Genomic DNA, 72,089 nt, shown 5'->3' with positions numbered 1-72,089 from the left:
ACCACTCCTTCCTGCCTATATTCATACCTGCATCTCCTGTGTGAACAGGTCCAAACCTGTTCTCTCATATACCACACCTTCCTGCCTATATCCATACCTGCATCTCCTGTGTGAACAGGTCCAAACCTGTTCTCTCATATATCACTCCTGCTTGCCCTGTGTCTCCAAGCCGTGTCCGCTTGCCCAGTGTCTCCAAGCCGTGTCCAGTGTCTCCAAGCCGTGTCCGCTTGCCCAGTGTCTCCAAGCCGTGTCCGCTTGCCCAGTGTCTCCAAGCCGTGTCCGCTTGCCCAGTGTCTCCAAGCCATGCCCGCTTGCCCAGTGTCTCCAAGCCGTGCCCGCTTGCCCAGTGTCTCCAAGCCGTGTCTCCAAGCCGTGCCTGCCTGCCAGTGTACCAAGCCGTGTCCGCTTGCCCAGTGTCTCCAAGCCATGTCCAGTGTCTCCAAGCCGTGTCCGCTTGCCCAGTGTCTCCAAGCCGTGTCCGCTTGCCCAGTGTCTCCAAGCCGTGTCCGCTTGCCCAGTGTCTCCAAGCCATGCCCGCTTGCCCAGTGTCTCCAAGCCGTGTCTCCAAGCCGTGCCTGCCTGCCAGTGTACCAAGCCATGCCTGCTTGCCCAGTGTCTCAGCCTGCTTGTCACTCGCACCTGTCCAGGTGTCCTGTTCCCGAGTGGGATCAGCAGCCACAGCCAGACACCACCCTTGAGTGGCACCCGGCAGCTACCTGCTGCACAAGCCTGACCTCACCATCAGAGGCTCCAGTGAAGACCAAGGTAGCTGTCGCAGTCACGCCCCTTCCAGGGTAGTCTGGTCTGTGGCACAGTGGGGCCACAACCCCCGGCTCACGCCATTCAGCCAAGGCGCGAGCGTGACAATATTAGTGAGCCGGGACTTAGTAACAAGGAGTCCACAAAGCAAGCTACAGCTTTCTGTCATACAAGTAGAGTTCATAGGAACATCTGACAGGAGGAACTCCAGTGTAACTCAGTACTAGGAGTACTTCATTCAAAGGCGCTATAAGAGGAGACGTTCAGAAAAGGCACATATGTTGGCGGAGTGTTGGAAGGGAGTACTTCATCTTGCCTGGAAGTTGGCTGAGCTCCTAACCCGGAGGACATGGCACGGATGCGGGCTCTTGTGCCACAACAGACTGTTAGTAAAGCTTTGGAACTACATGCCCTGGTGTCCTCCACTTATTCCTGCGTCAACCTGCCCTGCACGGCTACATCCCTTGCGCCTGACACTACACCATCTAAGTGTCACTTGACCTACACTGCCCTGGGACTACAGCCCTGCCTGTGGAGGGCTATAACATTACTGCTGCACCACACCATCTGTCCCAGAGGATCTGTCTGCAGCACCGGCTTACATCTCTATTGCCGAACACCACAGGTGGCGCCACGAATCACTTATAAACTTTCACCACCATAAGCACACTGAAACAACCCCTTTTGTAATGGAGCCCCAGGGCCACGGACCGGGTCACTGCTGCCGTGACAACCCCCATTGAGAAGATCAACTGGCCCGGCGCTCCATAAGGAAGTCCTTAAACTGCAGCTCCTGCTGTGAACTCGATTGCGCCGGCAATGGCCAAAGCGGCGTCCTTATTAATGGGGTCCAGCAAACAACAATACCCCATCTTCTGGTGACAGTGGTTGGTCTCCCTTACCTTCCACTGCACCTAGTCCATATACTGCAGATGCCTACAAGGGTACGGGCCGCGATACTGTCTAAGGCTGGTTTCACATTTGCGTTTTTTAGCGCTGGAAAAAAACGCTAACCTGCGCATGCGTTTTTTCCCCTATCTTTAACATGGGTGCGCATACTTGCGCGCTTGTAAGCGCATGTATGCGATTTTCATGCGCTGCGTTTTTTTGGGGTGTGCGATTGGATTTTCCAGACGCATCATGTTGCATTTTTTGGCCCTGAAAAAAAGCGCATGCGCACATATGCACACGTTTTGCGCTAAAAAGGGCCATTATAGCCTATGGATGCGCATATGTGCGCACTGGCATGCTCATGTAAGCGTTTTTTTGCATATGCGTTTTTTTTTTTTAACCATGGAATTTAGGGGTTTGAGTTAGAGTTAGGGTTAGTTAAGGGGGTTTAGGGTTAGGGTTAGGGTCAGGGTCAGGGTTAGGGTTGGGTTTTGGGTCAGGGTTAGGGTTTAGTATGGTTTGGTTAAGGGTTAGGGTCAGGGTTAGGGTCAGGATTAGGGTTAAGTATGGTTTTGTTAAGGTTTAGGGTCAGGGTTAGGGTTAGGGTTAGGGTTAGGGTCAGGGTTAGGGTTAGGGTTAGGGTCAGGGTTAGGGTTAGGGTCAGGGTTAGGGTTAAGTATGGTTTTGTTAAGGATTAGGGTCAGGGTTAGGGTCAGGATTAGGGTTAAGTATGGTTTTGTTAAGGGTTAGGGTCAGGGTTAGGGTTAGGGTTAGGGTTAGGGTTAGGGTTAGGGTCAGGGTTAGGGTTAGGGTTAGGGTTAGGGTTAGGGTTAGGGTTAGGGTTAGGGTCAGGGTCAGGGTTAGGGTTAAGTATGGTTTTGTTAAGGGTTAGGGTCAGGGTTAGGGTTAGGGTTAGGGTCAGGGTTAGGGTTAGGGTTAGGGTTAGGGTCAGGGTTAGGGTCAGGGTTAGGGTTGGGTCAGGGTTAGGGTTAGGGTTAGGGTTAGTTAGGGTTTAGGGTTTGGGTTAGGGTTAAGTATGATTTGGTTAAGGGTTAGGGTCAGGGTTAGGGTTAGGGTTAGGGTCAGGGTTAGGGTTAGGGTCAGGGTTAGGGTTAGTAAAGTCATGGTTTGGGTAGTGTAGGGGCCACCTTAAAATGTTGGAAAAAAACGCAAACGCGGTAAAAACGCGCTAAAAACGCATACAAACGCATAAAAACGCTGCGTTTTTTTCATGCATGCTCATAAAAATGCTTGAAAAAAACGCAGCAGTTGTATGCTTATGTATGCGTTTTTTCAATGCGTTTTTTTGCGGGAAAAACGCGCTGCAAAAAAAAGCAAGTGTGAAACTAGCCTAAGCCTGACGTGACACTTGCACAACCCTCCTCACAGTCTCAATCAAGTGGGCCCAAAGTGTCTGACGGTAATACTGGTCATGGTCTTGTACGAGCTCAACGTGTCTTGGCAGGTGTTTAATGGCCCAGTCAGGGTGCAAGTGTCTGTCCTGTCCCCGGTCACTCTTATGGGGCACATGTGTAGTACTCACGGACACGGGGCGCTCTGAGTCTTGCTTACTGGTAGTCACTGGCGCACACTGCACGTCCCTCTCACTCCCTGTTCCCGGCTGCTGGCAGTGTGAAATAGCGGTCGCTGGTCTGCGGGACACTGGTACTTCCTGGACAAAGTACTTTTATCTCTCTGTCTGCGGCACGAACGGCTCTGCTCTGCTCTGTTCTGCACCCGACTACTCTCCTGGCTACAGTCCAGCTCTAGATCGTCGGACCCTGCCGCAATGCCAGTACCCGGTGGGGGAAGGGGCAGGTGAGCGCTTCACTCACCGCACTGGTCTGCATTCGTGCCAAAGACCTGTCCTTCGCGCGCTTTTCCTTTTTATCCCCCTGCTGCTGCATGTGCTTTTCTCTCTCCCCGCCTCTCCAGGTCTGCAGGAAAGTCCATCCCACTCAGGCTTCCCTCAGGCTACAGGGGAAGGTCCACTTTCTCAAAGCTGTCCCCCGGGAACAGAGGATGCAGCCTCTTCAGTTCCGGACCCGGCATGCAGGTACCCACGGTCCGGTCCATCTCCTTACACAGGTTTTAAAAGGGTTTTTCTACCACATTTTATTTTAAAAAAGGGGAAAGCAGCCCTGCTGAAGGAAAAAAGAAAGCAGGCTTTTCAGCATAATCCATACCCTACCTCAGTCATGACTGAAGGACCATAAGTCACATCACTCTGTAGCCAATGAATGTCTGTAACGGTGACCTGGTGTAAAGTCACTTGTCCATCACGTGGCAACAATGATTTTGTCCCTGACCGGCTAATCAAAAGAGGAGCCAGGGATGGTGCCAAATAAGAGGTGGTTCTCAGGGCTCTCCTCCACCAGTATCAGATTTCTGATGCTGTCCCTGGACCAGGTCGTAACAACTAATTTGCACCTTGTCTACAAACAGAAAATAAGATGTGAACAGAAAAAATATACAGCTGAAATAAGTAGCTTATTGATTCTGCACAGAAAAGCCGAGGACTAGCCCCTCTTATCATTGAGGCTAATTCTTGTGCGGATCTGTAGTGCACCCACATCGCATCTGCAGCAAGTGCGCAGCAGAAAGTTGATCTTTAGCTCAGATTTCCAGTCAGTCAAATTCTTGCAGTTATTACAGTTTGGATTTGCAACACGCTAACTCAGTAAGTGTGCACATTCTCTAAAGATTTAAATATGGCACTCATTTAAATACTATCAGATCCTGTGGTAACTGGAAAAGCTATCGCAGAGGAAAATTTTTGTAATCTGTAGTGTTTCCAAATTTAATAAAGGAGTGTTATGGGAAAAGTGTTTTACAATGTGGATTACAAAGTTCACCTCCTCCAGTCATACGGTTCATTGTGGACAAACATGATCCGAGCTGCTGGCTAATGTGTGACAAATATGGGAGGGGGCACTCAATAGTCAGAGGACAACAAGTGACTGGACCCAACTAGTCTGTCAGATTTTACTCTGTAGCCTAAGGTAGTGTAATAATGAATCTCTCTATGTAGTTGGAGTCATGGCATGTGCCTACCCCAGCCATGGCACAACACAAGAAGCCATCCAGTCCTGGCCTTACTGAGATATACATGGGAGATTGAATTACTGGAACATTGTCTAAGCTGCGGTCACACATTCCTGATGACTTCGGCATGCTTCTCTGGGACGTACAGTAGCTGTAGCATATCACCATTAATAAAACACTATACAGAGTTTTAAAATATGCCATTTACAACATATACAGTATGTGGGGAACGCAGGTACGCGAGATGCAGTGACGAGACAGGAGTCGGAGTGAACTTAAAATGTTACTTTTATATATATATTTGTATCTATAAGGGCTATCTTGAGTAACCGAAAATCTAACAACAGTTATCCTCGCAGGGATTAGAACAACAATGCACAGGTAACTCGAACACGACTACCCGGTCGGAACCGGCTACTAAGGGGCTGTGGTGTGGCCGACTACGGGTCCAATAACTACAGGTTATCAACTACAATGTGTCGCTTATCCTCCTCTGACGTCCGGCAGAGTGGTGGTCGTTATCGCTTCGGCGTCTCAACCGCTGGGCCCAGCCGATGAAGATCTGGCGCAAGCTTCTGGCGTTCCTATGCCCAGGTGGAGTGTGGGCACAACAGGCCCCTGTAGAGTTCCACTGCGTTGCGCCTCCCAGCGGAGGCGGGATGGCGGCAGCCGAGACCCAAGACGTGTGGGTCGCAGCCGCGGGCTTGGACCGGACAGCGGCAGCCACAGCCGCAGTTAGCAGCGGACAGGCCGCAGCCACAAACTGGAGCCAGACACAGGCGACCGCGGGTGGCGACGGGCAGGCCGCAACCGCACGCTGGATTTGGGCAGCTGCGGCCACGGAAGGCAGCGGGTAGGCCGCAGCCGCGGGCTGGATATGGGCAGCGGCGACCGCGGGTAGCTGGCAGGCCACAGCCGCATATTGGATCTGGGCAGTGGCCACCGCGGGTGGCAGTGGGCCACCCACAACCGCGGGTTGGAGTCGGGCGGTGGTGGCCGCAGGCAGCAGCGGGCAGGCCGCAGCCGCAAGCCGGAGTCAGGCTGTGGCGGCCACGGGAAGCGCGGCCGTGCAGGCAGGATCCCTCTGCTGGTCAGCTTGGTGCCGTCTCCTTCCTGCCTGTGTTGAGTCTCTCTCCAGTCCCTCTAGTCGCCTCCTTCTAGCTTTGGCTCTCTGGCGCCCTCCAGTCTTCCTGCTCCTTCTCACTTGCTCTGTCAAGTGCCCCCTGCTGGTGTCCTCAGCTCCTTTTATATTGGCTCCGCTCCTACTCCTTCTAGAACTGTCTCCGGCCTGTCCTCTAATTATGTCCCCCAGAAACAGTCTCCCTAGGAACCTTGGTGACAGTCCCCTTGGTTCCTGCCCAGTTACAAATCGGGGACTCTCCCTCCTGCACTCCCCCATCCTGGATGCTCGCCAGTCCTCGGGCGAGGGCTCGGAGGGGCCTGGGCCTACTTTTTGATGTGAAAGTCTTTTCTGCCAGACGAACTGGTCCTGTTCGTAACGATCGGGGGGTTTGCCAGCTGTGGACCACTCAGAGTGCCGTGGTTCAACTGTTGTGGAGTCCTTTGGGGGGTGGAAGAAGGTGGATTGACTAGGATTGCTGGGGTATCAGTTTTTGGAGTGTCCGTTTGTACCGCTGGAAGGTTATCCTCATCGTCCTCATTCCATACTGCTGGCTGAGCTTCTGGGACCCGAGGAGGGGCTTCGGGTCGTGCAGGGTCCGTGGAGGCACAGAGTCGTAACATATTACGGTGCATGGTATGGGTAGGGCAGTCTCCGTTTTCAGATTGTATTTCATACACTGGCCCATCTGGGCTTACTTGGCGCAGTACCCTATAGGGACTTTCTTCCCAGCGGTGTTCCAATTTGTTTTGGGGGCGTTGATCTCGTACGAGTACACGATCTTCTGCTTGGAATTCGGTGGGCTGGGACGGGGTTTTCCATGGGTGTTCTAGGTCCTGAAGTTTTGTGTGGACGATTCGGTGCAGGGTTTGTAGCCGATACCGGTGGTTCCGAACCCACAAGGAGACTTCCGTCCATGGTTGTTCCTCCTCCAGGTTTAACTCCACCTCTGTGATTCCCTTGCCTTCCTGGCCAAATAGTAGCGAGTACGGGGTGTAGCCGGTGACTCGGTGTACCCGGTTGTTATAAACCCAGACCAGTTCGGGGATGTATTCGGGCTGGCGGGCTTTCTGGTCGCTTTCCAGGGTGTGGAGCATTAATGTCTGATTAAACCACTCACAGGCCCCATTTCCCTGAGGGTGGTATGGAGTGGTCCGGGATTTATCGATACCATATAAGCGGTGTAATGCTTGCATTACTTTTCCCACAAAGCACGCACCTTGATCTGAATGGATCCGTTGGGGGCAGTCGTATACTTGCATTAAGTTCTTACAAATCGCGTAGGCGACCGATTCTGCAGTTTGATCTCGGGTAAAGGTCACCACGGCGAATTTGGTAAAATGGTCCACCATGAGAAGACAATGCTCGTACCCCTGGTGAGGGGGACCAATGGTTAAATAGTCTATCATTAGGAGTTCGTGGGGTGCTGCTGTTACTATTGTCTGTACTGGAGTCTGTTGCCCAGGTGGTTTAGTTAACTCACATAGGTGGCACGTGCGGCAAACCTCTTCCACTATGGCATGCAAGCGGGGATGGTAGGCCATTTGTTGTATCCAAAAAATCAATAGTAAAAACAATCGGCGCTACACTTTACATATATTCCGCAGTGCTTTACAGTTAAACAGTTTCAAACACAACAGTCATAAGTAACAACGTTAACAATACAATAATTAAAGCGAAATAAGACGACCCTGCTTGTGGAGCTTACAATCTACAATGAGGTGGGGGAGATATAAAGCACAGGTTTGTATTTACAATGATGTATTTACAATGACGGTCCAGCCATCTTCAGGGGGTGGGGGTTCGATGGAGATAGTGAATGGGCCACACACACACAAACCTAACATGACTTTGATTACTGAATGTGATAGGCCGCTCTGAACAAATGTGTTTTGAGCGAGCGCCTAAAACTATGCAAATTGTGGATGGTCCTAATATCTTGGGGTAGAGCATTCCAGATGATTGGCGCAGCAAGGAAACATGGAGAGCAAGCAGGAAAACAAGAGGCATAGCACATGGAGCTCAGGGCTGGCAACAGACAGATTTCACAGCATGGCTTGAAGCAGAAAGTAAGTTGGTGTGCGGGGGATGGGAGACCATGCAGTGACGCCAGCAAGGTTGTTACAAATATGTTGCTGTTGTGCCCCCAAATCTTGTGTGGGAATAAAGTGGTCACTACTTCTATTCCTCCGGTGTCTACTGCAGGACCATTAGTATCGGTACAACCTCGGGGACCGGGCCCCGGCCTTGCGCTTAGAACTTGAAAAGGGTTCTCCTCTAACCCTGGTCCTTGTTCTCTTATTCTCCTCACGTTCCATACTAATCCTGGAGAATCAAGCTTCCTTTCTCTGTCTCTTTCCTGTGCCAGCAGACCCAGATCACTGTGGCCTGCTGCAGCACTTCCTTCTTCCATCCCTCTCCCGGGGATCTTCTCTTTCTCACTCTCTGTCCTTCTACATCCTCGCTCACTGACTGAGTGAAAGACTGACTGAACGACTTAACTCTTCCTGCTCTTTTGTGCGAACTAAACTCCACCCACCTCCCAGCACGTTTCGTGTTCCAAGCAGGGAGCCACCAAGGGGTGCTATGCTACACTCGAAGCAGGGAGCCACCGAAGGTGCTTTGCTACACTACTTTGTGGTGTGGGGTGCAAACGGCGGTGGATACCGCGTTCAGCCCTGCACACTTGTTACCCCATATTAGCCTTAGGCTGCCGGTCTCACCTGCACACCTGCAAGCTACTATTATATGCCTTTCGCTACCGGTCTCAGTACAGACATTTTCTACAGGCAAATTGCTTCAGCAATCCAGTGGGAACCTCTCCTCATTTCCTTATGGAATATATTGTATCTAATTGAATTACCAGCACAGCACACCTTAAGGTTAGCTGGAAGCCTGCTAAATGCCTACACCATATTTGGAAGCAGGAACTTACAAAAAAATTATTTTACTCGTGGACATACGTTTGTTCATACTATATAGACAGCAGTTGGACTGACGAAGGCCAAGTGTAGGCTGAAACGTCTTTTTGTAGGACTGCACATAAATAAAAACTTCACTTAAAAAGGACAATTCAGTTGAGTGCCAAGTTACTTTATTATTATTCACTTGGGTCTGGGTAACCTACTTGTGCACCTTGTGGTAGTGCCACGCTATACTTGACATTATTCAAAATTGAAGGCATACTGAACCAGCATGGCTACCACAGCATCTTGCAGCGGCATGCTATTCCATCCGGTTTGCATTTAGTTGGACCATCATTTATTTTTCAACAGGACAATGACCCCAAACACACCTCCAGGCTGTGTAAGGGCTATTTGACCAAGAAGGAGAGTGATGGGGTGCTACGCCAGATGACCTGGCCTCCACAGTTACCAGACCTGAACCCAATCGAGATGGTTTGGGGTGAGCTGGACCGCAGAGTGAAGGCAAAAGGGCCAACAAGAGTTAAGCATCTCTGGGAACTCCTTCAAAACTGTTGGAAGACGATTTCCGTTGACTACCTCTTGAAGCTCATCTAGAGAATGCCAAGAGTGTGCAAAGCAGTAATTAAAGCAAAAGGTGGCTACTTTGAAGAACCTAGAATATAAGACATATTTTCAGTTGTTTCACACTTTTTTGTTAATTATATAATTCCACATGTGTTGACTCATAGTTTTGATGCCTTCAGAGTGAATCTACAATTTTCATAGCCATGAAAATAAAGAAAACTCTTTGAATGAGAAGGTGTGTCCAAACTTTTGGTCTGTACTGTATATGTCCCCAAACCCCACAAAAAATACTATTTATTATACTAACAGACTGCATGGTCCGGTCCAATAGGTGTCTCTGGTCTTGATCCAGCGCTTCCTCTCTTCCTATGATGCATCCTACATCATCCACACAATGTCTCCTGGCACGCACCTGAGCAGGCGCACTTCTCTCTGCCCTGCCGGCATTACCTACAGGTTATCGGTGCTCTTTATCCCTTCACGGCACATGCGCCCTACAGTACTTTGCTGAGAGGGCAGAGAGAAGTACGTCTGCGCCGAAGCACAATGGAGGACACTCTGTGGATGACGTAGACGCATCACACACGCAAAGCAGGGAAGGAGGACGGTGATCTCAAGAAGAGAGAAAGGTCCGGCTTAAGACCACTGGACCGGATCACACCATCTGTGGGTATAGTAGAATGTCTTTTTGTGCCTTTCATAGAGAAGTGGGGATCTATAAACAACATTCTAGTACTAGTAAGCTGTAAAAGAGGACTTAAAGGTGCTGGGCGTACTTTATATGGGGAAAACCTAGTGACGGATTTCCTTTGAAATGACCTTATTTTAATTATTTTTTAATTTTGTTCAATATTCTTACTTTCTATGGTATCTATTATTGTCTTCTCTTTTGTTATTGGGGTGTAGACAGTATAATAATGTTTGCATTTTTATAATGGGAATATGGACATGATTTGAACTCTATATTATTGATTAGTCTACACAAGTACCGTAATTATTCACTTCTGTAATGCTTAGTGATTATTCATTTCCATGTACATTTGTGCCATTTTTATTCTATATTTCATGTTTCATTGAATATATGACTGACATATTAAATATGCATGCTCAGGGTAAGGCATTTTTTTCAATTATTTTATCACATTTACAAGCTAATTTTAAATCTTAAAAGAACACTAAAACTTGAATTAAAATTATCTTTTATAGGGGTGATCTTTTTAAAGGTCATGAATCAGTCATGAATCAGCTTAGACAATAAAGGGGGCTTTACACATAGCGATATCGCTAGCAATGTCGCTAAAGCATCACCGATATTTTGACGCAGCAGCGATATTGCTAGCGATATCGCTACCTTGTGATACTTACCTCCGACCGGCTCCCCCGCTGGCTATCACTGATCGCGCGAGATCGGCCTGGTCCATTTCTCGTTGTCGGCTTTCTGCTGGCGCCGACAAGCGAGCCATGGACGCAGGCGGAAGATGGACACCCTCGCCGCATCTGAAAGGTAAGTGCGACCGCCGACCGCTGCTGCAACGCTAGTGAGAGCTGCCTGTTTGGCAGCTCACTAGCGACCATTTAGCGATGCACCAGCGATCCTGACCGGGTCATATCGTGGTCGGGATCGCTGGTGCATCGCTAAATGTAACGGGGCCTTTAGATTACACTTACTGCTATCAGAATGTGTTCATGAATGAAATTTACAGGTAACTCAATCAGTATTCTATTATGTACTGCGATACATAGAGGCTGGAGAAGCCAAACAGTTCAAGATTATTTTTTTATAAAACACTACTGCAATTTTTTTTTCCACCAAATACATACAGTGTGGAAAAGAAAAGAATTTAGTGAGCCTCCAATTGTGCAAGTTTGCCCACTTAAAAAGATGAGAGAGGCCTGTAATTGACATCATAGGGAGACCACAACTATGAGAGTCAAAATGAGAAAGCAAATCCAGAAAATCACCTTGTCTGATTTGCTAAGATTTATTTTTCAAATTATGGAGGAAAATAAGTATTTGGTCACCTAAAAACATGCAAGATTTCTGGCTCTCACAGACCTGTAACTTCTTCTTTAAGAGGCTCCTCTGTCCTCCACTCATTACCTGTAGTAATGGCACCTGTTTGAACTTGTTATCAGTATAAAAGACACCTGTCCACAACCTCAGTCACACTCCAAACTCCACTATGGTGAAGACCAAAGAGCTGTCGAAGGACACCAGAAGCAAAATTGTAGCCCTGCACCAGGCTGGGAAGACTGAATCTGCAATAGGCAAGCAGCTTGGTGTGATGAAATCAACTGTGGGAGCAATAATAAGAAAATGGAAGACATACAAGACTACTGATAATCTCCCTCGATCTGGAGCTCCACGCAAGATCTCACCCCTTCGGGGCAAAATGATCACAAGATTGGTGAGCAAAAATCCCAGAATCAAAGGGGGACCTAGTGAATGACCTGCAGAGAGCTGGGACCACCGTAACAAAGGCTACCATCAGTAAAACACTACACCGCTAGGGACTCAGATACTGCAGTGGCAGACGTGTCCCTCTGCTTAAGCCAGTACATGTCCGGGCCTGTCTGATGTTTGCTAGAGAGCATTTGGATTATCCAGAAGAGTATTGGAAGAATGTCATATGGTCTGATGAAACCAAGGTAGAACTGTTTGGTAGAAACAAAACTTGTCTTGTTTGTAGGAGACAAAATGCTGAGTTGCATCCAAAGAACACCATGCCTACTGTGAAGCATGGAGGTGGCAAAATCATTCTTTGGGGCTGTTTCTTTGCAAAGGGACCAGGATGATTGATCTGTATACATGAAAGAATGAATGGGGCCATGTATCGTGAGCTTTTGAGTGCAAATCTCTTTCCATCAGCAAGGGCATTGAAGATGAAACGTGGATTGGTGTTTCAGCTTGATAATGATCCCAAGCACACCACCAGGGCAATGAAGGAGTGGCTTCATAAGAAGCATATGAAGGTCCTGGAGTGGCCTAGCCAGTCTCTAGATCTCAACCCCATATAAAACCTTTGGAGGGATTTGAAAATCTGTATTGCCCAGTGAGAGTCCCAAAACATCACTGCTCTAGAGGAGATCTGCATGGAGGAATGGGCCAACATACCACCAACAGTGTGTGCCAACCTTGTGAAGACTTACAGAAAGTGTTTGACCTTTGTCATTGCCAACAAAGGATATACAACAAAATATTGAGATGAACTTTTGTTAATGACCAAAAACTTATTTTCCACCATAATTTAAAAAATAAATCTTGCCAAATCAGACAAGGTGATTTTCTGGATTTGTTTTCTCATTTTGACTCTCATAGTTGTGGTCTCCCTATGATGTCAATTATAGGCCTCTCTCATCTTTTTAACTGAGCGAACTTGCACAATTGGTGGCTGACTAAATACTCTTTTTCCCCACTGTACATTTACTTGAAAAATACCCCAAAGGTGTCAAAATGCTTTAAATTAAAAAAAAGATGTTTTATTTCTTGACCCTTCAGAACCGCTAAGTTGCAATCAATTAGTCCAGGACATACATTTACTGGCTGCTTATTGTTCCTTCAATAAGATTACTGGCAAATTATCCATCTGTCCAGGTTGAGAACCCCTGGATTGGTGGGTGAGCCATGCTGGAAATTGGGGCATTACCTCTGGACCCTATGGGCTTGATTCATTAAGACTGATGTCATGTATGCCAGTTTTAAAGCATCACTCCATCAACTCCATCAGTTTTTTTCAGTGCTGGAGTGGAGTTTTAAATGTAAGCCCCCTGCTCACCGTTCTTGTACTCGCCTTCCGTCAGCTTCACTTTTTCCAGACGCTGCTCTGCTTCTTTGGTGTCATCTTGTACCTGTGACTTCTAACTGGCCCGAAGTCAGAAGTTATATCACAAGAGGTCAAAGCAAGTCTATGAGAGCCAGAACGAGGCTCTCTAGAGTTGAATTGAAAAGTGCCCTCTGCTCAGCTCCAGGAAACGCTGGAGCTGTCGGCAAGTCACTTTTCGTTGGAAAAGGATGAAGGGGGTATGAATCAGGGCAGAGGAATTACATTTAAAGCACCACTCTTGAGGTGCAAAGAACATTTTGGAGTGGTGCTTTAATGAAGGGGTGTTCAAGAATAAGGTGTACCTAATTTATTAAGAGACGCATGTTACTTAATGAATTTGGTCCATCTTACAAGTGCCATGTGCCTCCTCCAGAATTGTACTCCAGTCAAGAACTGGAGTACGTTTTGGGAGAATATTACACAACTAAAGTGGCATAGTTTTTCATGAATTGGGTAGATGGCTGTAGACATTTGACAGGTGTAGGCACTGCCCATTTGGCTCAATTTATTGGGATTGAAAAAGGCCAAAAGTCACCAAATTTTTGGATGGCTTCCAAATTGCACAAAAATATTGCCACTTAAGGTGATTTCTCTAGAAAATAGGCAAAACACACTAAGGAATCTGGGCCTTTGTATTCACTAAGGGAAACTTCTATTTGCTCTTTTTGATTAGAAAGCAAAAGCAAGTGCATGTTCACACTAATCAGACAAAACTCAAGAGAATAACAAAAACCTTGCAGTAAATAAATAGCAATAGTGCATGAAAATAATATAGAGTACTTGGTTAATATATGTAAAAGCCATCCCACCACATCACAGTAACCTAGTCTTTGAGCTGGACATTACATTTAAAAAGGTCGCCACTGGGAACATCAAGATACCAGGAAGTTATACTGCATCAGAAAGGTCTATCCCAGGCAAAGATTTCAAATCAGAAGAACCAAGAAATGGACAACGTTGAGGATTGTATATGAAGTGGTCAGACAAGGAAACTGTTCAAATAAGAGTGTGGCCTCCCTTTTCTTTGAGCTGGATTTTACATTTATATAGCTCCCTATGTCTGAGTGTCCATTAGTCGGGATCTTGTTCCTGCTCGGCTCTTATTCACATATACGTCATTTGACATATAGTAAGGTTTTAATACTAGAGTTTAAGAGTGTCCCGAATAGGGTCACCTTGATGTGGTGGGATGGCCTTTACATTTTTTTAATCATAAATATGTTAACCAAGTATCTCATATTATTTTCATGCACTATTGCTATTTATTTACTGCAGGGTATTTCCTCATTTTGTTCTTCTCTTGGGTTTGCTCTCTTAGTTAGTACATACGTGATGTGTGCTTTTGATAGTTTTAGTTCTTTAATACATTTTTTATCTTTTTGAATCGCACTTTATCAATATAGCATCATATTGATCTATTTGCTTTACATTTTATCAATTCGTAACCTAATGGTTTTATGCAATTAGTCTTTGATGTTTCAAACATTTTGTCTTATGTATGTGCATATTTTGATTTTATTCATGTTTTTAAGGAATCATGGTATGAATAAAGTTGATTTGAATTTTATGATTGGAAACCACTTTTTGTATATTGATGGTAATTTTTTTAATGGAGTTACAGGGAACCTGTCACCAGGTTTTTATTCCTTAACTAACGTCCTCTATGTAAAACATCGGAAATGTTGATTGTGCCTATACCTTTGGTATTATAAGTCAACTTCCCCGTTTTTGAGAAATCCATGTTTATGTAAATGAGATCGCAAGTGCAGGGGGCTTGGCATGCACTTACAGCCACTGGTCTCCTGTCAGTGATGGACAGGTCACTGTTTTCTGCTCAAGAGCTTCCTCTCGCCCCATCATACCCAAGGGTGGCACGTGCGCAGATCAATAATCTAAGTTTCGTAACCTCAAGACCTTTTTTCCCTGTAGTGACAGCCCCAAAGAGAAAAGTGACACATCAGGCACTGACAGGAGGATGGCTGCAGGAGGGCAAAGAGGGAGAGAGACCGGAGAGCTGTAATTGCAGGCCAAGCCTCATACATTTGTGAGCTCATTTGCATAAATGATGAATTTCTAGAAGATGGAGAAACAGACTTTTATAATACAAAAGTATAGACATAATCAACATTTCAGATGCTTTACATATATGACATTAAGTTGGGGTAGTGGTGAGGGTGAAGAACTTCAACTTTTCTGCAGCCCCTGTCCAGCTTTCTGCGGATTGCAGTGCTCGGGTCGGCAGTTGTGTTTTGTCGGCCATGGACCCTTTTATTGCTCCTGACACTGTGAGCACGTGCATGCAGCATTCAGTACAGAATGCTGTGGAGTATGCACTGAAGATGCTCGCGCCTTGGAGTCAACACGCTCTGTGTTTCGTGCTCCAGTCCCACCACCAACAATGACGCCAACAACAGCAGCCCCTGACCCGTCCTGTGTTGTCTATACAGTCATATGTAAAAGTTTGGGCACCCCTATTAATGTTAACCTTTTTTCTTTATAACAATTTTGGTTTTTGCAACAGGTATTTCAATTTCATATATCTAATAACTGATGGACTCAGTTATATTTCTGAATTCAAATGAGGTTTATTGTACTAACAGAAAATGTGCAATCTGCATTTAAACAAAATTTGACCGGTGCAAAAGTATGGGCACCCTTATCATTTTCTTGATTTGAACACTCCTAACTACTTTTTACTGACTTCCTGAAGCACTAAATTGGTTTTGTAACCTCATTGAGCTTTGAACTTCATAGCCAGGTGTATCAAATCATGAGAAAAGGTATTTAAAGTGGCCACTTGCAAGTAGTTCTCCTATTTGATTCTCCTATGAAGAGTGGCATCATGGGCTCCTCAAAACAACTCTCAAATGATCTGAAAACAAAGATTATTCAACATAGCTTTTCAGGGGAAGGATACAAAAAGTTGTCTCAGAGATTTAACCAGTCAGTTTCCACTGTGAGGAACATAGTAAGGAAATGGAAGAACACAGGTACAGTTCTTGTTAAGCCCAGAAGTGGCAGGCCAAGAAAAATATCAGAAAGGCAGAGAAGAAGAATGGTGAGAACAGTCAAGGACAATCCACAGACCACCTCCAAAGACCTGCAGCATCATCTTGCTGCAGATGGTGTCACTGTGCATCGGTCAACAATACAGCGCACTTTGCACAAGGAGAAGCTATATGGGAGAGTGATGCGAAAGAAGCCGTTTCTGCAAGCACGCCACAAACAGAGTCGCCTGAGGTATGCAAAAGCACATTTGGAAAAGCCAGTTACATTTTGGAAGAAGGTCCTGTGAACTGATGAAACAAAGATTGAGTTGTTTGGTCATACAAAAAGGCGTTATGCATGCGCTGCATTGTTGACCGATGCACAGTGACACCATCTGCAGCAAGATGATGCTGCAGGTCTTTGGAGGTGGTCTGTGGATTGTCCTTGACTGTTCTCACCATTCTTCTTCTCTGCCTTTCTGATATTTTTCTTGGCCTGCCACTTCTGGGCTTAACAAGAACTGTACCTGTGTTCTTCCATTTCCTTACTATGTTCCTCACAGTGGAAACTGACAGGTTAAATCTCTGAGAAAACTTTTTGTATCCTTCCCCTGAAAAGCTATGTTGAATAATCTTGGTTTTCAGATCATTTGAGAGTTGTTTTGAGGAGCCCATGATGCCACTCTTCATAGGAGAATCAAATAGGAGAACTACTTGCAAGTGGCCACTTTAAATACCTTTTCTCATGATTTGATACACCTCGCTATGAAGTTCAAAGCTCAATGAGGTTACAAAACCAATTTAGTGCTTCAGGAAGTCAGTAAAAAGTAGTTAGGAGTGTTCAAATCAAGAAAATGATAAGGGTGCCCATACTTTTGCACCGGTGAAATTTTGTTTAAATGCAGATTGCACATTTTCTGTTAGTACAATAAACCTCATTTGAATCCAGAAATATAACTGAGTCCATCAGTTATTAGATATATGAAACTGAAATAGCTGTTGCAAAAACCAAAATTGTTATAAAGAAAAAAGGTTAACATTAATAGGGGTGCCCAAACTTTTACATATGACTGTATGTCATCAGCCCCTCCTGTAATGTCTGATTTTTATTTATTTGCCACATTACTAGAAAGCACACAGTAGTCCAGACAAATTATTTGCCTACAAAAGCCTGCTGAGATTTATTTATTTGCCACACTGCAAGACTCAGCGGTGAAGAAAAATTACTTGTTTGGCATACAAACGGCAATGAGATGGCTGCAGAGTAGAATTATTTTTTAGGAACACTGTTCGTACAGACATGGCTGCAAAGTACACACAGAGGCTTTTTGGCACAGTACTCCCACAGACAAGGCTGCAAAGTACACACAGCACCTTTTTGGCACAGTACTCCCATAGACAAGATTGCAGAGTACACACAGCAGCGTTTGCAACCCATATCTGTGAGAGTACTGTGCCAAACGCTGCTGTGTGTACTCTGCACTTGACTCAATGGGAATACTGTGCCAAAAATCCGCTGTGTGTACTCTGCAACCCATATCTGTGACAGTACTGTGCCAGAGTACACACAGCGGATTTTTGGCACAGTATTCCCACTAAGTCAAGTGTAGAGTGCACACAGAAGATTTATGACACTTAGTGTCCCTACGCTAAGCAGAGCAGAATGGCGTCGACACCCGTGATCCTGCAAACAGTTCGGGTCACATGGTTTGCAGGCCAATTGCAGCCATGCTAAAACTTGGCTTGGCTGTAATGACTCTGGAATTGCCCACAGCCTAAAAGCTTGTTGATTGGCTTGACTGCAGCCTTTCAACAAACTTTATTAGGCATCTGTACTCAAACATTAAACTGGACATTCTGTGAAAAGTGACAGGGTTCAGTAACATCACACCTTATCATAGAGAAACCGTTCCAGCCATCACATAAGGGGTGAGTTAATTAATTGTTTGAACAAATATAGCAGGATACATTTCAAATTGATAATCTTTTACAACCCATTAATGGTGCATATACAGTATATCCAAATGGCCACCGGCAGAAAAAAAGGTTCATCACCCTTGCATTAGTGTCTTAAAACCTATTGGAAAGTTCCCTTTAAGAATCAGTTATTCATTGCTGTGTTTTATATCTCTTTAGTGGTAAGCCCCCTCCCAAAAAAGCAGCACAGATCTCAGCTTCCACTTTCATATCAGAAAGTTCACTACTTTGAGCAACATCTCTGAAGCAACTTCAGCATGCTCTTTCTTATAGCATTGCGTTATATTACAAGTAACTTCTCTGATTAAAGGATTCGGTTTCGTGAATCCATCAGGTGTCCTGTTTTTCAGGAAATTTTACCAAGGAGCACATGAGTCTTCTAGGTGTGTCTACAGTATAGCTAAATGAGAAGGATTGTAAATCCAGTCATTGCTCTGACTAATCACATTACAACATGTAGTAATTGCACAGAATAAAGTGTGATTACTATCCCTAAATAGTTTCCTGCTGTTTTGAATCTGGAACCCTGACAATCTACAAAAAACATGACCAGACTCATCAGAGGAACAGTAGGAATGTCAGCAGCATGATTGTAGATCATAAGGTGGCAGCTGGACAAGTCATGGCAATCAGGAAACAACAGGTGCACCTCTGCTACTATCACAGGGACAAACCTCCCCTGGTCATACAGTTGTGGCCAAAAGTATTGACACCCCTGCGATTTTGGCAGATAATACTCAGTTTCTTCCTGAAAATGATTGCGATCACAAATTCTCTGGTTTTATTATCTTCATTTAATTTGTCTTAAATGAAAAAACAAAAAAGAGAATGAAGCAAAAAGCAAAACATTGATCATTTCACACAAAACTCCAAAAATGGGCCAGAACAAAAGTATTGGCACCCTCAGCCTAATATTTGGTTGCACAACCTTTAGCCAAAATAACTGCGACCAACCGCTTCCGGTAACCATCAATGAGTTTCTTACAATGCTCTGCTGGAATTTTAGACCATTCTTCTTTGGCAAACTGCTCCAGGTCCCTGGTATTAGAAGGGTGCCTTCTCCAAACTGCCATTTTTAGATCTCTCCACAGGTGTTCTATGGGATTCAGGTCTGGACTCATTGCTGGCCACCTTAGAAGTCTCCAGTGCTTTCTCTCAAACCATTTTCTAGTGCTTTTTGAAGTGTGTTTTGGGTCATTCTCCTGCTGGAAGACCCATGACCTCTTAGGGAGACCCAGCTTTCTCACACTGGGCCCTACATTATGCTGCAAAATTTGTTGGTAGTCTTCAGACTTCATAATGCCATGCACACGGTCAGGCAATCCAGTGCCAGAGGCAGCAAAGCAACCCCAAAACATCAGGGAACCTCCGCCATGTTTGACTGTAGGGACCGTGTTTTTTTCTTTGAATGCCTCCTTTTTTCTCCTGCAAACTCTATGTTGATGCCTTTGCCCAAAAAGCTCTACTTTTGTCTCATCTGAACAGAGAACATTCTTCCAAAACGTTTTAGGCTTTTTCAGGTAAGTTTTGGCAAACTCCAGCCTGGCTTTTTTATGTCTTGGGGTAAGAAGTGGGGTCTTCCTGGGTCTCCTACCATACAGTCCCTTTTCATTCAGACGCCAATGGATAGTACGGGTTGACACTGTTGTACCCTTGGACTGCAGGGTAGCTTGAACTTGTTTGGATGTTAGTCCAAACAACAGGTTCTTTATCCAACATCTGCACAATCTTGCGTTGAAATCTCTTGTCAATTTTTCTTTTCCGTCCAAATCTAGGGAAGTTAGCCACAGTGCCATGGGCTTTAAACTTCTTGATGACACTGCGCACGGTGTAACGTTTTTAGGTAAAACCTACGTCAGAGAGTGGACCCTCTGGATCGCGGATCCGGAGCCCCTGGGCCGAGCACGCCAGGTGAAGACCGACCCCTATACAGGGATCGTTTGGGGCAGGACCACAGAGGACGGAGGCGCGACAGCCGGAACCAAGAGGGACGGCTCCATGGACATAAGGGGGCTCGGAAGAAGGTGGGCTTAGATACGGCCAGGGACCGGAGGCACAGAGGAAACACAATACGGGGGTATGGCAAGAGGACTGGCCTGGGCTGACTGAAGACAGAGGGAGAGGAACACAGAGGATAGCAGGGGAACAGCGCCTGGACAAGCTGGAGAGAGGGGGAAACGAGACCAAGGACGGCAGGGAGGGAGAGCCTGGAGGGGCTGGAGGAGATCAAGGCAGAGAACGGGAGGACTACAGGTGTACTGTAGCGGCCAGAGGGTGCAGTAAGCTACACAATCATCAGGCGTCCTCCTAACAGCGAGGACGCCTGAAGTATACTAACCCCCGGAAGTGCGTCCACCTGTCCTGCCCCTCAGCGCCGCCCACCGCTGGAGGGAGAGAGCGGGAGGGGGCGTGCGCGCGGCAGGGAGCGGGTGCCAGGAGCCGCTGTGAGGGAGAACGTAGGACGGGCGCGCGCCTGGACGGGGGCGCGCAGGTAAGAGGACGCTGCGGCGTGCGCTGCCGCTGGAGGGGCACCGGCGGGCATAGCCGCCAATGTCACACACGGTAGACACAGGAACATTCAGGTCTTTGGAGATGGACTTGTAGCCTTGAGATTGCTCATGCTTCCTCACAATTTGGTTTCTCAAGTCCTCAGACAGTTCTTTGGTCTTCTTTCTTTCTCCATGCTCAATGTGGTACACACAAGGACACAGGACAGAGGTTGAGTCAACTTTAATCCATGTCAACTGGCTGCAAGTGTGATTTAGTTATTGCCAACACCTGTTAGGTGCCACAGGTAAGTTACACGTGCTGTTAATTACACAAATTAGAGACGCATCACATGATTTTTCGAACAGTGCCAATACTTTTGTCCACCCTCTTTTTTATGTTTAGTGTGGAATTATATCCAATTTGGCTTTAGGACAATTCTTTTTGTGTTTTTTCATTTAAGACAAATTAAATGAAGATAATAATAGCAAAGAATTTGTGTTTGCAATAATTTTCAGGAAGCAAACTGAGTATTATCTGACAAAATTGCAGGGGTGTCAATACTTTTGGCCACAACTGTAGATGTTTGACCTACTGCGCTAGGTGCAGAAGTGGCTGCAGCCAGAGATTTGGTCCCCACCCCAGATGGTGAGAGGGTGGTAATGGATTGGTTTATCCACTCTCTGCTGAAGCTGGTCCAGTCCTAGGTTGCCCATGGAGATGCCCAAAATGCAGATGACTTGGTGTACCTAGTGGAGAGGTACAGGGTGGTCCAGGATTCTCTGCATAGTTGGGGTGGGGGGATAAGGTCACCTCCCTGCGGTTTGCAAAGGGTGACTGACACCGAAAAGAAGGGGATTAAATTGGCGCAGAGGGGTAGCTAAAAGTCTCAAGCGGCATCTGAGTTGCTACCAGATCCATGCCATTACACGCTGGAGGTATCATGTACCACGTCATATTGCCCCATGACCTCAGAACCAATGGACTACAGCATAGGACAGCACTGCTCCTACTTTGATTACCCTGCTTCATCTTAGTGAGGGACCTCATGCTTGCCAACTGAATGCGAACAGAGCACAAGTGACTGGACTTTTGGACTCTAGGAACTTGGTGACCCTGATAAGGGCCACACTTATGTATATGCTAGACCAGGGGAAGGTGGTAAGTGTGAGATATGTACATGGGGACGCCAAGAACTATCCTGTGGCCTGCATTGACATAAATGTGAACTGTAGTACCACACCTCATGAAGTGAGAATAGTCAAGGACTTGTTGCACCTAATAATTGTGAGACCTGATTTTCCATTGTTTTGAGACCTGTGGGGGAAAGTAATGTCAGCTGGCAGCTCGGATCATAACTAGGTTGCAACCAAAGAAACATCGTTGCATGTCGTGGCTGTTGGGTTTCCATTTTGTGTGTTCATTGGCAATGATGATGAGGCAGCATCCTCTGAAGCCAACATCTCTATGCTGGAGATGTCCGGGGAAATTTTGAAACTACCCAACTCAGGGACCAAACACTGAAAGGTGCGCTTGAAAATGTGTAAGTAGTGAATGGTGTTCCTCAGGAGACTACAGGCAGTTCCCTTACTTTGCCATAAATAAAGATTTGTTTTATCGAGGGTGGTGACAGAGCAATTACTGGTGTCAGGGCCTTATGGACGCAGGGTGTTAGATATAGCTCATTCTAATGTGTTGGGTAGCTCTACCTGAAGATACAGAAGTCCCAGGAATGGATCCTCCAGAGATTCAACTGGCACGGGTGCTGCAAAAAAATCATGAGCTACTGTCGATTCTTTCCCATGTGCCAGCTAACCTCCCTGATGGCCGACTTCTGCAATCCCGTAGTACTGTTGTCTATCATTTATGTCCCCTTGAACGTGTTGAGATGGATTTGGTGGCACTCCTGGTGAAATTTCAGTAATGGTAAAATCTTTATTCACAGAATACAGATTTTATCCGTGAATTGAGAATTCTGAGAATGAATAATCAGTCCAGGAGAAGAAAGAAGGAAAATACAAAGTTTCTTATTTTCATGTGTATTATTGATTTATGAAATAAATATAAAAATGACTGTTACTCCATACACACATGTGTTAGGTGAGCATTCATTTGTATTTAAAGGGAACCTGTCACCCCCCCAGGGCGTTTTTCAGTTAAAGAGCCACCTTCAGCAGCACTAAGGCTGCACTCTGTGAAGGTGGCTCTTCTTTTTCTGACCCCTAGTAATGCTGAAATATCGACTTTTATAAATAGCTTCTCATACCTGTAATGTGTCCCATAAGTATGCTGTGTCCCCCTGTATCAGCCGCCTACCATCTGTCCATCATGCCTGTACTGTGTCTCGGCGACGCCCACCAACCGTCCATCATGATGCCCCTGTGCGTCGCTGCATCCTCTTGTTTTGAATGCCGGCGCCTGCGCTGTGACAAGAGTTCTCGGGCATGCGCAGTGCGCGCTGCCCGAGAACCGACATCAGGCTATTGCGCCTGAGTGTTGCGGAGGCCCTAGCCCTGCAGTGTGAATACATCATAACACACTGCGGGTCGGGATCTGGGGCCTCCACAACACGCAGGCAGCAGTCGCAGTTTCTCTTACACGTGATGTAGATGGTCCAGCTCCAGTATCTCTGTAGTGATGGCAGGCACGCGGGATGCAATGACGAGATGGGAGACGAGATGAACTTTAAGATTTAACTTTTAGATATATATAGATGCCTATAAGGGCTATCTCGAGCAACCAAACAAGCTAACAACAGTTGTCCTAGCAGGGATCAAAACAAGAATACACTGGTAACACAAACATGGCTAACCAGGCAAAGACCGGTCACTATAGGGCCGCGGTATGGCCGAATACGGGTCCTGAACGTTAACTACAACGTGTCATTTGTCCTCTCTGATGTCCGGCAGAGTGCTGATCGATGCTTCGGTATTTCAGCCGCTGGGCCCAGCCGATGAGGATCTGGCGGAGACTTTGGACGTTCCTACGCCCAGGTGAAGTGGAGGCACAGCAGGCCACTGGAGAGTTCCTCTGTGTTGCGCCTCCCGGCGGAGGCGGTCCGGCATTGTCTGGGGACCGGACAATGGAGGCCGCAGCCACAAGATGGGGACAGGCAGCAGCGGCCGTGGGGGGCAGCGAACAGGCTGCAGGCTGGGGTGCGGCGGTGGCGGCCGCGGGCGGCAGAGGACAGGCCGCAGCCACGAGCTGGAGTGAGGCAGCGGCGACCGCGGGTGGCAGCGGACAGGCCACAGCCGCGGGCTGGAGTCGGGCGGTGGCGGCCATTAGGAGCTCGGACGGGCGGTCGGTGTTCCTCTGCTGGATGGCTCGGTGCCGTCTCCCTTCTGTCTGCGGTGAGTCTCCCTTCAGTCTCTCCAGTTGCTGCTCTCCTCTCTTGTCTCAGGCTCTGGCTCTCTGGCGCCCTCTAGCTTCCTTGCTCCTTCTCTCCTGCTTCGTCGACTGCCCTCTGCTGGCGTCCTCAGCCCCTTTTATACTAGTTCCTCCCCCAACCTTTCTAGAACTCTCTGTGGTCCATCTCCTAATTATGTCCCCCAGGAACAGTCCCCCTAGGAACTTTGGTGACAGTCCCCTTGGTTCCAGCCCGGGCACACAGCGGGGAATCCTCCTCCTACACCTCCTCTGTAATGTACAATGGGTACCGAAAGTATTCAGACCCCTTTAAATTTTTCACTCTTTTTTTCATTGCAGCCATTTGGTAAATTCAAAAAAGTTCATTTTTTTTCTTACTAATGTACACTGCACCCCATCTTGACTGAAAAAATTAAAAATGTAGAAATTTTTCCAAATTTATTAAAAAAGAAAAACTGAAATATCACATGGTCAGAAGTATTCACATGCTTTGCTCAGACACTCATATTTAAGTCACATGCTGTCCATTTCCTTGTGATCCTCCTTGAGATGGTTCTACTCCTTCATTGGAGTCCAGCTGTCTTTAATTAAACTGATAGGACTTGATTTGTAAAGGCACACACCTGTCTATATAAGACCTCACAGCTCACCATGCATGTCAGACCAAATGAGAATCATGGTCAAAGGAACTGACCAAGGATCTCAGAGACAGAATTGTAGCAAGGCACACATCTGGCCAAGGTTACAAAAGAAATTTCTGCAGTACTCAAGGTTGCTAGGAGCACAGTGGCCTCCATAACTTATGGAGGCCACTGTGCTCCTAGCAACCTTGAGTAATGCAGATTATAATCCTTAAATGGAAGACGTGTGGGACCACCAGAAGTCTTCCTAATCCTGGCCGTCCAGCCAAACTGAGCAATCGTGGGAGAAGAGCCTTGGTAACAGAGGTAAAGAAGAACCCCAAGATCACTGTGGCTGAACTTCACAGATGCAGTTGGGAGATGGGAGAAAGTTCCACAAAGTCAACTATCACTGTAGCCCTCCATCAGTCGGGCCTTTATGGCAGAGTGCCCCAACGGAAGCCTCTCCTCAGTGCCACACATATGAAGGCCCGCATAGCGTTTGCTAAAAAACACATGAATGACTCCCAGTCTATGAGAAATAAGATTCTCTGGTCTGATGAGATGAAGAGAACTTTTTGGTGATAATTCTAAGCAGTATGTGAGGAGAAAACCTGACACTGCTCATCACTTGCCCAATACAATCCCAACAGTGAAGCATGGTGGTGGCAGCATCATGCTATGGGGGTGTTTTTCAGCTACAGGGACAGGATGACTGGTTGCAATTGGAGGAAACATGAATGCGGCCAAGTACAGAGAAATCCTGGATGAAAAACTCTTCCAGAGTGCTCTGGACCTCAGACTTGGCTGAAGGTTCACCTTCCAACAAGACAATGACCCTAAGAACACAGCTAAAATAACAAAAGAGTGGCTTCAGAACAACTCTGTGACCATTCCTGACTGGCCCAGCCAGAGCCCTGACCTAAACTCAATTGAGCATCTCTGGAGAGATCTGAAAATGGCTGTCCACTAACGTTCACCATCCAACCTGAGGGAACTGGAGAGGATCTGCAAGGAAGAATGGCAGAGGATCCCCAAACCCAGGTGTGAAAAACTTGTTGCATCATTCTGAAGACTCATGGCTGTACAAGCTCAAAAGTGTGCTTTTACTCAATACTGAGCAAAGGGTCTGAATACTAATGACCATGTGATATTTCAGTTTTTCTTTTTTAATAAATTTGCAAAAATTTCTACATTTCTGGGTTTTTTCTTTCAAGTTGGGATGCAGAGTGTACATTAATGAGAAAAAAATTAACTTTTTTGAATTTACCAAATGGCTGCAATGAAACAAAGAGTGAAAAATTTAAAGGGGTCTGAATACTTTGCGTACCCACTGTATGTGCTCCAGCCCCGCTGTCTTCTATGTAATGTATGTGCTCCAGCCGCAATGACTATGTAATGTAATGTAATGTATGTGCTCCAGCCCCACTTTCTCTTATGTGATGTATATGTTCCAGCCCCAGGTCTAACCTATGTGATGTGTACACAGCAGTCTCAGTGACTCCTATGTGATGTACTGTGCATACAGTATACCAGCCCCAGTGTATCCTATGTGATGTAAATGTTCCAACCCCAGTGTATCCCATGTGATGTGTATACAGCAGTCCGAGTGTATCCTATGTGTTGTATATACAACAGTCGCAGTGTGTCCTATATGAGATGAATTTCCCATTATGAGGAGACATGGTGTAATATGCATCTGTGTTCGGAACAACTTACTGCTGAGATCAGAAACTGATCACATAGAAAACATATCACAAAAAGCCAACTGCGTTCCAGACCCATGTAAACCTGAAAAATCATTTACAAGTGGCAACATCATCAATACCACTTAATATTACACTCCTTATCAAATTGAAGCAGTTCCAGCCATTATATTAGGGGTGAGTTATTTGACCAAATATAGCAAGCTCATTTTCAATTGATCATTTTGTATGCCTCCCAAATGATGGTATAAATATCCAAATGGTCCTTTGCAGAAAAAATGTTCCCCGCCCTTGTGTTAAAGGGAATCAGTAAGCAGGTTTTTTCTATGTAATCTGAATACAGCATGAGGTACGGGTTAAAACACAGATTTCATCAATGCCTCTCTTATCAATCTCTGTGGTTTTGTTTGCAATTATTGTTTTAGCACCAGGAGCTTATCATTGCTGGGACACAGTGAGAGCATGCTAGTCTGATAAGCCCCCTCCTGTGATAGGCAGCTCACTGTCTATAGACAATGTACATTCAGAGCCTGGTGTGGACACTGATTGTGTCAGAATGGCTGCACCCAGTATTCTAAGTGATACATCATTGGATTCAGCTTTTCTTTGCCTATATCATGCTGATCTCAGATAAGGGCGCAAAAAAAAACAGACAGATTCCCTTTAAGGGTTTTTTCAAAGCGATTTTATGTGGATTTTGAAGTAGATTCTGATCCAAAATCCACATAAAAAATCAAATCAAATTTTATCTGAATAAACTTTTTGTTCACTGCCTGTTGTCAAGTATAGTTTAGCTCTAGCAACAGAGATGCCGAGACGGATTACAGAAAGAGATGTTGCATCCTTGTCTCTTTTCTTCTGATCTCGTGTCAAACTGCATCCAGGCATATCAAAGAGTCAGGCATTCAGTTCCAATCGGGTAAACCATTAAACAAAGTCTGGAGCAGAGTATGCTGGGAAGAGAAAGAAAGGAAGTACCAGCACCCATAGTGCTGGCAGAATAGTGATTTTTGAGGAGCCACTAACTTAAACAGAGTGGGTGCCAAGTTCTGAAAAGTAGGCAGTTCCTGCACATATTAGACTGATATGCGCATCAAAAACGGTGTATATTTTTTATGGGGGATGGGAGTGTCAAGACCAAAAATAGATAACTATGCTTCAGATCTGGATCACAATATTTATTTAATATTGGAGCATGTCAGAACTATATTACAAATATACATAAGAAACAATGTAATATATTACATTTATATACACTAGATCCATATCCATTGGCTTTATCTATATACATGGGCTAAATGAGATGTACAGACCTGTATTAATATGTACACAGTACAGAGCACAGACTGCATTATGCTGGGACGTTTCCCATTGATCATACTCTATATACATCTTCTTTGCATACATTCATATTAAGTCTATTGAGTGTCAATGATTAGAAATTCATTACAAGAATGTTACTCTTGATCTTGGCTCTTGATATACTGAACCTCTCAGGTCACTAAATAAATAGTCATTTGATCAAAACTCTAGCGAGTAAGGATTTGACACAGTCCCTATAACGGAACCTCCGTAAATTTGTTTTACAAGGCGGTGAGGTTCATAGTCTTTCCATGATCTCTGTTATCAAGAGATGGGAGTTCATCAGTCAGATCTACAACATTTTCATGACACTCCAGAGCCTTGGGCTTATCGATTGCTTCTTCTTCATCTTCTTTACCCTTGCAGCACTTACATTTCTTGCAACAGCAGCAACAGTAATGACCACAAAACAGCGAGAGGGAGGTCATCCAGAGATCCCAAGGCTTCATAGAATGCATCCACTTGGGTAGGAAGTCCCAGGTTTTTAGGAAATCTGGTAGCACCCTGGGGCATTTGGATTGCAACAAACTGATGACAATTACAACAATAATTATGAACACGATTGGAACAGCAACCCCCACCAGAACCTGCCACCCGGCAATGGACAAGCCAAAGACAGCCAAGGGCAACAGGAAGAAGCACATGACCAGGTAGACAACAGCAAACCATCGGTATTTAGCTGTCTTGTTCCCCAGGCTTTTGGCCAATTGAATTGGTAACCTCATGAAGGGGATGGGATACCAAATAAGTATCCCAGATATGTTGAAGAAAAAGTGACATAATGCAATCTGCAAAAAAAAATGAAAAAATGTGTTTAAATAAAAGTAACACACTAAGTCTATGAGAAGACACTTTATGTTAACAGCTCAGCCTCACTGTATGATCTGGTCAATAATGGCATGCTCATGACCAGATCATAAGGATTAGATAGGCAAGAAGAAGCTTTATTACCTACAGATGACCGGCTTGATAAGTTTGGGCATCCAATCACTGGCCTCAACAAAGATGACAATCCGTGTTCATGGTCAACGTGACCAAAACTGGTGAGACCATCGGAGTCTTGGCAATGGAGCAACAATAGCTTTACCAAGTGAGTTTAAGTTATGTTTCTTTTGACCCCATAATAATTTTAATATCCTGGGCAGCCATTAGAGTTGAGCCATAAATTCACTAATCAATAGGCCTCACAGGTCATCATGATTTGCACCACAACATCATGGCATCACAGGGCCCAGTAATTGTCAGTGGCACCCAGCATGAGGGGCTAAAGATCCCGACCACAGAATTGAAGACTGCCGTGGTCCAGCTACCATGAACTACTGGTCTGGATGATGGACTGAGGCAGTGAGAACCTTCTTGCTCAACTCTAGTGACCATATCACAGGGTCCCTCTGGAATTCGTACTGCCCATGGTTTCCTTGAACCGCCATTCATAACTGTACTCAATAAACTGGACTGCAGATTCAAATATTATACAATGAAAAAAGATGTACAAAACTGAATATGAGGTTCTTAGTTAACATTTTGATCAGAATTTATAGGCCTACTGCCATGACACATCAAACCTCTCAGTGGGCTTATACATTGTGATCAAAATGTTATCTAAGAATGTCTTATTCAGTTTTGGAAAATACTTAACATATGAATGTATAATATTTCGATGAGCAATCCATGTCTTTCTCTATTACATGTTGTTATATTGACAGCCATTCTCACAGAATGTCTGGATAGTCATTGCTTTTCTGAGCAAATTAACTGTTTTCTAGGTAGGACAAGAGTTAAGCACACAGCAATCCGCTGATCTCCATGGCAGATCCTTTAAGGTTTATCATGTCTTTAAGTATCACATTCTAGAGTAGACATCAGTATAACACGCACCTGTACAGAGTTTTGGAGGGTCTCCCCCGGACTAGCCAGTGCAGCCAACAGTGCTGTAGTTGTAGTTCCAATGTTAGACCCAAGTGTCAATGGATAGGCCCGCTCAATGCTTATCACTCCAATACCTATAAGATGCAAGAGTCAAAATATATCAGGAAGCATGACCAGTAAAATTATAAGTGATGACTTCTCACAATCATACGTGCTTCTTACCGATGAGTGGAGTGAGTGCGGAAGTGAAGACTGAGCTGCTCTGAACAATGAATGTCATTCCTGCACCAACCAACATTGCCAAGTATCCAGTCAACCATGAGAATGGGAAGGGGAAGTCTTCAGAAAAAAAAGAGAGGACATGTAAGAAATGATAGAACCAGACATTACTGTACATCGAGACAACGTCTACATCTGTTAGCCAGAGAGGTAATTGACATGAATGCAGTGTTACTGATAGTTACCAGTATTAAGGATCTTCTTGATCACAACAGATACTTGTCCTTTTAGCATTGAGTTTAGAAGCTTGACGATCAAAATAAGACACATACAAAGCATGAACAATGACAGCGCCAACAGGATGAGTCCTACTGCCAGATCTGGGAGGTTAGTGTTAGCAAATAAGTGGGAGCCTGGAAAACAAAATATAAAGGAAGAGTTAAAACATCGGGTTCTTCTTATCCTTCCAACATTATGTTGAATGTTTCATTCTATGATGTGAAAATGAGCTAGTTTTACAGATTTCACATGAGCAGAATGAACCTTTTGAGGTCTCAATGAGAGGTGTTCACATCTACCCAGGAATTCAGACTTCAGTCTTAGAGAGGTATTCACATTAGACACATTAGGACCCATCAGTTTTTAGACCATCTTGTCGTTGGTTGATGGGCAGGCAGGAATTGGACAAATTATATGCTAAGCGTCTCATTTTTTCCTAGTATCCAGAAGCCGTATTGTTGTTCATATTTCATATATTTCACATTGACATGCTTTAGCACTACAGAGCGCAATTTGTTTTGTTTATTGTTAATGTCAATGACGAGAAGACCTCATGAACCAAAATTTACTGGACCTACTTTTACCATCTATTACTACCATTCTAAGGGTTCTCCACCTTCATTTTTTTTCCTATTCTATAAATTCACTCTACAAAAAAAGTAAAACAAGCTTAACTTGCCCCTTTGCCCCCAGTCTTTTTCTCATGACTACAGCCAATCACAGGGCTCACTGGTCTCATGGGAGCACTGGATAGACAGGGCTAAAGTAAACCTTTTTAAGTCTGCTATAGAATCAAAAAATGACTTTGGAAAACTCCTTTTTTTATTTTGCTTCTTTTTTCCAATGCAAAAAAACCCTTTACTTACAGCATAATAGCTGTGAAATGTTTTCAGATTATCTGCAACTGTCTTTGGAATAGTGAAGTATTCAATTATGTATTAGCTTTTATAGCTTTTTTGCATAAGAATTAAAGAAAAAACATTAGTATTAATTAAAACCGTGAATTATTAAATTGACAGAAATACTTACAGGAGAACTTTACAGTCTCCATAACCTCTGTCCAGGTCATATTGTTCTCATCTGTCCAGCAGGGTCTGCTCAAAGTACAGTTCTCTATGCCGGGCACACTAGCATTGATCCATTCCTGCATAAAAGCATTATATACATGTTAATAGTGGTTGTTTTATTGCACTCTCTCACAATTGGCACCCATAGTTCCCACTCACTGGCAGACACAGATAGAAGATGGCCCCTGTGCTAGAACAATATATGGGCTCTTTGCAGTCCAAAACTCATCATTATGCGCAGTCACACTTACTTTGAAGGTAGAAATGTCCCCTTACCTTTCGGGCCCCTGTGTGGCTGCACAGGTTGCACCAATGATAAGTCCACCCCTGAACCCACTGTAGGTAATTGCATCCATATTACACCTTCACATAACACCAGTGTAGAGATTAGTGAACACAAACGTCTCTATTGACTTCTATGGGGTTCAGGTTCTGGTTCAAGTTCTGGTACTGCTCTGGTACCTGAACCAAACTTTGGACTAAAATTCGGCCAAACTCGACAAACCCAAACTTCTACGGGTGCACTCATCCCTACTTATGTGTGAAGCCTTAAGGCCCCGTTGCACACATCAATGTCCCAGCGATCCCACCAACGATCCGACGTGGATGGGATCGTTGGGACATAGTTAGCTGATCGCTGGTGAGCTGTCACATAGACAGCCCCTCCAGCGATCAGGACCGGCCAGCAAACTGGTATCCAATGTAAACAGCGGGTATCCAAGAGCTGCGCGGCTCTTAGTTACCCGCTGTTTACTTTGGATACCAGCTCCCAGCGTCGCTGATCGTTGCTCTCCCGCTGCCACCCGCAGCGATGCGTGCTGGCCAGCGGGAGACCGACAATCAATAAACGGCCCAGGACGATCCTGCATGATCAGCAATACCCGGCGGGGGGGCCGGTCGCTGAAGTGTGCCACACACAGGATCGCTAGCGAGATCGCTGTGGCGTCACAAAATCAGCGATCTCGCTGTGTGTGTGGTGGGGCCTTTAGCCGTTATTTCTTGATCTATCAAACTTGGCGGTAGTTTGGTAATGTCCTGCTGTATAATACAATCACAAGATGTGCTTTTACCTTATATCCACATTCTCTCTTGATCAGACTCTTATTTTGAGCATCAGGGTCACCGTTAGCTATTTGCTGAATGACATTTTTATCAAGCTGAAATAAAGAAGAGATTTGTTAATGCGTTGTATCTATTAAAAGACACAAAGAATTGTATCCTCTATGTGTAAACTATGAGTAAGAACTGATTAGTGTGAAACGCATCACTGATGGCGGTATGCTTAAAATGCAATGACTTAAAGTAGATGTTTTATTAATTTGCTACACGGTAGTTGATCGTCATCCACTGATTTATTTTCATAATCACAGAACCCATTGCCATGTAATCAGATACATGACTGCAATTACTTTCTAAAATTTTTATAGCAACTTCTGAGATGCACAAAAATATTGCAACTTAAGGTGTTTACACTAGATTTCTGGCATAAGCACCTTAATAAATTGGCCCCTTATGTCTATAAATGATATTTTTTGGCTAATAATAATTTTTGTGATTTAGTTTGCTGAAAAATTTTCAACCATTTGTTTTTTGCTGCCTGCATGTATTTTCATTCACTGCAGGCTGCTCAGTCCTGTTCTGTATGAAATCAATCAGATGAACAATCGGAAAGCTCAGTTTGTAACCCTTCTCTCAGTATATCACACACTTATGGAGCTTTAAGTTTGTTTTATTTGGTTGTAAAAGTATAAGCTTAGATTTGTGTTCTGGATATCATAAAGGAGACAGACCGAGCTGTCAGGGAGCTCACTTTCTGGATTCTCACTCATCTGGACTGAGCAGCTTGCAATGCATGGGAATAAATGCAGGCAGGAAATGACAAATGTTTGCAATACTTTAATGAAACCTAATTGCACAAATTATGTTTAGCCAAAAATACACGCATTTAAAAAAAAGAACAAAGGTGTCCATTTAAAAGTTAATGCCCAAACCTGAATAATTCCTTTGGTGAGGGGCTCTGTGATAACTTTTAACATATCTGGGGCATCTTCCCCTGACTCAATATTGAAAGACTCCACAATAGCGTTGGTGAGGTGGAACAAATATCCTGATGCTATTTCAATAGGCAATAGAACCAGCACCGAGAGCCAGTTGAAGAAATCGTGCACTGTTGCTCCTGCAAATGCCCTGTAAAAGGAAACAACGTTTATAAGGCTTTAGAAATGAGGTAAATGAGGGTGATTTACATTAATTACAATGCGGCCTCATGCACAGGGCGTTCCCGGCAGCTCTGTACCATGAAGGTCTTAGCACTCTGTATGCTGCCATATGATGAATTGTGATGTGCAATAATGCAAAGTTCTCCTCCAATGATTGTTTTCTGTTGGGTCCCACCACGTGAACACTCACTTATTGCCAGAGTTGTGTCCCTGCGATCCATTCATTCTGTCCTGGCAGACAGACCAAGGTCAGCAGGAGTCACGCATGCGACTTGTTCATTCTATGTCTATGGCACTGACAAAGAGAGTGACACACACAGCGCTGTGCTTGGCCTATCTTCATATCTTTAGACTTGCAACTTGCCAATCTATCCAGCTCATCGTGGCCAAGTTCTTGAGACCATGTGCGATCCATGCGAGGATCAGGAACACATTCCCTATCAATTATCAGTTATCCAATATTCTGGTCATAATAGAGACCCCTTCATTTGGTCACTTATTGTACAAGAATCAAGGACATGTAAGATCCGTTTACACCTACTGATCGGTTAATAGCCTATCCAGTGTTTACACAGGTGGTACGTATTTAATAGACTGTTCAGTGCGCATAGACTGCTGTTGTTTTCGGCAGCACAAGTTCCTGTTTACACAGGACGATGTGCTGCCAAGAACAAAGATCTGTTGCACCAACTAAAAGATCATTTCACCCAAAGAAAAAGCATTTTCCTGGTGATCGGCAGCCTGTTTAGATTACAGAATTGTCATAAACAAGCCTTCATAGGAAGTCGCATTCACGATAATCGAGCAGCATAAATGCTCCTTTTCTTTTTATCACTTCGTATACTTTGCAGTCATATCTACATTCCCTGCACTAGGTTATTCTTCATGCGATGTCTAGACGCGTTTTTTGTTTTTCTCATTTTTAAATATTTCTTTATAGTTTGAGCTATTTTGTGCTTTACTATGTTTTCTTTATAATTGCTTTCTTTGTAGTCTCTTTGTACTATGCTTTTTAGCCATACTCCCACCCCACAATACTTGTTTCTATTGTTCAGATTCCTTTTCATCATGGATTTATAGGTTTCATTGTCAATAATATGATAAATTTTGCTTCTGAAAATGAACGTTCTGGCATCTATATGATTACGGTATATACTCAGTTTGGTTCTCAGGGTGCGTCCCTGTATTTGGTTTTCAAAGGACTGAAACTGCATAAATAAGTAACAAAAAAAAAACATAGGAGGTATGGACTATTGTATCTGCATCTGGTTTTATGCAAAGAAAATTTAGTTATATCTATTAAGGATACTTTTCTTTTGAGATATTGGCTCAAATAGATCACAACCGGGGAAACTACTTCAATGTTAAAAAAAAAATAATGCACAAGCATGGTTGGATATAATTTTGTCTACTACAGGGAAGGACTGTTCGCACTTCATTGCTCCCTCAGTTTCTTAATTGACATAATAAGAGCAGGCACTGTACCTTCTGAATTCATTCCGGTCACCAGACTGCATCAAAGCCACAATGGTATTTGTGACTGATGTGCCAATGTTGGCTCCCATGACGATTGGAATGGCCGTCCTAACCGTAAGAACTGTCAAAACACAACCAATCATACAAACAATATTATTGTTCTCATCTCCAGGACAATGGAAGTGTTGTTACATTCATTATAAACAATATAAAAGGGCAGCATTATACAATTACACTACCATTTTCTATGTGCCTGATCAATCGGTGGCATTGCGACCTCTGTACTGTATTGGTATGCAAATAAATATAAGCAAACATGGAATCATTATTTGGGAGATTTTTAGTTACGGTATCTTCTCATCCAAGTCTGATATAACATGAACGACCACTGAAAATAACATTTGTACTGTGGCAGGTTAGAATTTCCCGTTATACAATTATATCATACAAGGTATACTTACGCCCAGATGACACCATGCTGACGATAATAGATGATGAAGTACTTGAGCTCTGCACAAGAACGGTCACCAGAACGCCAATCACCAGACCAGCAACAGGATTGGACAGTACCGAGTGGTTCTTGAAAATATCTCCCGCGGCCTTTCCTAGAATGAGGCAATTTTAGGTTAGTAAAGAATATAGGTGAATTGTCCATCTTATGTCACCAGCTCTCTGGCCACGTAATCCAAGTGTTTCTGAGAAACATATATGGTAAGTCTTAGGCGTGTGATAACCACAGCTTATACGATTATACCAAAACCAATATTGGTGAAAATAAGGAAATCGGCAACAATCTCTTACCTCCGACCAGTTGGAAGGCCGAGCTCAACACGTCCAAGGAGCAAACAAAGAAATACAACAAAGTCAACAAGAGGACAAATTTTGTGATTGACTTCAGAACGGATAGGATGCGTTGCTTTGTGGTCAGTTCTGGGGAACAAAATTTCCTTTTAGTTCTCATATCGATAAATGTGTAGATATAATTCTGTGTGTATATAGTAATGGAGAAATACCACTTAAAGGACATTGGAACACCTCCACATTTCTACTACAGGAGCTTTTATGGCCTCTCACTCTAAACCCATACATATTAATATGGAGTAACAGCTTCTGCTCTTCTGGGAAGGTTTTCTACAAGACTTTTGGAGGTGTTTATGGAAATGTTTTACTTTTCTAGAAGAGCATTTGTGACGTCAAAAACTCACATTGGATGAGAGGAGCTGAATTTGCTCTTTAGAATGAGCAATTTTTTACAAATGTAAGTGAAGGCAGAAAGCATGGCGAGGGGATGGATGTTATACACAGAGAGCAATGGGACTGAAAGAGAAGCCTGTATTTTACACTTTTGCTCATATGAGCGTATAGTTGTACATATATTTGGGTGGTTATGTGTATATATATGTATGTGTGCTGTATGTGAGACCTACCTGACCACTTTGGTCCTGTACTCTTAAGTTCTGGCATCTCCCATGGGTCGATCTCCTGATTTTCTGATTTGTCATTGTATAACGACACAGTGGAGTAAGCCGGAGGTAGTGGGTCTTCTAGGAAATATAGACAAACAATTATTACAGGCCTATTATATAATACTCCAGTTTTCACATTTTTCATTTCACTCTTTATTACAGGAAGTTGAGTCATGTGTTCTCCAGTCTAACAAACCAGTCCAGTACATGCACTAATGTGTAGACAGGACATCAGTCATTGGCTACAGGATGACATCATCACCTATCAAATCACTCCTGATGACACTCAGACTCCTCCCCTTTACACTTAGCTCCACCCTCCCTGTGCCTCTGTACATAGTCCCATGCAGCTAAAGGTCTAGGTGAAGACCTGAAACTGTCTTTGCCGCCCATAATAACCAATCATAGAACAGCTTTCGTTTTGTATTCTGCTCTTGAAAAATGAAACCTGCAATATGAATACTTACTATCGGCAGCAGGGGAAGGTTTTCTTTTACACAATTCATAAATCTGATAATATAATTTCTACTTCATATAACAGAGCAATGATAGTAGGTGAGACAAGATACACCGAGGCTGGTGTATATACATCACATAGGATACACTCAGACTGCTGTATACATCACATATGATACACTGAGACTGTGCTATATACATTACACACATTACCCAGAGACTGTGCTATATACATCACATAGGATACACTAAGACTGCTGTCTACGTCACATTGGAGACACTGAGACTGCTGTATACATCACATAGGATAAACTGAGGCTGCTGTATATACATTACATAGGAGTCACTGAGACTGCTGTTTACACATCACATAGATACAATGAAACTACTGTATACATCACATTACATACCCTGAGACTGCTGTATGCACATCACATAGGATACACTGAGACTTTGTTGTATACATCATATGGGAGACAGTGTACACATTGAGAATGCTGTATACATCACATAGTATGCAATGAGACTCTGCTATACATACACCACATAGGATACAATGAGACTGCTGTATATGTATATCACATAGGAGACACAGACTGCTGTATTTATGTTGCACAGGAGACACGGAGACTGCTGTATCGCACAGGATACACTGTGACTCTGCTATGTAAACAAAGGGAAAGCAGCTCTACGTCACTGATCTACCACTAACTATCATTAGATAGGAGCAAAAGCAATGTGATGAGATCGAGGCATCATGGAGTATGTAGTCTACATTAAGGTAACCATACTGTAAGGGAAGAAGCAATCAAGATGGCAGACAATACAGACACATTAACTAAAACTGGTTTACAGAAGGCATATAACATTAATATTTAACAATAGCCTATACTGAATTATATAAGCAAAAAAAAAAATCTGGCGTTTATCTTTCAATGTCATACGAGCATTTATCTGTTGCATTTCCTGTCCTGAAAAGTTGATGCAATGGAAAAATTAGGTTTTTAGTCCTGCAATATAGAAATCATGCAGTAAGAACAATGAAGAGCTAACATAAAAGCTGAATGTAATATTAACGATAAGCTCACCAGGTGGTGGGTTTGCATTGTCATCATTAGGAGTGTATTTGGGAGAATTGTCCACACCTTCTGGGATGCGGTGCTGGAATTCGGGGAAAGGAGCCATTGTCTGTAAAAAAAAAGATGGTTAGACATCAGCAATTATTTACCATCGTCACAAATGAACACAGGTTTTCATACAAAAGAACCCATTCACCACTCCATAACCTTAAGCAATGGCGTAGGAGACGACCCATCACCAGTAATGGCAGGAAATTATACTTGTGGCAGGTTGGGAGTTTTCTTAGACTGATGTGATGCAATGAATTATCTACTTCTATACAATAGCATATATATTTTGTGTTAGGAAATTAAGGGATATACTGCTGTATAATTTTAGCTCAATAATAGATTTCAGAAAAAAATGGCTAATGACAAGGAACCAGAGCCGTCATCCCTGAAAAGGATTGCTTCATAAAGAAAGACCCCAACCAGGACCACAAAAACCAAAACACTGATGTAACATGTAGGACTTCTGGGACGGTGATCCTCCATAGTGAACAGACAGACGGGCAGCTTGCACATGGAAAAGCAGTTTGCTATTTTCTATACGATGCTTAGAAAAAGTAAAAAAGAATATCGAGGCACCAAAACCCTCATCCTGTGTCATGGAAAGGGATGTTGGCCCACGTCAACAGGTGACAAAACAAAAAAAAGTTTTTTCATTGTTTTTAGTTTTGTACATATCCCCCCCCCTCATTCTATAAATCAGAGTTGCCATGACTTAATAGAACTGGATGTGTAAATGGTCAAAGCTGTTTCAAAAAACTTTGCAAATGTCAATAGTGCAGGCAAAAATCCGAAACGTTGTAGTATATATCATCAAATAAATATGCTTCATTCTCTACTTATGAGCCACTTTAACTCCTCCATCTGGCCTCTGAATATATCATGTACTCTGAAAAACAACTAAAATCCATTTTTGGCATAACAAAACAGACAGACAGCTCACCGCGGGAGCAAATTACACATGCCTATTAAAATATATGGAGAGGGGATGGCAGATGAAAAGTGAGAGTCACAGGCATATGTAGATGGTGCTGCAGATTTCTAGGCATTGTTTCATGTCATGGGCATGGGCTGAATTCATAGCTACACTGCTCAGTACTGCTATGCAATGTTCATCACGTGCTACATAGAAAAAAAAGAGAGCAGGAATATCTCAGGTCTGTGTGTGCTGTGTATGGGACACATCATAGCAGCTTGTCCCCACCCACTAGCTCAGTGACAACTGAAAGTTATAGACAGGGCCTGCAGAGAGGAAAACTGGTGATAAAAGCAAAATGCAAGTCATATAATAATCAGAAATAGCATTATTCAGCCTGTACACTTACAGGATAGCTTGTTCTAAAAGGTCTTCTAAAATTACAAATTTGCTTTAGTAGTAGTTGAGGGACAGCTGTATGAGGAGCCTATAACTGAGCGGTGGCAGCACAGCCATAACTAAAACGTGCAGTTTCTTCAACTGTCTTCTAGATTGCATGTAGTAAGTGAATGTAGGGGTAACATTTGCATTTACCTATAGCCAACACCAGCCTACAGTCCCATGCAAATATCACCCCCTTTAGCCCATTCCAGCATCTAGTCTCATGTAAACAGATATCTCTCCTCTAGAGCTGAGCAAAAAGATACATCAGACCCCGGCAGCAAAACCAGTAGTGTCCACTGAACCACAGCCCTGTGAACCTGCTCCTTCCTATCGGGATTCCCTGCATCTTGTGATTTGTAGGCCGGCATGATGGGGTCTGGTGAATCTTTTGCTGCTCACTAGTAATTTGCACCTTTTTTCCCAATGCAGCAGATGCCAGGACGCCACTCTGCTATCTCTGCTGTCTCTGGTTTCTTCATCAGAGCCTCATCAATCATAAAGTGATGACATATCCTCGCAATACGCCAGCACTTTATAAGCTGGAAAGGCATTGCAATTCAGTTAATAAAGCGGGGAAGGATTTTCTAAAGCCATGGTGATGGTAATCTTCCATCGGATAAATTCACTTTTGGATAGTAAGGATGCCACGTGCTGTTCCTGTTTAGCGCCCTCCTCCGTCCGTGCCCGCCATTGATGTGGACTATGTGACAATGAGAAGTATTGTAATGTGCCTTTATGTACATATACTATTACTGGGATAAATTACATTAAAAGGGTGGGAATCACTCAGAGAACCGCGCCAAGATACATCAACGCATACATTCTCCTATTGTTTTAATTATAACCTGCGCCATCTCCAACTAGACTATCTAACTTAACCTGCCGGGCAAGATATTAATAATTACCTTCATGGTCTATAAATCAATTGTGCATAATCTTGGCACCGATGATTCAAAGCATGTAGTGTATTCAGAACAATGAATAGATCCCACTCCAAGGCTGGACCGTCTGCAAACCAACAAATTCAGATACCAAGAGGCTCCCATACACATTAGACTAATGTCGACTGAACCCAACTATATCAACGGGTCACTGGCCGGCTGATGATCGGGAGAAATGTGTCATGGTTAGGACATGGTTAATGTCCTGTTCTCACAGGGTTAACTTTTGCCAGCCTCTCTTTGGATCTGGGAGGGGTATTTATACTCACTCCAGACTAGGATTTCCTGTCAGCTATACTGTTATTCTGGCTGTGTATCTGACCCCCCTGGTGTGCGTGTATACTGCATTGCTTGTTAGCTTCCCGTGTATGACCCGGTCTGTTTCCTCACTCTGTACTCCGTCTCTCGTTTTGGTACTATTGTCTTCTCCGGTTCTGACCTCCTGGCTTGGCTATTGTTACTCTGCTACAGTTTGTCCCTATTGTACCGTCTATTGCCCGTTCTGGTTTTCTGATCTATTGCTACATCCTGACTATTCGCTCTGTCTAACCCTTTGGTACTGTCCTGCTATCTCGTGCTTTGACCCCGGCTTAATCTGGTTTCTGTCTCTGTCTTTGCCCCTTGGTATCTTGTCCCGTAGTTACTTTTCTAGGAGTTTCCCTGCAGCTTCTAGCTCTGTGAAGCTTAGGCCACGCCCCCAGCAGTCACGTGCTTCAGGTCCTGATAGTCTGAAGCACGCATCGTCACCGCTGCTGCCCTGCTCCACAGGTATCTTTGAGCACTGTTTTTGTAGTCAGGACACGCGCACTGGCTCAGTGAGCAAGTGCAGTGCGGTATTCCTGACAAAATGTTGATCATCCGTGTCCAATTTTGATCGCACTCTTATCCCAGATATAAGCTTGCCAGCCGACATGACAGTTGCCGGCTTTCTCATAGAGAACACAGGACCACTCGGCCAAACGAACGCTACTGTGTATGGAAGAGTCAGCGGAGATGGAGAAAGATAAGTGGCTGCCAGACATATTGATACTACTCACTTCAGATAAAAAAAACTGCAGGATCAGTTTAGCATAAGTCCATGACTAGAAATACTTGAGGAATAGTTAACGTTGGTTAAAGGGTTAATAACAAATTCATAAATAGGGTAAAATTGTAATAAACAAGCAACTTTACAATTGACTTTTTTTAAAAAATTCTGTAGAATGGAGACATTGCTTACTGCTTACTAGATTACTGACCATTGCGGCAGTTTATCATGGGTGGCTCCTCTCCTTAGCAGGGAGTACAACGCTTACAAGCTCCTTGTATTGGAACTTGCAAGCGCTGCTCTAAACTTAGATGGATCTCTGGATCTGGCCAGCTTCACTGCCTCTGTGCGACTCTAAGCTTCGGAGCGCGCACAGTTTAGGACCAGAGGCGCAACCATGCAACTTTCCCTAAGGCCAGGGTCACACTTGCGAGAAACTCGCACGAGTCTCGCGTCTCAATACCCGGCACTGCCGCCGGCACTTGGGACCGGAGTGTGTGGCGGCATGTATTTCTATGCAGCTGAGCGCTCCGGTCCGAGTGTCGGGTATTGAGACGCGAGGCTCGTGCGAGTTTCTTGCAAGTGTGACGCCAGCCTGTCAGTCCTTCAGTAGTACGGCGCCCCTCCAGGAAAGCAGTAATTCAGGAAGCAGTGCACTTGTGAAGACAATTAGAAAACAACCCATAATCATTCTAAGGGCTGAGTCAGACTGCCGTATAACTCGTGTGAGAATCGCACTTTGCACAAGGAGAAGCTGTATCGGAGAGTGATGCGAAAGAAGCCGTTTCTGCAAGCACGCCACAAGCAGAGTCGCCTGAGGTATGCAAAAGCACATTTGGACAAGCCAGTTACATGTTGGAAGAAGGTCCTGTGGACTGATGAAACAAAGATTGAGTTGTTTGGTCATACAAAAAGGCGTTATGCATGCGCTGTATTGTTGACCGATGCACAGTGACACCATCTGCAGCAAGATGCTGCTGCAGGTCTTTGGAGGTGGTCTGTGGATTGTCCTTGACTGTTCTCACCATTCTTCTTCTCTGCCTTTCTGATATTTTTCTTGGCCTGCCACTTCTGGGCTTAACAAGAACTGTACCTGTGTTCTTCCATTTCCTTACTATGTTCCTCACAGTGGAAACTGACAGGTTAAATCTCTGAGACAACTTTTTGTATCCTTCCCCTGAAAAGCTATGTTGAATAATCTTTGTTTTCAGATCATTTGAGAGTTGTTTTGAGGAGCCCATGATGCCACTCTTCATAGGAGAATCAAATAGGAGAACTACTTGCAAGTGGCCACCTTAAATACCTTTTCTCATGATTTGATACACCTGGCTATGAAGTTCAAAGCTCAATGAGGTTACAAAACCAATTTAGTGCTTCAGGAAGTCAGTAAAAAGTAGTTAGGAGTGTTCAAATCAAGAAAATGATAAGGGTGCCCATACTTTTGCACCGGTCAAATTTTGTTTAAATGCAGATTGCACATTTTCTGTTAGTACAATAAACCTCATTTGAATCCAGAAATATAACTGAGTCCATCAGTTATTAGATATATAAAACTGAAATAGCTGTTGCAAAAACCAAAATTGTTATAAAGAAAAAAGGTTAACATTAATAGGGGTGCCCAAACTTTTACATATGACTGTATTAATTAAAAAAAAAGAATAAAGTGCAGCAGTATAATGAGACCCTCCAAGCAGAAAGCCAAGAAAACGGAAAAGCTTTGCCCAGATGTCCTCCACCATATCCAACCATTACCAAGTACCTTTTTCTCCATGTTTCTAGCTGTGGACAATTACTGGAAAGTAATAATTAAGTTATTAATATGATTCAACTCTGACATTACACCAATGCAAGATCAATTCTATAGGATATTTGGGAATGTATGTGAATCTGATGAGCTGATATTTATATATGATGTGTCATACCGTTCTTACTATAGCATGGGAACCGGATATTTTATCTAGAAATTTTGGCGAATTCTTTTATTCGTATACTTTGTTTAAAAGTTGAAGTCTATCTTCCCGGTAAGTGATCTCCTGTACCCAACAGGATAGTGAAAAGTCTCCAAAAAAATGTAGATTAAATGAAAACGTGGAGTCGTAAGGTGCTCCGATGAGCAGCCGGAATGTGGAATAGGAGACCGTCTTGTTATAAGATGCTTCACTGGATTCGAGTGGGACAAATAAAGTCTTCTAGAATCATTTACATGCCCATCTTGAGAATTTGAAAAAAAATATGATAAAAAATAAATAACAATGCTGGTTGTTCTCCTACTGTGCACAAATGCTGTATGTATACTGAGATGTAGCAGAGCTTATTGTGCCTTTTGTAACGACGCACAATGAAATCATTATAGTGGTTGGACATGCGGTTGCATTTTATCATATTGCACAAATAATGCATTGTGCACAGATTTTTTAGCAGAATTTTGGGGTGCGCTTTTTTTTTTGAAAGTAAGTCAATTTTCCGATTTAGCATAAACCCTGTATTTTTTGTGCAAAAAATCTGCTGCAAAAAAAATCACCACATATACATAGCACTTATTGCATTCAGTAGTTTGCTATTGACATACAACTGGCTGTAACACTGTAAAAATGCAAAAAAAACACTATAAAAACTGCCTAAAAATGCATAAAAGTGTCAGACAGAAGTTCAATGAAAAGGTTGGTTCTGCTATGTGTATTTAAAATATTTTAGGGGACAGGTATGTAAAACTAAAAAATAATAATATAAGTGGAAAATGCAATAAAATTTTTTTAGAAATATTAGTGAAATTTTCATAAAAAAAGAACAATAAAATAAATCTCCGCAGCGCGACATTACTTTACAACGTGACGCAGTGATCTGCCGCATGTGACGCTGCGGCAACTTCCAGGTGGAGCGGTACAAATCACAGCTCAATACTATATACCATGAGAAATGTGAAAAGCATCATGGAAAATTAAAACAGGTAAAGTTATACAGGTCCATTATTGCTGTATACAAGCAGCCGAAGTCCTGGACAAGGAAAATAAACTGACATGACTGTAAGAGTAATTAAGTGACACCACATACAAGAACTAAAATGTGACTCACCTGATAATCCGGTGGAAGAGTTGTCAGGAAGGGAAAGGATGAGAGAATAGAGAAAGGATGCTCTGAGCACTTATATATAGGATAAGTGTTGTGCCACACGCCCAGGTGACACCATGCCATCCCTCCCATTATGGGATAGCACTGCCTTCTTACCTGACTTCTGTGCAATCAGCAATTTCCAATCAGAGCACTGATAAGTGAGAAAAGCCACTTGTCCAGTCTGTGCCCCATGCTGGTGAGGGAGGCAGGCTCTCCTAACAATGTGTTGTAGAGGAGGTGCATCCGGCCTTCCATGTGGAGAAGAGGGTGGAATTGTTATTCCCTGCAACCTGAGACTCCTCTTCAGAGGCTCAACAGCTCTGTCTCTCATCACACACTTGTTATAGAGGAAATTAATATAATTTAGGGTTACAGTGGTTTGGAACCGATATCTACGCGGCACGTCCTTGGCTCTGGTACTGGCCGGACTCAGAAATTAGATATTTAGGTAATGCAACACTTGCCAACTCTATTGGAACAAAAAGGAGGCTCTCGGAAGCAAAAAAAAAAGATACTGTCCAGACTTTAGAAAAGTTTTAGAAAATCTTCCAAGTGCCAAAAAAGCCTCCCAAAATCTCCCAGAGGGCAACATTTCTAGAAGATTTACTGAGCGTGTCTCGTCTTCATACGGAGCCCCGACACCCTGATCCACATTCAGGAGGGTGAGAAATGGCATGATATAATACTGAAGCTGGATATAGTTGCACAACATCAATAAAGAATGATATATACAAGTAGCAAATGGTGGAATAATTAAAACATAACTTTTAATTTAAACACTTAAAATACTCAAATACATAGACAACATGAATTACAGGGTCTTCCTTGACGCATTCACGAATATAAGCAAACGTGCTGTGAATGAACAGGTGAGCTGGTAACCTTTTCCTTTTTCATGCTGTGAATGTGTCAAGGAAGACCCTGCAATGAATGAGGAATATGGTGGTTGAAAGTCCGTGCTGCCCAGAACAAAAGTGCTAACAAATATACTCTCCGGACTCTGGTCCTTACCACAAGGCAGAAGCACCTTGCCCCATAGAGAACGTATACTCAGCATCGACTCCCTAGAGACAGGCGTCCGCTGGGTCCAGATTACTGGCACATAGAGTTGAGCGAAACGGGTCGAAAAAATTCAAAAGTCGCCGACTTTTGGCAAAGTCGGGTTTCATGAAACGAAACCCGACCCTAGGATGAGGTCGGCCACGAGGTCGGCGACTTACGCGCCAAAGTCGCGTTTCAAAAGTTTGTTTTGCGCTCTTTTTCAGCCAATCAGGATCCACGGACACTGTGGGCAACGTGATGACATAGGCACGGGTCACCACCATCTTTCAGAAGGGCATGCAAGTGATTGGCTTGCTTTGGTGGGCGTCACAGGGGGTATAAAAGGGCGTGCATGCCGACCGCCATCTTACTTCTGCTGATCTTAGTATAGGGAGAGGTTGCTGCTGATTCTGTAGGGAGAGCGTTAGGCAGGGAAGAAGACAAAAAAACTGCTTCTGCTGCTAGCGATTTGGCCTGCACAACACACCAGTCACTGTGTGTGCAGTGCAAGGGGAGGCTATATAGTGGTGTATCAGTGGTGTTGGTTGTTGGGCTGCCTTCTAAGGCTTCCTGACATTCCTGCATTGCTGTTTACCCACTGCTCCGCAAACTGCTTTTTTAAAAGCAATCCCAATTTTTTTTTTTTGTCCTGCTGAGAAGAAAAAAAAACTGCTTCTGCTGCTAGCAATTTGGCCTGCACAACACACCAGTCACTGTGTGTGCAGTGCAAGGGGAAGCTATATAGTGGTGTATCAGTGGTGTTGGTTGTTGGGCTGCCTTCTAAGGCTTCCTGACATTCCTGCATTGCTGTTTACCCACTGCTCCGCAAACTGCTTTTTTAAAAGAAATCCAATCTCCCTTATCCTCTAGTCACTTTTGTCACAGCTGTGCCATCGAGCCTGTCACATAGCGCTCAGATATTCATTGGGCCTCACACAATCCAAAAGTGTCCAGTGTCCAAAAGTGTGTGCAGAGATTCAAAATCTCCCTTATCCTCTAGTCACTTTGGTCACAGCTGTGCCATCGAGCCTGTCACATAGCGCTCAGATATCAGTGGGCCTCACACAATCCAAAAGTGTCCATCCAGTGTCCAAAAGTGTGTGCAGAGATTCAAAATCTCCCTTATCCTCTAGTCACTTTGGTCACAGCTGTGCCATCGAGCCTGTCACATAGCGCTCAGATATCAGTGGGCCTCACACAATCCAAAAGTGTCCAGTGTCCAAAAGTGTGTGCAGAGATTCAAAATCTCCCTTATCCTCTAGTCACTTTGGTCACAGCTGTGCCATCGAGCCTGTCACATAGCGCTCAGATATCAGTGGGCCTCACACAATCCAAAAGTGTCCAGTGTCCAAAAGTGTGTGCAGAGATTCAAAATCTCCCTTATCCTCTAGTCACTTTGGTCACAGCTGTGCCATCGAGCCTGTCACATAGCGCTCAGATATCAGTGGGCCTCACACAATCCAAAAGTGTCCAGTGTCCAAAAGTGTGTGCAGAGATTCAAAATCTCCCTTATCCTCTAGTCACTTTGGTCACAGCTGTGCCATCGAGCCTGTCATATAGCGCTCAGATATCAGTGGGCCTCACACAATCCAAAAGTGTCCAGTGTCCAAAAGTGTGTGCAGAGATTCAAAATCTCCCTTATCCTCTAGTCACTTTGGTCACAGCTGTGCCATCGAGCCTGTCACATAGCGCTCAGATATCAGTGGGCCTCACACAATCCAAAAGTGTCCAGTGTCCAAAAGTGTGTGCAGAGATTCAAAATCTCCCTTATCCTCTAGTCACTTTGGTCACAGCTGTGCCATCGAGCCTGTCACATAGCGCTCAGATATCAGTGGGCCTAACACAATCCAAAAGTGTCCAGTGTCCACAAGTGTCTGCAGAAATTCAAAATCTCCCCTGTCCTATAGACACCTTGTACCTTGTTTTACATTACTATATAGTTTGTTGGATTTTGTCTACATTTCTACCAAAAATGAGGAAGGCTGGTGGAAGAGGCCGTGGAATTGGGCGGGGGTTGGCAGCTGGTAATGATGGTGTTGGTGGTGGATCTGATGGTAGTGGCAAGAGCAAAATAGGACCGAATGCAGGAGGTGCTGACCCTGCGTCATCGTCTGGCTACATAAGGCCTCGAAGGCTTAGTTTTCTAGGAGTTGGCAAACCGCTTTTAAAGCCAGAGCATCAGGAAAAAGTTTTGTCTTACATTGCTGACTCAGCCTCCAGCTCTATCGCCTCCTCTTCTTCAGTTGTAAAAAGTAAAAGCACTGAGTCGTCATTGGAGGCTCATGTTCATGAACCACACCTTTCCTTGTGTCCTTCACCCCAACCAAGATTGAAGGATGACGCAGGCCATTCTACTGATTACTCCATGGAGCTGTTTTCACATACCATGCCTGGATTATCAAGTGAAATGGTGAATTACCCAGGCCAAGATGAATCTGACATGGAGTGCACTGATGCACAGCCGCTGATGGATGATTCTGCTGGTACATTCACTCAGAGCACTACATTGTCCTCGCAGTGTACAGAGCCAGATTCTGACCCTGATGAGACTCAGGTGCCCCTTCCCGCACACTATACCACCATACACGGTGACACAGAGGAAGGTGCACATGACATAGAAGAGGAGGTGATGGATGACCCAGTTGTTGACCCAGATTGGCATCCATTGGGGGAAGAGGGTGCTGCTTCCAATAGCTCAGATGAGGAGCATCCACAGCAGACATCGACATCGCAACAGCTGTTATCTGGCAGGCCCGGAGCACTCCAAAGACAGGTTCCAAACATGCTGGACAGCTTGTCCAGAGGGTCAAAAGATCACAGCGTGCTAGGCCGCAAAATGTCTGCCAAAGTAGGAAGAGTGCAGTGTGGCACTTTTTTGAACAAAATCCTCATGATCAGGCCAAGGTTATCTGTAAGAAGTGCGCAAAGACCTTTAGCCGAGGGAAAAATCTGAAAAATTTGAATACCAGTTGCATGCTTAGACATTTAACCAGCATGCACTTGCAAGCGTGGACACAACACCAAACCTCAAGTGCCACATGTGCAACTGATCACAACGAAGGTAGTCAGCAACGCTACATTGTTTCCCCCACTGTAAGCCCACCGGTTAGCACAGCAGCAAATGTTGAGGTGTCGTTGCAAGACCACAGCAGTCAGGGAATCCCACTGTTATATCAACGAAAGACTGATTCTAGGCCATCAGAAAGAACACCAACTCCATCACCATCATCAACCCTCTCTCAGTCCGCCCTGTCCACCGCTACTTCCACCATATGCAGCTCTCAAGTCCAGCTCACCCTCCCAGACACTATGAGTAGGTCAAGAAAGTACTCAGTCTCTCATCCGCGTACACTGGGTTTGAACGCCCACATTGCCAAACTAATCTCGTTTGAGATGATGCCCTTTCGGTTGGTGGAAAGCACAGCTTTCCGCGAACTCATGGCCTATGCAGTACCACGCTATGACCTACCCAGTCACCACTTCTTCTCTCGCAAAGCCATCCCAGCCCTCCACCATCATGTGAAAGACCGCATTGTCCATGCACTCAAGCAGTCAGTGAGCGGAAAGGTGCACCTCACAACTGATGCATGGTCCAGTCGGCATGGCCAGGGCCGTTACGTGTCCATCACTGTGCACTGGGTTAATGTGGTGGATGCAGGGTCCACAGGGGACAGCGGTGGTGGGACAGTGCTGCCTAGCCCACGGTATAGGAAACAGTTGGCTGTAGGCGTTCGACCCTCCTCCTCCTCCTCCAGAAGCGAAAGCTCATCCACAGAGCGCAGTCGTACGAGCACTCCATCTGCAGCTGCCACTGTTGCACACGATGTGTCCCCCTATCGAGCAGCTAGTGGGAAGCGTCAGCAGGCTGTGTTGCAGATGATGTGTTTGGGCGACAGACACACCGCCGAGGTGCTGGCCGAGTACTTGAAGCGACAAACTGAGTCATGGCTGGGCAGTGTACATCTTGAGGCAGGCAAGGTAGTTAGTGATAACGGCCGTAATTTTGTGGCAGCCATAGCCCTTTCAAAACTCAGCCACATACCTTGCTTGGCTCACACCTTGAACCTGGTGGTGCAGTGCTTCCTCAAAAATTATCCGGAGTTAACAGCCCTGCTCCAGAAGGTGCGAAGACTGTGCGCGCACATCCGCCGGTCGCCTGTACACTCCGTTCGTATGCAGAAGCTGCAGCGATTGCTCCACCTTCCCAACCACCGCCTCATTATCGACATTGCAACAAGGTGGAACTCCACCCTGCACATGGTGGAGCGGCTGTGCGAGCAGAGGCAGGCCATAATGCATTTGTGGGAGGATACACGGCCAGGCACTTTGAGAGCAGACATGGAGTTGATAGGTGTGCAGTGGTCGAAGCTGAAAGACCTTTGTAAAGTCCTTCAGTGTTTTGAGGAATGCACACGGCTGGTAAGCGCAGACGACGCCATCCTAAGCATGAGCATCCCACTTATGCGTCTGCTCATGCAAACTTTGACGCACCTTAAGGAGCAGGCGTCTGCAGCCAATGTTGATGAGGAGGAAGAGGAGGAGGGAATCCTTGATGACATTCAGCCATTGTCTGCTCAGGGACCTCTCCTGGACGAGGTGGAGGAAGAAGAGGAGGAGGAGGATGATGATGGGGATGATTACTTAGGGGAGGAGGAAGCATCTCGTGGGGCAAGTGAAAATGTTGGCGTGGCAAGGTCTGGTACAGGGTTTGTGCGTGACTGGAGGGATGTGGATTTGCCAGAAAGTGCTCCTCCACCCAGCACTCGCAGTGCATCATTGACACCGGGAACATTGGCCCACATGTCAGATTATGCCTTGCGGATCCTAAAAAGGGACCCCCGCATTGCCAAAATGATGAACGATGACGACTACTGGTTGGCCAGCATCCTGGATCCACGCTATAAAGGCAAATTACAAAACATCATGCCACAGGAGAACCTTGACCTAATATTGGCTAATAAACAAGCAACTCTGGTAAATCGGTTGCTTGAGGCATTCCCAGCACACAGCAGCGGTGATGGTTCTCACACGAGCCGTACGGGCCAGGGGCAGCTTGGCAGAGGTGTTCGTGGTGCACACAGCAGAAGTGGCGTTGGAGACAGGGGTTTCATGACAATGTTGTGGACTGATTTTTCAAATACCGCTCACACAACTGGTAATACTGCATCGATGGAAAGTGACAGGAGACAGCAGTTGTCAACTATGGTTACAAACTACTTTTCCTCCCATATCGATGTTCTTCCACACAGGTCATTCCCCTTTGACTATTGGGCTGCTAAACTGGACACCTGGCCTGAATTGGCCCAATATGCCTTACAGGAGCTCGCTTGCCCAGCTGCAAGTGTGCTATCGGAAAGAGTCTTCAGTGCAGCTGGATCAATCCTGACAGAAAAAAGGACCCGTCTGTCAACCCAAAATGTGGATGATCTAACCTTCATTAAAATGAACCATGCATGGGTTTCCAAGGATTTTGTCCCACTTTCCCCTGATGACACATAGGGTGACAGAAAAATGGCTTGCTTTGGTCCACCTCTTCCTGGTACTTCACCTATTTCGCCTTTTGCATTAGCTGAATGTCCAACATCAACATATGCCACTTTCTAAAACTCCCTAACTGTGCTGCCTCCCCCCCCATGGCCGGGGTCACCACCTAGCGCACGACACCGTGCGAGTGCCGTTGCCCTGGACAGGTGGGTAGGCCGACTCTTGGGCGCGGGCACTGGCACAGGGTCCCTCATAGAGCAATCAAGTGTCTCTGACGGTGGTGGTGCACACCCGCCGTCAGACACACCGCTGTACTATGAGGGGCCCAGTGCCAGTACCGACGCCCACGAGTGGGCCCCCCTTGCTTGGCAGGGCCCCAGCATTTGCAATCTTTACCTCTCCCTGCTCCTCCGCTGTGTAATCTGGGCCGTCAAATCCATACTGTGCCTGACACCGTCTGAGCCTGCCTCCTGATGTATAGACATATATTTTGAATGTGTACGCTATCCATACATGTTATCTGGGGATACGGTACCCTTTCTAACCTTTGTGCAATCACGTGCAATCCATACTGGGCCTAACACCGTCTGAGCCTGCCTCCTGAGACATATATTTTGAATGTGTACGCTATCCATACATGTTATCTGGGGATACGGTACCCTTTCTAACCTTTGTGCAATCACGTGCAATCCATACTGGGCCTAACACTGTCTGAGCCTGCCTCCTGAGACATATATTTTGAATGTGTACACTATCCATACATGTTATCTGGGGATACGGTACCCTTTCTAACCTTTGTGCAATCACGTGCAATCCATACTGGGCCTAACACCGTCTGAGCCTGCCTCCTGAGACATATATTTTGAATGTGTACGCTATCCATACATGTTATCCGGGGATACGGTACCCTTTCTAACCTTTGTGCAATCACGTGCAATCCATATTGGGCCTAACACCGTCTGAGCCTGCCTCCTGAGACAAATATTTTGAATGTGTATGCTATCCATACATGTTATCTGGGGATACGGTACCCTTTCTAACCTTTGTGCAATCACGTGCAATCCATACTGGGCCTAACACCGTCTGAGCCTGCCTCCTGAGACATATATTTTGAATGTGTACGCTATCCATACATGTTATCTGGGGATACGGTACCCTTTCTAACCTTTGTGCAATCACGTGCAATCCATACTGGGCCTAACACCGTCTGAGCCTGCCTCCTGAGACATATATTTTGAATGTGTACGCTATCCATACATGTTATCCGGGGATACGGTACCCTTTCTAACCTTTGTGCAATCACGTGCAATCCATACTGGGCCTAACACCGTCTGAGCCTGCCTCCTGAGACATATATTTTGAATGTGTACGCTATCCATACATGTTATCCGGGGATACGGTACCCTTTCTAACCTTTGTGCAATCACGTGCAATCCATACTGGGCCTAACACCGTCTGAGCTTGCCTCCTGAGACATATATTTTGAATGTGTACGCTATCCATACATGTTATCTGGGGATACGGTACCCTTTCTAACCTTTGTGCAATCACGTGCAATCCATACTGGGCCTAACACCGTCTGAGCCTGCCTCCTGAGACATATATTTTGAATGTGTACGCTATCCATACATGTTATCCGGGGATACGGTACCCTTTTTAACCTTTGTGCAATCACGTGCAATCCATACTGGGCCTAACACCGTCTGAGCCTGCCTCCTGAGACATATATTTTGAATGTGTACGCTACCCATACATGTTATCTGGGGATACGGTACCCTTTCTAACCTTTGTGCAATCACGTGCAATCCATACTGGGCCTAACACCGTCTGAGCCTGCCTCCTGAGACATATATTTTGAATGTGTACGCTATCCATACATGTTATCTGGGGATACGGTACCCTTTCTAACCTTTGTGCAATCACGTGCAATCCATACTGGGCCTAACACCGTCTGAGCCTGCCTCCTGAGACATATATTTTGAATGTGTACGCTATCCATACATGTTATCTGGGGATACGGTACCCTTTCTAACCTTTGTGCAATCACGTGCAATCCATACTGGGCCTAACACCGTCTGAGCCTGCCTCCTGAGACATATATTTTGAATGTGTACGCTATCCATACATGTTATCTGGGGATACGGTACCCTTTCTAACCTTTGTGCAATCACGTGCAATCCATACTGGGCCTAACACCGTCTGAGCCTGCCTCCTGAGACATATATTTTGAATGTGTACGCTATCCATACATGTTATCTGGGGATACGGTACCCTTTCTAACCTTTGTGCAATCACGTGCAATCCATACTGGGCCTAACACCGTCTGACCCTGCCTCCTGAGACATATATTTTGAATGTGTACGCTATCCATACATGTTATCTGGGGATACGGTACCCTTTCTAACCTTTGTGCAATCACGTGCAATCCATACTGGGCCTGACACCGTCTGAGCCTGCCTCCTGAGACATATATTTTGAATGTGTACGCTATCCATACATGTTATCCGGGGATACGGTACCCTTTCTAACCTTTGTGCAATCACGTGCAATCCATACTGGGCCTAACACCGTCTGAGCCTGCCTCCTGAGACATATATTTTGAATGTGTACGCTATCCATACATGTTATCTGGGGATACGGTACCCTTTCTAACCTTTGTGCAATCACGTGCAATCCATACTGGGCCTAACACCGTCTGAGCCTGCCTCCTGAGACATATATTTTGAATGTGTACGCTATCCATACATGTTATCTGGGGATACGGTACCCTTTCTAACCTTTGTGCAATCACGTGCAATCCATACTGGGCCTAACACCGTCTGAGCCTGCCTCCTGAGACATATATTTTGAATGTGTACGCTATCCATACATGTTATCTGGGGATACGGTACCCTTTCTAACCTTTGTGCAATCACGTGCAATCCATACTGGGCCTAACACCGTCTGAGAATGATAGATGGGGCCCACCATACACTGGAACATTCCAAAGGTGGACATCAGACACTGGAGCAGCATTTACAGGGCCCATTATACACTAGAGCATTAGAAATGGGGCCCATTATGTTTGGAGCATTATTTGGGCCCATAAGACAGTAGAGCTTCATCCATGGGGACCAACATATACTGTAGCATTATGTGGAGCTCATCATATACTGTTTCAAACATTATATGGGACCAATGATTCTGTATGGAGAAATAGATGGGCCTCGTCATGAGATGTAAAAAGTGAAGTATTTTTCATTGTACTATACCGCTATTTCTCTGCCGTATCGGAGCATGATGAGTTGTGGTATGTGTTAAAGGGGCGCTCTTTCGCCCAGGGCACATGAAAACTTGGAGCCAGCCCCCCCCCCCACAGTCTGTAGCCAAATAACCCCCATTTTTCAGTGCGTAACTTGTATTATGAAGTTAATTAAGGTTGACAAGCTTAAGTAAGAAATATTGATGCTTTTGGCATTCAAATGGGCACTGTTGGTGTGTTTCCTGTCCTCCTCTCACTGCCGACTTTTATTCCCCATTGACTTACATTGGGTTTCGTGTTTCGGGACGACCCCGACTTTTCCCTATAATCGGACGATCTTGCTCGACCCGACTTTTGGAAAAGTCGGTTTTCACGAAACGAAACGCGACCCTAAAAAACCAAAAGTCGCTCAACTCTACTGGCACAGCTTATGCCTTTGGTCCCATAAATATCTAGGGGGCTCATAGGCCTCCCTGGAAAGAGGCTCATTCCTTCCAAATTGCCACAGTCTTTGATTCACTTGCAGTAACATAAACCGATAAGAGCAGTGTGGCCACAAAGGGTGTTTGGGATTATTTTATACACAGACTTAAGGTCACGTCACACTAAGCGATATCGCTAGCAATATCGCTGCTACGTCACTGGTTTTGTGACGTAGCAGCGATATTGCTAGCGATATCGCTATGTCTGATGCTTACCTCCGACCAGCTCCCCCGCTGGTTATCGCTGATCGCGCGAGAACGTCCTGGGCCGTTTCTCGTCGTCAGCTTTCTGCTGGGCTTCCTGTGGCGCCGATGAGCGATGCCTGGACGCGGGCGGGAGGCCGTCAGGATCGCCTCATCTGACAGGTAAGTAGCGACCGCCGACCGCTGCTATGTCGCTGGTGAGATCTGCCTGTGTGTCAGCTCACTAGCAACCACTTAGGCTGGTTTCACATTTGCGTTTTTTAGCGCTGGAAAAAAACGCATACGTGCGCATGCGATTTTTCCCCTATATTTAACATGGGTGCGCATACATGCGCGCTTGTAAGCGCATGTATGCGATTTTCATGCGCTGCGTTTTTTTGGGGTGTGCGTTGGTATTTTCCAGACGCTGCATGTTGCATTTTTTGGCCCTGGAAAAAGCGCATGCGCACGTATGCGCACGTTTTGCGCTAAAAATGGCCATTATAGCCTATGGATGCGCATACGTGCGCACTGGCATGCGCAGGTATGCGATTTTTTAGCGCTGCGTTTTTTGGGTGGTGTCCACTTTTTATCCTAGTTAGAATCTTCTAAAGTAAAAAAAAAAAAGTCTATATAAAGGAGGTGCCTGCCAAAACTCTGCCACTACTACACTGACAGATTGAAGAGCAGACAGTCAACCAAGAACCCATTATATCAGCGAAGAATGTGAGTATATTACATTATATGCCTGTCCTTTTAAATTATGTATGTACTAATGATTTTTATTATTTTTACATGCAGTATGTCTTCAGAATCCGAGTATTCCCCATCGCGGCAGGAATTGGCGCAAGCAGAACGTGAGGTGATTATTTTCGTGCATCTGGTAAGTATATCTGCTGCTTCTCCAAATCTCTTACGTTTTTTTCAACTTTCTTAAGACATCGTCATCATCATCTGCGGACGGCACTAGTGAGGGCGAAGAGCAGGAGCAGCGAAGCCAAGTCCCGGTGGTGATACGGAATGTAAGTATCAAATGATTTGTAATGTTCTTTATTTTTTATCTTCTATTTTTACTCATTTTTTTGTTTCTTTTTTTGTAACTTTTTATTCAATTTAAATTTGATTATTCTAATGAATGTGTTTTGTCTAGGTTCCACAACGGGATGAAGACGTCTACCTGGATAATGAGCAGCTCATCAGCCTGGTCCAGGAGCGTTCGCCGTTGTGGGACAGCCGTGACCGGCTGTACAAGGACAATGTGGTGACCCGGCGGCTATGGAATGAGGTGGCCGCAGCGTTGATGGATGGCTGGGACAGCGCCACAGCATCCTCCAAAAAGGCGTTTAGTGAGTATTTCCCTGCTCTGTATTGTGCCGCAGTGACTGTTGTCCTTGACGGCACTGTTGGGTTTCGTGCTAGGCGTATTCTAGCAGGAAACCCAACAGTGTCATCGGGGTCTACAGTGACTGCTTTGAGTATTGTATTGCTACATTGTGCCGCAGTGACTGTTGTCCTTGACGGCACTGTTGGGTTTCGTGCTAGGCGTATTCTAGCAGGAAACCCAACAGTGTCATCGGTGTCTACAGTGACTGCTTTGAGTATTGTATTGCTACATTGTGCCGCAGTGACTGTTGTCCTTGACGGCACTGTTGGGTTTCGTGCTAGGCGTATTCTAGCAGGAAACCCAACAGTTTCATCGGGGTCTACAGTGACTGCTTTGAGTATTGTATTGCTACATTGTGCCGCAGTGACTGTTGTCCTTGACGGCACTGTTGGGTTTCGTGCTAGGCGTATTCTAGCAGGAAACCCAACAGTGTCATCGGTGTCTACAGTGACTGCTTTGAGTATTGTATTGCTACATTGTGCCGCAGTGACTGTTGTCCTTGACGGCACTGTTGGGTTTCGTGCTAGGCGTATTCTAGCAGGAAACCCAACATTTTCATCGGGGTCTACAGTGACTGCTTTGAGTATTGTATTGCTACATTGTGCCACAGTGACTCTTGTCCTTGACGGCACTGTTTTTTTTTATCAACAGTGGACAAAGTCCGAACACGTTGGCGTTCGATCAAGGACCGCTTCAACAGTGATGTTCGTGCTGAGGGCCAGGTTCACAGTGGATCTGCGTCAAGGACCAGAACTAGATACCGTCACTATCATGCGTTGCAGTTCCTAAGACCGGTCCTTGCCACAAGATCGTAAGTATTATACATTTTGGGTTTTTATTTTTATTAATCTGTGTTTTTCTAATCCACAGCTGATGCTTCTTGTAAAGGCATGGTAGTAATGATTTTCCTTTCTTCCACAGCACCTGGAGCAGCACCCTGCAACCTGGCCCTGGAGCGGTCCTTCCTCGGACGTCCTCTGACCCGTCCCAGCCATCCGACAGCCAGGAAGCACCTTGCAGGTCAACCACACACACAGCTGGTGACCAGGAAGCTGGGCCATCAGGTGTTCCCCTGTCCCAGGTCTCTGCCACTGGTTATGCGGGCACTACCCGCCAGCGGCAGAGGGCCTTGGACAGGAATGTCTTGCCCGAGTTTATGCATTTGAGCGAGACATTTAATTCCAGCCTCAAGTCACTGTCCGACAGAGTTGAAAGCGGTTTTGCCCTCATGGAACGTGGTTTTAACCACTTTGAACACCGCTTCAATTCTGTAGAACAGCGCCTTGACCGTCTGGAGGCCGACCTCAACAGACCAGCACACCATTTTTTTAGTAAGATTGAAAAGGGCATGGCGGAACACCTTAGTCCTGATCAACAGCTGAATGTGCTGCAGGCCTGCAACAATGCTTTCTTGCAGGCTATGCAGCATAATCGGTACGGTCAGCAGTCAGTGGTGTCCTTTCCACCTGTGCCACCATTGACTCGCTTCACCTCACTACCGACTTGTGCTGCATACCACTGCACGGACACCTCTATTCAAAGCCAGGACACCCACCGTTACACCACCACAAGTCTGAGTGCAGCTGGTCACTTCACCGACACCACCATGGCAAGCGCTGCTCCTGTCTGGAGCACCACCGCCAATCCCATGCATGCGTGGAGCTCAGCCACCACTAGGCAAACATGGAACAGCCCTGCCGCTACAACAACATGTAGTAGCCCTGCCACCACCACTCTGCAAACCTGGGCCATCACTGCCGCCACCAGTCCTCCTGCAAGGACGAGCACTGACAACGAAGAGCAGCAGCAGCCACCTCAGCAGCAGCAGCCACCTCAGCAGCAGCAGCCACCTCAGCATCAGCCGCCACCTCAGCAGCAGCAGCCACCTCAGCAGCAGCCGCCACCTCAGCAGCAGCAGCAACCACCTCAGCAGCAGCAGCCACCTCAGCAGCAGCCGCCACCTCAGCAGCAGCCGCCACCTCAGCAGCAGCCGCCACCTCTGCAGCAGCAGCCGCCACCTCAGCAGCAGCAGCCATACCAGCAGACGGGGGACCTACATTCCATATTTGCCCCTACTTCAAGGCGAAATCAATCAAGGCGGGCATTGGGCCAAAGTCGGTCCAGGCACACAAGCCTACGGCGACATGCCTTTACAACTAATGTAACTGAACAGATTTCCTCTCCTACAAGTGTTCCAAGTTTAATTCCCTTAACTGGACTACCTTCCCCCACAAGTTTTGTTGCCCCTTCCCCTCAAACACCGTCTTCAACTGCAAGTGTTGCATATTCCCTGCACACCCCCAAATTGAAACCATCTGCCCCCAAACGCCGTAAAAAATAATTTTTAGGTTTTTTTTTGTGATAAAAAATAAATTTACATTTGTGGTTCACCATTAATAAGTTTCATTAATGTTGTTTGCGCCGCTCACACACACTGATGGGTAAATACATGTTAAAAACCAACCCAAGGGCTAGTATAGTCATATGTGAAATAACATGGACTAGTATAGTCATTCCAAGGCCTAGTGTAATAACTCTAGTTTTACCAAATAGAATCTGGTTTCATGAAAAACAAACTGTTGAAACTTGTCTAAAAAATAAGTTTCTTTCTAGTTTCACCAGTTTGTTTTTTGTGAAACAAGATGCTAGTTGTTAAAAATCGAGTTATTACAGTAGGCCTTGGTATGACTATACTAGGCCGTGGTATTTCACATATTACTATACTACTAGCCCCAAGGCCTACTATACTCATATTTGAAATACCACGGCCTAGTATAGTCATTCCAAGGCCTAGTGTAATAACTCTAGTTTTACCAAATAGAATCTGGTTTCATGAAAAACAAACTGTTGAAACTTGTCTAAAAAATAAGTTTCTTTCTAGTTTCACCAGTTTGTTTTTTGTGAAACAAGATGCTAGTTGTTAAAAATCGAGTTATTACAGTAGGCCTTGGTATGACTATACTAGGCCGTGGTATTTCACATATTACTATACTACTAGCCCCAAGGCCTACTATACTCATATTTGAAATACCACGGCCTAGTATAGTCATTCCAAGGCCTAGTGTAATAACTTGTAATGGAGCAGATTACATGAGCAGATTACATTCATCCACTCAATGCTGACTTGTATTCCCCATGGACTTTCATTGGGGTTGGGTTTTGAGGGTTGTGTTTTGAGAAAATCACATACTTTGTTTTAAACTAGTTGCACAATTTTCTCTTGAAAAAAAATGGTTTCCTGATTCATGGCCTGCAGCTTTGCTCATTCCAATATATTTCACGCAGACTAGCAATGCTGCATTTTAACTCGTATGTGTATTTACCTGCCCAGGTGTGTGAACATAACAAAATTCAGTTATACATGGGAAGTTTTTTAATTAATTGGAGTTTAAAAAATATAGTGCACTCAGTAATGGTATCAAATAAGGATTTTTATTACCATAAACAACAACATTACACCATTTCATCTTGCCAGTGCACCCGTCCTACATCAGAAATAAAGTAGGCCGCAAATTTGTCCCTCATTTGGCCAACTTCAACGGATGACCTGAGAGTGTGCTGAGTGAATTCAGGCAATGGGTTAGGAGCATCATCGTCCAGTTCAAAGGTCGGGTGCTCTTTAGCCATCACAAAGTTATGTAGAACCACACAGGCCTTCACCACCTCATCGACTGTTTCAAGTTTAAGATTAATGGCCGTGCCCAGAATTCGCCATCTGGAAACAAGAATCCCAAAAGCACACTCGACAGTTCTTCTGGCCCTGGTCAGCCTGTAATTAAAAATTTTTTTGGTGTGGTCCAAGTCCCGGCTGGAGTAGGGTTTCAGTAAGTTTCCGCACATTTGAAAAGCCTCATCGCCAACCATTACAAAGGGCAGTGGCGGAGCTTCGGTGTGAGGAAGAGGCCGTGGCATAGGGAAATTAAATTGGTTGCCATACAACCTCCGGCCCATGTCTGAGTTTTTAAAAGCCTGCGAGTCATTACCACGGCCAAATGCTCCAATGTCCACTGCTACAAACATACATCCGGCATCCGCAATTGCAATGAGTACTATTGAAAAGTACTTTTTGTAATTATAGTACTCAGATCCCGTTCTTTGGGGTTTGATGATCCGTATGTGTTTCCCATCAACAGCTCCCAAACAGTTGGGAAAATTGCATACTGTCCAGAATTTGTCAGCAATTTCCATCCACTTTTCAGCGGTGGGCAGGGGCATAAATTCTGGGCAAAGAACATTCCAGAGAGCCCGGCAGGTGTCAGCAACAATTCCAGACAAGGTAGAGATTCCAATACGGTACTGGAAGTGTAGTGAGGATAGGGTTTCTCCAGTCGCCAGGAATCTGTGAACAGACAAAGAAGTAAAATTAATATTTATGTATATTATTTTTAAAAACTATAAAAAAAAATATTAGTACATTCACGAAAACTAATTACCCAAGGTTTTGAATACTAAATTTACAAAAAAAAACATCAGACCACACCCCTTTGTTTTTAAAACATACCGTAATGTCACCAGTAGCCGTTCCTCAGGAGGAATCGCACGACGGAGCTGTGTGTCCTGTCTCCGGATGGATTGTTGGACACGAGCAAGCAAATCCATGAAACTTTCGTGGGACATCCGGATATAATCAGTAAATTTCTCCGGGTTTGCACGTAGCTCGCTGTAGAGGGTGTGGTATGCCCCACGGCTCTCCCGGAGTTCAACAATCGGATGTATCCACATACGCCGCCGTCTTCGCTGCCTCTCTCTCTTCCTTTGTTCATGGCAAGCAACTGCATACGCCTGAGCCATCGCGATGTCCAAATCCAAGTTGAAGTGAAAACTCTTCCAGCGCAGATCCATGGTCACGAGAAGAATCAAGCAAATGTGAAGAATACTGTAGACAGGGTCTATATATATTAACATACCACACCCACAATGAAGTCCCATTGGTCTTGTGTGTTGTTGAATGGTTGTTTTTTCTTTTTTGTGGGGTTTTTCAAAAATCTGTAAAAAAACGCAAACGCACAAAAAACGCATACAAACGCGCAAAAACGCTGCGTTTTTTTCCTGCATGCGCATTAAAATGCTGGAAAAAAACGCAGCGTTTGTATGCATTTGTATGCGTTTTTTTAATGCGTTTTTTTGCGGGAAAAACGCTCTGCAAAAAAAAGCAAGTGTGAAACTAGCCTTAGCGATGCACCAGCGATCCTGACCGTGTCATATCGTTTGTCGGGATCGCTGGTGCATCGCTAAGTGTGACGGGGCCTTTAGGGTTTTAACCCTTGAGCAATTATCTATATAAACCGGAACTCTCGTTTTATACCTTTAAATCTCGTTTAAGACTCAATTGTCTCATTCTAATATATCCACATTCTTGTTAACAGTTGAACTCTCATATATAAAATGAGCAACAGAGGCTCAAATTTAAAAACCAATACTCTAAAGACCCCAAACTCCCTCAAAGGGAATCGCCCTAACCACTCTGAAATGACAAATGTCATCAGCCCCTTCAAATCCATATCACCAAGAAGGAATGCCAATGACAATGTTATGGTGCTACAGTGTGCTTCCTTTTTTGCTTGAATGTATATGAGTTGGTGACTCTAGGTTAAGCACCTGTTCACACTATGCTTGGATGTGACAGTCAGTTTTTGAAATTTGTGTTCATTTACTTTCTGACTGAGCACTCCGCCTGTTAGCCGCAGGCGTTTTTGATCAAAGCAGGGCCACTTCCCCTCCACAGAGATATGGACTTCAGTCTAAATTGAGGATTTTTCATAGGTTCCCATTCATATGGAGACTTCAGTCTTAGTGAGGATTGGCATTGACAGGGACCTGGAAAGCGAGAGGTGCCTTGGCGTGGCTTCCAAGTGCACATGACTTGGCCATTTTGTGAGCTAAACTTTCTCAATTTTTTATATTTCTAATTCAGTAATGCAATTCATTTTTCATTTTTCATATTTGCATGTTATGGCGCTACAGTGTGCTTCCTTTTTTGCTTGAATGAATATGAGTTGGTGACTCTAGGTTAAGCACCTGTTCACACTATGCTTGGATGTGACGGTCAGTTTTTGAAATTAATGACAATAAAGTAACAGCTAACACTAACCTCTCCCAATCAACCGGCAAAAACCAAAACAATCCTCATAAATCTCAAAAGGAGGATCAGCTATTTAAAGCACCACAGACACCACTGGCAGCAAAAGAAAATAAAAAAACGTACAAACAACTCCTAACCCCTGCAACTATCCAGCAGAGGAAATGGATCTGTCACAATCCTCTAAAAGAATAGACCCAGGGGATTGGGGAGAAAAATATTCAAATTGTCAAAACAATCCTGAAGAGGAAGCGGACTCTACCGACTCCTCTCCCAATCCCAGCCCAGAGAGAAACAAATTCAAAAAAGACTTAAGCCACATCTTCTCCGCTAGTGAGGAAACCATCCCAAGACCAAGCATCCCTAACGCTGAATCCTTCATGTTAGACCTGGCAAAGAAAATAAATGAGAGCATGGAAAAGAACTTTGAGAAACAGGCTGACATGTTCAAGTCTACCTTCGAAATGTTTAGTAAAAAACTGAATGAACATGAAAGCAGACTAAACATCGTTGAAGGGAAGACAGATATAACAGTTAATAAAACCCAGGAATTGGAAGCAGAACTGTCCAGACTCAAATTAAAAATGGCAGGTCTAGAGGACAGGAACCGCAGAAATAACCTAAAAATCAGAGGCATACCAGAAGAGATCACCTCAAACAACCTGTCAGAACATGTGAAAAATTTTTTTAAGAAAACAATCCCCACCCTCACAGATGCAGAGCTAATTATAGATAGAGTACACAGACTGCCTAGACCCACTCGCATCCCGACAGAGGTGCCAAGAGACACGATCAAGCGAATTAATTTCTATAATACCAAAGAAAAGATACTACAATACCTGAAAGACTTGAAACAGTTTCCAGAGCCTTACAATAATCTAAAGGTATATGCGGATCTTTCCAAGGAAACTTTAGAAAGTAGGAAAACATTCAAGGAGATCACTACATTGCTTAGGGACAAAGGCATCGCCTACAGGTGGGGCTTCCCTTTGAAGCTTTTGATCACCTTCAGGGGGAAAACAATACCCATATTCACCCCAGAGGAGGGACACGACTTCATTGAATCACTAGGGGCCAACAAAAAAGCCCCTTCATCATATCCTAACCGCTGACAAGAGGAATACCTCATACATTACTTATCTTCGCCCAAGGGCTTACGCTAAGACTAATGTTTTATTATATACTAGCTGAAGAGCCCGGCGCTGCCCGGGCATAGTAACTAACTGAAATTATAATTATCCTCCATCCCATAGTCCCGTGCCCATATACCCATCACACATATCCACGATCCGATAGGCCCATGGCCATATACCCATCATACATATCCTCCATCCCATAGTCGAGTGCCCATATACCCATCACACATCCTCCATCCCATAGTCCCATGCCCATATACCCATCACACATCCTCCATCCCATAGTCCCATGCCCATATACCATCATACATATTCGCCATCCCATAGTCGAGTGCCCACATACCCATCACACATCCTTCTTCTCATAGTCCCATGCCCATATACCCATCATACATATCGTCCATCCCATAGTCCCGTGCCCATATACCCATCATACATATCCATCATCCCATAGTCTCTTGCCCATATACCCGTCATACATATCCTCCATCCCATAGTCCAGTGCCCATATACCCATCACACATTCTCCATCCCATAGTCCCGTGCCCATATACCCGTCATACATATCCTCCATCCCATAGTCCAGTGCCCATATACCCATCACACATCCTCCATCCCATAGTCAACCATTATGACATCATAATGAGCGGCAGGGCTTGCAACCTTTGATGACATCAGCGTCGCCATGGCAACCATTATGACATCATAATGGGGGCGGGGCTTGATACGCACACAGTTTCCCCATTATGTAGATAGGGGCAAAATTGTTTGGTGTATTGGAACGCGCGGGGTTAAAATTTCACCTCACAACATAGCTTAGGACGCCCTCGGGGTCCAGCCGTGTGACTGTGCCAAATTTTGTGGCTGTAGCTGCGACGGTGCGGATGCCTATCAAGGACATACACACACACACATACACACACACACACACTTTGAGCTTTATATATTAGATGCTACATTATCTGTTATGACACTGTATAGGAGGTTTCACTCAGGCCTCATGTGCATGAACTTTCCCTCAAGTTAGAGGAAGAAGAAGTACTCACAAGTTGTGAGCCACCTTTCTTTCAGAGGACATTTGATAATTGATATTTGTATTCTATAATCATTTATTTGTACTAATGGTTTCTTAGTTAAAATTAATAGGTAAGGCTACTTTCACACATCAGTTTTTTGCCGTCAGGCAGGATCCGGCTATTTTTAGAAAAAACGGATCCGGCATAAATTTTGGAGAACTGTAGAAACGGATCCGTTTTTTGCTGGATCCGTCTAGCAGGTTATATCTGTTTCCTGGGGGCTGGCCAATTGGATCTGAGCATGCGCAGACTTAAAAAAACGGATCCGGTGGCTGGATCCGTCTTTTTCTGGATCCGGCGCATTCCGGCGCCCATAGACTTTCATTGTAGCAAAAAGCTGGAAGCGCCGGATCCGGCGCTTCCGGCTTTTTCGCCGGAGACAAAAAACGTTACAGTAGCCGTTTTTTCCAGACGCCGGAATGAGACAAGTAACCGGATCCGGCAAAAAACGGATGAAACGCAATGCCATCCGGCGCGATCCGGCGCTAATGCAAGTCAATGGGGAAAAACTGGATCCGGCATTGCATTTTGCCGGATCCGGTTTTACAAAAAAAAGCCGGATCGCGCCTGACGGCAAAAAACTGATGTGTGAAAGAGGCCTAACCGGCTCTTAGAGATAGTTCTATTCTGTTTAATAAACAGGTTCACGCTACCGTTGAGCTTTACAAGTGCACATTTCTTCCGCCACCATACAAATAGTCATGAACACCAAAATAATATCCTACAATGTCAGAGGACTAAACAGTCCACAAAAGAGGTTCACAATATGGAAAGAAATTTCTCAATCTCAAGCAGACATCATATGCATACAGGAGTCCAAATTTAAAAAAGATAACCATCCGGCACTCTCCCATAAACAATTCCCACACATTTTTAAATCAGATAATAACAAGAAAAAGGCGGGGGTCATCACAATTATTAAAAATAGCCTCTCATTTGAATTTATTGAGGAGCATAAAGATGAAAAAGGGAGATTTCACATCCTGATCTGTGTCATTAATAACCAAACCTGCACAATCGTCAACACCTACGCCCCAAATAATGGCCAAATTAGATTTCTAAACAAATTAAAAAAGAAAGTAGCTACAACCAGAAAAGGAGATTTGATATGGTTGGGGGACTTCAACATGGTCCCAGATAATATCATGGATTCATCCTCACCTAACAGGTCGCGATCAAACACTTTGAATGGGTGGCTTCACCAGAACGAACTGTTTGATGTATTCCGTTGTATTAACTCCACATCAATTGAATATACCCACTACTCCGACCCCCATCAAACGGTCTCTAGGATAGATCTGATATTAACTGATGTATTCACCTTATCGAAATTTCAAAAACTATCAATTGAAAAAAGGACTATATCAGACCATTCACCGCTTATTGCCAACATTCTATTAGGCGCTCCCACAAACAATGCCCCACTGTGGAAATGTAATCCAAATATATTACGTTACCCCATCCACCAAGACAAAATAAAGTCAGCATTGGAAAACTATTTCAAAGAAAATAATAATGAAAACATAGACCCACTTACCCTGTGGTGCGCCCACAAAGCGGTCATCATGGGAGTTATCATTCAAATTTCATCCAACTAAAAAAAAGCTAATAGATCAAAAATTAAAGCCGTCCAAACTAAAATCAGAGATAAAGAAAATGAACAGCTCTCCTGCACTCACCCATCTGAAAAAAATCCAAATAGAATTACTAAAACTAAGACAGGAACTCAAAACAATCCTTTTCTCCTCTTACGATTCGGTCATCAAAAACCTAAAATTCAAACAGTACTCATCGCTTAATAAGCCAACACGTTTTATGATGAGCCGAATCAAACAAGCAAGGCAGAATAATAGAATTAATAAAATTTTATCACCTAAAGGAACCCCTCTATCCCACCCACAGGATATAGCGAACACATTTGCGGAATTTTACCACAAACTATAGAACTTGAAACTCCAAACTTCACTTCCTCAACCTAAAAACGTGGACATAGAAAATTTCCTATCAAATATTAACCTACCTAAATTAACCCAAGAGAATCTAGAGACACTAACATCGCCCTTTACCCATGGAGAGATCGAGGACACTATTCGAATATTAAAACTATTTAAATCCCCGGGCCCCGACGGTTTTGGGAACGACTATTATAAATCCTTTAACAAAATCCTATCCCCACACCTTTCAAAAATCTTCAACAAGGCCTCCACATCTGGTACATTTACAGAGGAAATGCTAGAATCTACAATTATCCTAATCCCAAAACCCAATGCTGACTTAACTAAAGTAACCAATTACCGCCCCATTTCACTCATCAACTCTGACCTGAAGATTTATTCGAAAATCCTATCTGACAGAATTAAAAATCTTCTTCCAAGCCTAATAGACAAAGACCAGATTGGATTTGTTAAAGGCCGACAGGCCACGGATGGGACTAGAAGAATAATCAACTCCATTAAAATAATCCAATCCTCAAAAAACCCCACTGTTATAGTTTCCCTAGACGCAGAGAAGGCCTTCGACCGTATAAACTGGGATTACCTAAGACATTCGCTTAGGAAATATGGCTTCTCAGAAAACTTCAACAACAATTATGGCCTTATATACAATACCAAAAGCTAAGATTTACCTGAATAACCATTCCTCTAATCTGTTTCAGATATCTAATGGGACTGGACAGGGGTGCCCCCTTTCACCTCTTCTCTTTATTCTAGCGATTGAACCCCTGGCACAAATTATAAGGCAGAATAAGGCAATAAAAGGAATTGAAACCCCATCCCGTGAATTCAAGATCAGCCTTTTTGCTGATGATATGATTTTAACACTAACAAATCCCCAAAAATCCCTCAAAGAATTGCAAAGTACCCTTAAGGCCTTCTCGGAAGTCTCTTTTTTTAAAATTAACGAAAAAAAATCAAAAATCTTGCATTTCCATATGGATAAATCCCAAATTCACGAAATAAGCCAAAACTCAGAGTTAAGCTGGACAGACAATGAAATTGAATACTTAGGAATTACTATTACTAAGAACATTAACGTTCTGATGCCCACCAATTTAAGGATTTTATCTGATACTATAGCTAGAGATCTCCATTCTTTTGAAAATTGGGACTTGTCATGGTGGGGAAGGAATTTGGTGACCAAAACCTTCATCTTTCCAAAGATACTATATATTTTTAGGACTCTTCCCTTTAAAATATCGACCTCATAACTCACTAGTATTCAGACGGCAATCAATTCATTTATCTGGTTCAGAAAAAAAGCCAGATCCTCTACCAAATTGCTATATAAAAACAAGGCCTTTGGAGGACTGGGGTTGCCTAACTTTTCTGCACATTACCTGACAAACATCATAAAACAAAGTGTTTACTGGTTGTCCGACGGCGAAACACCGGCCTGGCTGGAACTAGAACACAAGATAAATAATCATAGATCCCCGAAAGAACTTCTCTTCAAACTCTTGCTTAATAAAAAATTTAGTATGTACAAAAATACTTGGTACTCAAAAATGAAGAAGCAGTATATTCTTTATTTAGCATCCAGACAAAAATAGACTCATATCGTATTAGCATCTAGACAAAAATAGACTCATCGTATTGAAAGTTTTCGGTCCAACAACGGACCTTCATCAGAAAGGTTTTTTTAGTTTCTTTTGGTAGAAAACTGGTATTATATGGAGGCTGGTGCACGAGTCTATCTGGTTGGAGTTGGATAAATGTGACTGGATAAAGCAGGGCTACAGGAATGGGTTAACAGTGCTAGGGGTGCAGGCTCTGCAAACAGATACAGCGCTTAGTGCCAGCAGGAGGCATATGAGCATAGGTTTGCTATTACCCATGACTATTTCAACAAATATGCCAAGAAATGGGCGAAGTGGCTGGAAACATATCCATTGCACTGAACTAGTTTATTAATGTGCACCAAACCGATTTCAAACCATCTGACTACATGTTTGTATGATTGTATGACTATATGATTATATGTTTAATGTAGACACTATATAGAGCCTGTTCGGACCTTGTGGTCCTCTCCTTGTTATTACCCTTCCCCCTTCCTCCCCCCTTCCCCCTTTCTCTGTCCCACTCCCCTCATTTCTTATTTGTATTTAAATGTTCAATAAAAATGATTGGAAAAGAAGAAAGACCGGAGAGCACGGTCCGTCCCGGAAGCGAGCTTAGTGGGAGAGAGGGAAAGACAGGGACAGAAAAGATAATGTCTATTGCCAACCGTGATGCTGATGCTGGAGTGAATATGTTTGTGCTGTGTAAAGGAAACAGTAAAGTTGATTGTTCAAGTATTGAACAGGACTGTGACTCTGTTTGTTCCACATCGTCTGAGGAGAATGTGCAGCGCATAACAGAAAGCCCTGAGGGGGAGCTGGAGAAAGCGACAGGTATGCTGACAGTAAACTGTCATGTCTATGTGAGGGGAGGCCAGGATTCCGTTGCCCCGGAGTCCTCAGCCACGACTACGGTCCTGGCTGAACCTTACAAACGCACACCAGCACTTGGTCATCAGTATGATAGGATGCTCAGCTACTGCCTGGTTACAAAATTTTGATTGAGGCACATGTGGTGCCCCTGAGACTTCAGTCGCCACAGAGGTACTGCACCTTCTCCTAAGGTGTAGTGCCCCACCATCCAGGTAAGGTGGGAAATCCTGACCACGCTCCACACCTGCATTCCACACACAGGATAGTTCAGTGGGGCCACCTAACAGCTTCAGGCTGGGGGTAGCAGAGCACCCCTCGTGGAACCCTGCTTCGTAACACGAGATGTGCTGGGAGGCGGGTGGAGTAAGCTGATACAAAAGAGTGGGAAGAGTGAGAGTTAGAGGCGGAAGGAGTCAGAAGAAGGAGGAGAACAGAGTTGGAGAGGAAGGAAGATGGATGTCTGAAGGACGTGCTTCAGCAGGTCCCAGGATCTGGGCTGCTGGCACGAGAAAGACAGGGAAAGAGACTGATAAGATTGATAACCTGACTTTCCATAAGAAAGATAGAACAGATCGGAACGAAGGACAATAGAAGGACGGTGGGAAGCTGGTTGAAGAAAGATAGATAACCCTTCCAGTCCAGAGCACAACGGCCGGGGTCCGGTCCCCGAGGTTGATCGGAACTTTATGTCCAGCAACAGACACCGGTGGAGTAGTGAGCCGCTAACGCCTTGCTCCCATCATAGACTTGGGACACAACAGCACCTTAATAGTGAGCCGGGACTCTGGAGCTAGAGTTCCCCGAAGCAGGCTACAGCTGTCTGTCATACAAGTAGAGACTAGGAACACCTAGAGAGAGGCATTCCAGGGTAACTAAGTGCTGGAGTGCTTCGCACCTAAAGGCGCATTGGAGGAGTCGTTCAGTAAGGTACATGTTGGCGGAGTGTGGGAAGGAGAATCCTATCTTGCCTGGAGGTTGGCTGGAGCCCCGACCTGGAGAACACAGTGCGGAGGCCGGCATGTATGTGAACTGCAAACAGTGAGTAAAGCTTTGGAACCACACGCCCTGGTGTCCTCCAGTTATTACGCACCGCTACATCTGAGTACCTGTACCTACACCATCTACACCTCCCCTCCATTGCTCCTTCTACACTGCCCTGGGACTACAGCTCCGCCTGTGGGGAGCTTTACCATCTATGCTGCACACACTATCAGTCCCAGAGGATCTGCATGCAGCGTCGGCCTAACATCATATTTGCCGAACACCACAGGTGGCGTCACGAACATTTCATATAAACTGTAATATAACTACATCTCATGGACTGCGTCATCGCTGCTGTGACACATTCCCCTGACACCGGCCCGGTACCGAGTACCCCACAGCCATGGGGACACGGGGGCGACCCACACAGACAGGACATGACCCTTAGGAGGTGAGTAAACCAGGGAACACCAAGTACTATTTCCCATCTACTCTTAAAGAGGGCTTCACACATAGCGATATCGCTAGCAATATCGCCGATTTTGTGACGCAGCAGCGATATTGCTAGCGATATCGCTAAATGTGATACCTCCAACCGGCTCCCCCGCTGGCTATCGCTGATCGCGCGAGAACGTCCTGGGTTGTTTCTCGTCGGCGGCTTCCTGCTGGCGCCGACGAGCGACGCGTGGACGCGGGCGGGAGGACGTCTTCATCGCCGTGTCTGACAGGTAAGTAATGACTGCTGCTGCGTCGCTGCGTCGCTGGTGAGATCTGCCTGTTTGGCAGCTCACTAGCGACCATTTAGCGATGCACCAGCGATCCTGGCCGGGTCATATCGTTGTCGGGATCGCTGGTGCATCGCTAAATGTAACGGGACCCTTAGTTTCTTTGAAAGATTATCTCTTAACCGATAACCTCCCCCTTTTTCACTGAAAACATAAGACACCAAATGGATTAAATGGCCACAGCAGCCTTTTATTAAACATAAATTGCAAACAGTTTAACAATAACCTCCCGGGAGGGGTGTTCCTCGAAGTCCGAAATATCTCAACTGCAGATATGTAAATTCCACTTTGGCCTCCAGGATTAGTTTTACCCCCAGCCGCTATGCACTAGCTCAGGGGCAAATAGTAACTAACCTGGCCAAATCCAACCACTTAACAAGCCCCTTAATCCTCCCAATCCACGGGATTAATTGCCTCATCCACTTAAAATCACACAGGGGGAGTCCAGGACCCCTTGAGATCCCCCCCTCCAGTCCGCCATTCCCCAATTCCACCAACTTTGAGGACCTCCCCCCATGCCCCACTGCTGTGACAGATTATACATGTGTAAATTTCTGAACCACAGACCACTATACCAACAAAAAAGGGAGGGTGGGTAGGAGCTTCTTAGTGTCGCAGGGATCCACATGGAATGGCTGCTCCTGCAACATGGCTGATCCCCTATGTAGTGCCCCTGTGCCCCATCTCTGACCCCTCCTACTCCCATGAGCTAACACCCTTATAACTCCCTTGCTCTTATATTAACCCCAAACGCCTCATAAACCCATAATGCTCCCTATATTCCCACGTTAACCCCATCATGACGGCCTCCCTTGAAGGCCAGGGGCCCGTACGGCCTCTCTTGACGTAAGGGGTACACGTGATTCATGCGGGCCTTTCTTACCAGTCTCCCATCTACTCCTTAGTTTCTTTGAAAGATTATCTCTTAACTAGAGTTGAGCGATACCGTCCGATACTTCAAAGTATCGTATCGGATGGTATCGGCCGATCTTTAAAAAAAGTATCGGTATCGCCGATTCCGATACCGGAAGTCCCATTCAAGTCTATGGGACTTCCGGTATCGGAATAAGAAAAACCCTTTCCTGCCCTTGTACAGCCTCTCTGGGGTCTGTACGGGCCTTTCGGGGGGCTGTGCCGGCCTGCCAGGGGGTCTGTGCAGGCTCCGGTGGTCTGTGCCGGCCTGCCGGTGGTCTGTGCAGGCTCCGGGGGGCTGTGCCGGCCTGCCGGGGGGCTGTGCCGGCTCCGGGGGGCTGTGCCGGCCTGCCGGGGGGCTGTGCAGGCTCCGGGGGTCTGTGCAGGCATCGTCCGATGGGACTACAAGTCCCATCGGGCGATGCCTGCTACCATGACAGTGATTGACACATTAGCCAATGATGGGACAGTAGTAGTCCCATCATCCGGCTAATGTGTTAAATGTAAAAAAAAAATAAAAAAAAAAAAATTACATGCTACATACATACAACGTGCATACTACATACATGCTACATTCATACTACATACTACATACATGCTACATACATACTACATATATACTAC

At 44.9% G+C, this 72,089-nt stretch overlaps 1 protein-coding gene across 5 annotated transcripts; it reads right to left on the bottom strand.

The window, feature by feature from the left end:
• Positions 1 to 27,436: 27,436 nt before the first annotated feature.
• SLC34A2 (solute carrier family 34 member 2) lies at positions 27,437 to 44,388 on the bottom strand. Of its 5 annotated transcripts, none has more exons than XM_073574697.1 (14): positions 44,214 to 44,281; positions 42,901 to 42,933; positions 37,775 to 37,874; positions 36,192 to 36,308; positions 35,566 to 35,694; positions 35,226 to 35,369; positions 34,774 to 34,885; positions 33,061 to 33,256; positions 32,140 to 32,226; positions 31,032 to 31,146; positions 29,969 to 30,136; positions 29,727 to 29,843; positions 29,514 to 29,638; positions 27,437 to 28,423 (listed from the first exon to the last, which is right to left on the bottom strand). In XM_073574697.1, the coding sequence occupies exons 2-14, from the start codon at positions 42,910 to 42,912 to the stop codon at positions 27,857 to 27,859; spliced, it is 1,989 nt and encodes a 662-aa protein (XP_073430798.1). In that variant the 5' UTR covers positions 42,913 to 42,933; positions 44,214 to 44,281; the 3' UTR covers positions 27,437 to 27,856. The 5 variants fall into 5 exon arrangements, with proteins under 5 accessions (XP_073430798.1, XP_073430799.1, XP_073430800.1 ...); XM_073574698.1 differs by having other exon boundaries at positions 36,192 to 36,305; XM_073574699.1 differs by lacking the exons at positions 42,901 to 42,933; positions 44,214 to 44,281 and adding an exon at positions 44,367 to 44,388.
• Positions 44,389 to 72,089: the final 27,701 nt, after the last annotated feature.

Source organism: Dendrobates tinctorius, unplaced genomic scaffold, assembly GCF_039654945.1.
Source record: "Dendrobates tinctorius isolate UK_male_01 unplaced genomic scaffold, ASM3965494v1 ptg000039l, whole genome shotgun sequence".
Lineage (NCBI taxonomy): Eukaryota > Metazoa > Chordata > Amphibia > Anura > Dendrobatidae > Dendrobates > Dendrobates tinctorius.
Note: the sequence above shows the minus strand (reverse complement) of the source record. Positions and strands in the feature narration are given on the sequence as shown.

Bases quoted from the DNA above. Each gene is read 5' to 3' on its own strand.
- SLC34A2 (XM_073574697.1), bottom strand. The intron at 32,227-33,060 runs GTTTGGGCATTA...TCTTTATTTCAG, and splicing joins TCACCAAAGGAATTATTCAG to CTTGATAAAAATGTCATTCA. The intron at 28,424-29,513 runs GTGCGTGTTATA...TTTTTTTTGCAG, and splicing joins CCCTCCAAAACTCTGTACAG to ATTGCATTATGTCACTTTTT.